At 43.7% G+C, this 72,089-nt stretch overlaps 2 protein-coding genes across 2 annotated transcripts; one reads left to right on the top strand and one right to left on the bottom strand.

The window, feature by feature from the left end:
- Positions 1 to 5,077: 5,077 nt before the first annotated feature.
- Positions 5,078 to 27,869, top strand: lancl2 (LanC lantibiotic synthetase component C-like 2 (bacterial)). The gene is made up of 9 exons (XM_079260123.1): positions 5,078 to 5,248; positions 7,599 to 7,716; positions 7,828 to 8,035; positions 13,327 to 13,474; positions 19,407 to 19,553; positions 21,711 to 21,893; positions 25,752 to 25,928; positions 26,026 to 26,098; positions 27,548 to 27,869. Exons 1-9 carry the CDS (start codon positions 5,084 to 5,086, stop codon positions 27,622 to 27,624), a joined length of 1,296 nt encoding a protein of 431 aa, XP_079116249.1. The 5' UTR covers positions 5,078 to 5,083; the 3' UTR covers positions 27,625 to 27,869.
- A 5,725-nt stretch (positions 27,870 to 33,594) lies between these two features.
- vopp1b (VOPP1 WW domain binding protein b) lies at positions 33,595 to 68,698 on the bottom strand (the record flags this gene model as incomplete). Its single annotated transcript, XM_079259343.1, has 5 exons — positions 33,595 to 33,800; positions 38,300 to 38,433; positions 43,667 to 43,744; positions 50,325 to 50,383; positions 68,648 to 68,698. The coding sequence occupies 5 exons, from the start codon at positions 68,696 to 68,698 to the stop codon at positions 33,595 to 33,597; spliced, it is 528 nt and encodes a 175-aa protein (XP_079115469.1).
- Positions 68,699 to 72,089: the final 3,391 nt, after the last annotated feature.

The raw sequence follows: 72,089 nt of genomic DNA, 5'->3' as shown, positions 1-72,089 counted from the left end.
ACACACCAAATATGTACTTAAAAGGTGCAGATGAAAGTGCCAGTGTGAGTGTATATCAGACTCCTTCCTAGACCATAAACAGGCCTTAGGGTAGTTTTTACCAACATTTTAATCAACAGTATTTGGTTTGATGGGATGAATGCTACTTTAGTCAAACAACTCTGCTGTTCTGAGAAGTTTTTTTCTGAAGCCATCAACAGGCTTTTCATTGTGTTCAGGGTGAGACGTCTCTGGGGGTTTGCTGTGGCTTCATACTGTCAGATACTGATATTTCAGACTTACACCCACTGGGATCTCTTCTTTACCCATATTAACTGGTTGAACCAGAATACATTTTTTGTCTTTTTTATGTAGTTGTAATGTCAACTGTTGACCAGGAAAGTGAACCAACCATGAAGGGGTTTGTCTTGCACTTTGAAGAACATATTCAGCCTTTTTTATTTGTTTATTCAGCACGTTTATGTTGTTAGCTTCAGCTCTGGCATTTCTCTTTACTTTAGAAATAAAAGGCCAGTGATAAACTGGTTCTGCCCCTTTCTTGATTTGACAACTTCTTCACCACTGTTGTTGTTTTTAGAAGTAATATCGGATCTTAGTCGTCTTCAGATGAACGTTTCATTCTGCTCTCTATCATTTTGCTTCAAAAATATGCAGTGCCGTTATCAATCTTTTGGAGCCTTTTATAAAGCGGAATGGCCGAGGCCTGCGAGAAGAGAGAAGAGGATTTGTTAACAACAATGTACATCAGAACAATACAGTAACACAGTGATGAAAAATTCTGTTTACAAAGTATTGAGAGTGAAAGAAAGCAGTGATGTGTGCAGTGGATGGAAATAAGGAATGAGAAGTTTCTGTGGAGCTTCAGGCAGATCCTGCTTCATCCTCCTGACCCTGAATGACCAATTTACCAGCTAATACAGCATCAGTCTAATTTATCATCCCTCTGGGAACCCGAGCGTCCAGCTGCTTCCCCTAAACGTACACCATCTGTCTCTCGATACTGAATGTAGGAATTTTCTTCACAGCTTGATGGAAGCAGAGGACGTATGACGGATCATGTTAGAGACCGATTCTGTCTCTGAAGGTTTGGGACATCATTTGTCTTGAGTGTTGAGTCTAAAAGGTATAAAAGGACATAAACATCAGGCTCAGAACACCCCCCCATCAAGATCTGAATTAATTACAATAAAGCCTACATAGTAAAAAATAAAACATTCCCATTTCCTGTATTATTATAGAAATATTAACATTAAACATGAACATAATTATTTTGTTTCTATGAAAATACATTAGAATTTAAATAAAACTGAGATTCTGTCTAAAATAAAGGTATAAACTCTTTCACTGGATTTTTTTTTTTTTCAGTTTTTTCCTATGTTGGATTCTGGAGATGTCCTTTACATAAAAGCCATTCCAAACTCACCTCATACACTGGATGCCTCAAGCTGCTTTAGATTATTACTGGGTATAAATACAAACACATTGCTGTGTATGGAATAAAAGGCTGGCTGGTAGTTCTGTGTGCTGCCAGGATTCTTCACTGGTACATGTCCAACTCCTTCCATAACTTTACTTTTACTTCATATTCAAACACAACTTGCGATCCCAGGTCTGGCTTTCCGCTTCAGTGCGCAGTAGTGATGTAGTTCATGTACGAGCCGGCTCTAAGACACAAGTCTTTGCAGTGAAAAAAAAGAACTGATTCCTGCTTAAGACAAACTAATCTCTAGAAGGGGCGGGGCTTTATTTTGATTGGCGCACCATGCAACCTATTCCATCTCAGGAGAGACCAGGATCATACCATATAATTCTTTGTTTAAAGGTTTCATTAAAATATTAACCATGTAACCATATTTTAAAAATAAAAACATTCACAAATATAATTTTATGATAAAGAAAATAAATAAAAATGATTTACCAATAAACAAACTACTCGTAATTGCTAAATTAAACTAGACGAGAAGCGCTGAGCCATTTTGGAGTCGACTCTTCTCGGGGAGCTGAGCCAAAAGAGTCGAATCATTTAAAAGAGCTGGACCTCCCATCACCAGTGTCCCATAGTTACTTGTTTTTGGGAGGAAGATGTTCGTGTCTGATGCCTCTACTTGTACTGACATCTTGTTATCCTCCCTGTGTTAAAACGCTTGTCTCAGTCACGCTTTATTGCATGATACACTCTGACCTGTTTATTGATCAGATTGACCAATAAATCAATGGCCACGGTTACAAGATGTTTTTTTATTCCGAATTAAGTACTCAGAGCTATAGTCACGTTTATATGGAACACATGTTTAATCGCTGTTATTCAGCTCTCCTTAAGATCTTGGGGTTGGGAAGGATTCTGATTGGATGGGGGAACAAATATTATTTACGTGTACCGCAAGAAAACAAACTTCAGTTCCTGCCTCTTTTCTTTTTGGCTACAATATGGAAGAACACATATGAACCATTTTCAGTTTGATTGTTATTGTTGTTTTGAAGTACCAGCTCAACACAAGGATACAACTTCACTTTGGTCAGCTGAGCAGGAGAAGGGAGGCAGATACTTCGTTCTTGGAATTCTGAATGATGGGGGTAACGTCATTCCCAGGTAGCTGCCATTCCAGATGCACCAACTTGAACAAAATGGACACCTCCAAAATAGCCAATTTCTGAGCATCTTATAAAAGAAGAAAATCACAAAAGCCATTGGAAAAGGTGATTGTGTTTAACCCTAGAAAACTACGGTTGGGTGATTTCCTCCCATGCTACATTGATTTTTACTAGCAACTCATGCCATGTTATTGTTCTAGGGTTAATAAGCCAAACATTTACTCATTCATTAATTTTCCTAACCGCTTAATCTAATTCAGGGTCGCGGGAAAGCTGGAGCCTTTCCCAGCAGTCTTTGGGCAGAAGGCAGGGTACACCCTGGACAGATCGCCAGTCCATCACAGAGCTAAACCAAACATATTTACGCAATAAAATAAAAACAAATCATTGCTGGAAACATAACGAACAGAAAATATATGATGAAGAGTTTTAATAAAGAACAACAATGGACTACAACCAGTCCAGGGGCAACTATCTTTAAATCTGGAAACTCTCTGTACCTGCATGCATGAGAAGAGCATAACAAGTCCGTCCATCATACATGAGGATGCTACCCAGTCTGATGACGTCATTATTGGTGGACAACATTCCTGTTAAAATAGTTAGGAAGCCTGATTAGTCTCCATTTTGCTTGTTTAGTCTGTTGCAGCTCCGTCCTGCCATGTTTTGTTTAACATGTTGACCAGTCAGCCCACCTGGGCTCTCACACGTATGCAACAGGACCACACAGTCTGCCAGACTGTCATCAGCCTGGTGCCACTAGATGTCCAGTGGTTGTTCCATGCTTCTGTCTATGTTGTCGACTACGTCCACGTCTCTGGATCATCCTGTATTTGCCCACAACAGACCTCATCTGGAGGTTTCTTGACCATCTAATCTCGTCCCCCCCCCCCCACCCCCCCTGACTTCCTCTGACTTCTGCTTAATAAGTCATGAAACGCTGCCTATGTTGTAGCTGAATCCTACATCATCATTACAAGTTTTATCTCATTGTAAAGATGACTGATAAGGTTTTCCAGCAACCTAAGGGGTAAAATAATCCACATTATGAAGGGGATTAATTTATATTGTAAAAATGCTTTGTTACAAATCATCCACTGATGGAAAGTCTGTTTATTTCCCATTTAAATGGAGACATATTTGTAAGGAAAATGTGGTATTTCAAACACAAACAACTTAATAAATCTAAAGCTGATTAGTGTTTGTCTTTTATTGGATTGGATAAAGAAAGCAGACATGATGATAATTTACAATGAATCTACTTTTTATGCTAATTGCTGGAAGGTTTAATGGTGGCAGGGAGAGAAAGGGGCAGGAGGATGGACTGGCATTGGGAGGGGTTGCGCTGGATTTGGTTGTTATATTGTCTAATCCAGTCAGCGCAGCATCACAAACCATCACCATCTGTCACCAGTCACGCTGTTCTGGTCGGACTGCTGGCCAACAGGGGCGGGCACTGGTTTATTGTCACGCTGGACTGGGTGGGTGGGGTGGTCAGGACGCGTCCTGTGGTCCAACAAACCTCGGCATCGTGTGTCTCGAGCAGTCTCGAGGTGTGTGTGATACCGACTCGGTGACACATGGCTGCCTGCGCGCTCTGACTGCAGCTCCCACCTTCCTTTCACTGGGAAAAGGGAGAGGCTGGACACTGGGATGCAGAGAAGAGCTGCTGGGAGGCAGGCTGCAGCAAACCCCGACCAGGATCCACGCGTGCTGGTAAGCTCCATCCTGGCTCCACCTGTCTTCACCTGCAGTATGTTGGAGTTGAAGCTGAGCATGCTCATCATTTCCTCCAGGCTTTTCCTGATCCGCATTTCACTGCTCTGACGTTCGCTTTACATTTTCTCCCACAGCGAAGGAAATAGATGAAATACAACAGTTTCTCTTCCTTTGCTTTTTTTTTTTTTTTTTTATCCCATAAATGCACCCAGAAAGCTTATTCACGCTGCAAGAGGCAGATGAGGACTTTGTTTATTTAAAGTTAAAACCTCAGTAATCATCCACTGTTTTACATCAGGCATTTATTTAAAAAAACTTTCTTTCCCCTTCCTCAAATTATTCAATAAATATGAAAATTAATTATGATAAAAAGCACATTTAGGATCGTGTTTATTAAGGAGGAATTTCACTTGATAAAATAATTACAATCAATGTTCTTGTTTTTTGCTTAATTTAAACTACAAATATATATGAAAAAATGCTCTTGATCTAAAACAAAATATTGCATGCTTTGCATTCAGACATATTATGGATTATTTTATAATCTGCTGTTTGCATGAATGTTTTTTGTTCAAAACGACTTATTTTTCTAAACTTCTGTGTTAAAATAAGAGTTATATCAGATATATGTGAGTCTGAGCTTGCTGAGCTTTTATTTCCTGTTAATCTCCTCCACAGATGAGATTTTTCTGACACGGTTTCGCTTTTTTCTCCATGAATTGTCCCTACAGTGTGTCTGAGGCTTTTTTATCCCTGCCGAGCCGCCGTAGCGATGGGAGACCACATGTCCAAGCGACTGAAGTTGATCTCAGCTACAGAGGCAGAGATGGAGGAGCGCTCCTTCTCCAACCCCTACCCGGACTGGGACCAGGGAGTCCTCACCTCCAACCCCGCAGCAGACGTGCAGGTCAATGAGCCGTTCAATGCCGAAGGAAAGGTGGGGATTTTTAGACTTTTGTTTTATTTACATCTTCTTCTACTGTTACCTTAGCCTAGCTGCAAACACCTGACACGGTTTTCCGCTCCCCAGCCCTTACTGATCATTTGGATGTGGTTTTTAGTAACATTTAAATATTGTTGAGTCAAACGCCGGGTCATCTGTTGCCATGGTAACTGGCTCCGGACACAGGTCGACGCATGGGTTGTCAATAACAACCAGTCTGTTTAAGTTTCATACATGATCCAGGCTTAGTAACCAGGATGTAGAACTCATTCATGATAACCAAAACGTTCAGCGTTACATGTGACTCTAAATCAGGAGAAAATAACCAGCAGCGGCTTCCGGTGGTGAAAAGTGAAGCCAATGCGGAAGTGCATAAAACTGCAGTTCCCCATTCATCCACTAGGGGAATCCCCATAGACTCCCATGTTAAAAAGACCAACTTCACAGCCGTAATAAACATGTTTAAGACAGAAATAAACATGTTTACAGCAGGAATAAACATGTTTACGACAGAAATAAGCATGTTTACAGCAGAAATAACCATGTTTACGACAGAAATAACCATGTTTACAGCAGAAATAACCATGTTTACAGCAGAAATGAACATGTTTACAGCAGAAATGAACATGTTTACAGCAGAAATAACCATGTTTACAGCAGAAATGAACATGTTTACAGCAGAAATAACCACGTTTACAGCAGAAATAAACATGTTTACAGCAGAAATAAACATGTTTACAGCCTGGTTCAAAAATCCATTTTTGGTTTCAGGTTTACCTTCATGACAACTGTGGGGGGAGTGAATTTTTTTTCTAACTCGTCCATTTAAAAGTAATTTAATCTCGAAGTTCGGCATATTTAGGGGCGTGTCTTTTTGATTGACAGGTACCCAATCTCCTGCTTCAAGTCAGAAGAACGTAGAACAACCGCAGTTTTTAGCCGGTTAACAACGTGACTTAGCTTTAGCCCACTTACCTCTGTTAGCTGGTTAGCTTCTCTTATCTCTGGGTTAGCTTGGTTAGCCCTTAGCTACAGAAAGCTTGGAGTTCTCTCGATGTCAATCCCCCTCTCAGCTCCACCTCTTTGCCCATATTTGTATTTTCCGGGTGAGACAACACGCATGTCTCTGCCAAGATGGTGATGGTAGGAACCGCCCACCGAGCTTCAATTCAGCTCTTCAGAAACCTATGGGTGACGTCACGGGGGATACGTCCATCTCTTATGTACAGTTTGTACTCCAGACCAAGGTTTTCAGATGAAATCTTGGCTGGAAAGACTCAGCAACCTGAACTCTGGAGGGCCTTTACTGAAATAGCCTGAAAGCTTTGAAAGGTGTCTGTTAGAGAGGAAGGAAACTTGTTTAATTCCTGTGGGAGAAGTGCTGGAAACTTTCCCGCTGGGCCTCCGCATCTCCTAGCTTGTTAGAGGAAGTCTGAAGCTGCAGGACTCTTAGTGAGTCATCAGTGTCCAGCATCCTGACGCCAAGTCCTCCAATGAGATTTCTGCTAAATCCAGACAAAAAATTACAAGTGTCGTTTGTCCATTTTCTTCCTGACAAGGAATTTCCATCATGTAGTCGAGCCATGACGGAAAGAACACGGGTCAGAAAAAAACGTATGAAAGGATCCTGTCTTCCAGCCTGTCGTCGGCGTACAGAGAAGCTTTGGCGGTGGTGTGAAAACACAATGTACAGATGGATGGTCTGAAAAATCCCACATTCAGCCCACAAACAGCCTTACGCTGCACCTGCTTCCTCCATGTGCGCTCCATCAGTTCACACCAGAGCGAGGCCAGCTCAGCACTTTCACTGCAACATCTTAGTGTTTTCATTTACTTTAAGACATTTTCCCCAAAGAAAGCAGCTAGTGGGACATAAAACAACCCTACAGACCCTACAGGATGGTGAAGATGATGATGCATTCAGTCTGTTTTACCAGGATGAAGCAAGAAAGTCACGTTTATGTTTATCTTGATGAGATCAGTGTCAGAGAAATAATGAGATTATTCTGTTTTTATTCATTTCCATCTCAGTAAACATGTAAAACCACGTCAACACTGTGTGTTTGACACATGAATAATCCTGGAACTGTTCTGGGATTCTGTAAACCATCAGCAGGGTGTGTGACTGACTGGAAACCAGTATAAAGAGGTTAAACTGGTGGGATGACGTGTTCAGATGTGTTTTAGATAAGTTAAACAGTCTGGTAGCGTCAGCTCTGCCGTCTGATTGGTCGATGCTCTGCATCTACACACCGACCTCCAGCGTCTGCTCTTCACGTCATTAAATCCTCAAAGCAGCTGTGAGATCCAGATGTTGTGTTTGACTTGTTCTTCCTCTCCTCAGGTTAGCACAGCTTTCCAGAAAAAAGTCCAAAGCAAGATGAAAGACCTCCTCCAGCAGATGGAGGAGGGCCTGAAGACCGCTGACCCCCACGACTTCTCAACGTACACCGGATGGACAGGTCAGCAGAGCCTCGGCGTATCAACCACGTCGCCTCAGCGTCAGTCCGTCCATTTGGTAGAAAGCCTCTCTGTGCCTGGCAGGAAGTGATCAAACCCTCCTCTCTCTCCAGGTATTGCCTTGCTGTACCTTCAGCTGCATCGGGTCACCAACGAGGCCTCCCACCTGCAGAGGGCGCTAGACTACGTGAAGCGTGCCATGAGGGTCCTGAACGGTCGCAAAGTGACTTTCCTGTGCGGCGACGCGGGGCCTCTGGCAGTCAGTGCCGTTGTCTATCACAAGCTGAACAACGCTGCAGACAGCAAAGACTGTGTGTCCAGGTGGGTGCCGCTTCGCTACGCCTGCCTCTCTGCTGGAGAAATGAACATTTACTTCAACTACATCGAATTTTCTCAAACATGGGGGTGCCAAGATTGTTTCAGGGGGTCACCGGATAATTGGAAAGAACATTGGTCCTAAATTTATTGCATTTATTGTATTGATGTAAAGATCATTCTGTGGAATTACTGCGTTCATGTCGAGACACATGAACAACAAAGATGTTACCGCTTTAACCCTTTCATGCACGATTAATAAAAACAATGCAACATTGTTTCATACTTTTTACACTGTTTGATATTTTTTTGTTTATTAGTGATACTAATTTATCAGGATTTATGATTATTTTAATGTATTCTATAAAATATTTATAAAATAATTTAAAATTATAATCATGTAAATCATCTATAAAATACAGCTGTATCATTTTATTTTCCTATCTATAGCAAAGGCAAATTAATTACATTATGTTCTGATTTATTTATTCTCCAGTGGAAACGTACTGGATGACTCACTAACATCCACTGAAGTGGTTTAACTATAAAAATATCATCTTCAATCATGGATATGCAAGAAAAAAAGATGCATGAAATGGTGCAATGTGAGCTGGGCGGCAGCAAGGGGCGGGGACCCTGGCGGTCCGATCCCCGGCTGCAGAAGCTGGCTCTAGGGACGTGGAACGTCACCTCTCTGGTGGGGAAGGAGCCTGAGCTTGTGCGCGAGGTTGAGCGGTTCCGGCTAGAGATAGTTGGACTCACCTCGACGCATGGCTTGGGCTCTGGAACCAGTACCCTCGAGAGGGGCTGGACCTTCTTCCACTCTGGAGTTGCTCATGGTGAGAGGCGCCGAGCAGGTGTGGGCATTCTCATCAGCCCCCAGCTTGGTGCCTGCACGTTGGGGTTTACCCCGGTGGATGAAAGGGTAGTTTCCCTCCGCCTCCGGGTGGGGGGACGGAGGCGGAGGTCTGTGCTTATGCTTATGTGCTTATGCGCCGAACAGCAGTTCAGAGTACCCACCCTTTCTGGGGTCCTTGGAGGGAGTGCTGGAGGGTGCTCCTTCTGGGGACTCCATTGTTCTGCTGGGGGACTTCAATGCTCACGTGGGCAATGACAGTGAGACCTGGAGGGGAGTGATTGGGAGGCATGGTCCCCCCCCTCTGAACCCAAATGGTGTTTTGTCATTGGACTTCTGTGCTCGTCATGGATTGTCTATAACGAACACCATGTTCCAGCATAAGAGTGTCCATATGTACACCTGGCATCAGGATTCCCTGGGCCGCAGTTCAATGATCGACTTTGTAGTCGTATCGTCGGACCTGCGGCCACATGCCTTGGACATTCGGGTGAAGAGGGGGGCGGAGCTGTCAACTGATCACCACCTGTTGGTGAGTTGGCTCAGATGGTGGGGGAGGAAGCCGGTCAGAGCTGGCAGGCCCAAACGTGTTGTGAGGGTCTGCTGGGAACGTCTGGCTGAGTCCCCTGTCAGAGCGAGCTTCAACTCCCACCTTCAGCAGAGCTTCGAACATGTCCCGGGTGAGGCGGGGGACATTGAGTCCGAATGGGCTGTGTTCCGTGCCTCTATTGCTGAGGCGGCCAGCCGGAGCTGTGGCTGCAAGGTCGTTGGTGCCTGTCGTGGCGGTAATCCCAGGACTCGTTGGTGGACACCAGCAGTGAGGGATGCTGTCAAGCTGAAGAAGGAGTCCTATCGGGCCTTCTTGGCCTGTGGGACTCTGGAGGCAGCTGATGGGTACCGGCGGGCTAAGCGGCATGCGGCTTCGGCCGTTGCCGAGGCAAAAACTCGGGCATGGGAGGAGTTCGGCGGGGCCATGGAGAAAGACTTCCGGACGGCTTTGAGGAGATTCTGGTCCACCATCCGGCGGCTCAGGGGGGGGAAGCAGTGCTCCATCAATACTGTGTACAGTGGAGATGGGGAGCTGCTGACATCAACTCGGGACGTTGTGGGTCGGTGGAGGGAATACTTCGAAGACCTCCTCAATCCTACCAACACGGCTTCCCATGCGGGAGCAGAGCTGGTGGACTCAGGGGTGGACTCTCCTATCTCTGGGGCTGAAGTCGCTGAGGTGGTCAAAAAGCTCCTTGGCGGCAAGGCCCCGGGGGTGGATGAGATCCGCCCGGAGTTCCTTAAGGCTCTGGATGCTGTGGGGCTGTCCTGGCTGACACGCCTCTGCAGCATCGCGTGGACATCGGGGGCAGTACCGCTGGATTGGCAGACTGGGGTGGTGGTCCCCCTTTTTAAGAAGGGGGACCGGAGGGTGTGTTCGAATTACAGGGGAATCACACTCCTCAGCCTCCCTGGTAAGGTCTATTCAGGGGTCCTGGAGAGGAGGGTCCGCCGGATAGTCGAATCCCGGATTGAGGAGGAGCAGTGTGGTTTTCGTCCTGGTCGCGGAACAGTGGACCAGCTCTATACCCTCTCTGGGGTCCTGGAGGGGGCATGGGAGTTTGCCCAACCAGTCTACATGTGCTTTGTGGACCTGGAGAAGGCATTCGACCGTGTCCCCCGGGGGCTCCTGTGGGGGGTACTCCGGGAGTATGGGGTACCGGACCCCCTTGTACGAGCTGTCCGGTCCCTGTACGACAGGTGTCAGAGCTTGGTCCGCATTTCCGGTAGTAAGTCGGATTCGTTTCCGGTGAGGGTTGGACTCCGCCAAGGCTGCCCTTTATCACCGATTCTGTTCATAACTTATATGGACAGAATTTCTAGGCGCAGCCGAGGGGTTGAGGGGATCCGACTGGCCTCAGGATTGGGTCCCTGCTTTTTGCAGATGACGTGGTCCTGTTGGCTTCGTCTGGTCGTGATCTCCAGCTCTCGCTTGAGCAATTCGCGGCCGAGTGTGAAGCGGCTGGGATGGGAATCAGCACCTCAAAATCTGAGACCATGGTCCTAAGCCGGAATAGGGTGGATTGCCCTCTCCGGGTCGGGAGTCAGGTCCTGCCTCAAGTGGAGGAGTTTAAATATCTCGGGGTCTTGTTCACGAGTGAGGGAAGGATGGAGCGTGAGATCGACAGACGGATCGGTGCGGCGTCTGCAGTAATGCGGGCTCTGCGCCGGTCTGTCGTGGTGAAGAAGGAGCTGAGCCAGAAGGCGAAGCTCTCGATTTATCAGTCGATCTACGTTCCTACCCTCACCTATGGTCATGAGCTGTGGGTCGTGACCGAAAGAACGAGATCTCGTATACAGGCGGCTGAAATGAGTTTCCTCCGCAGGGTGGCCGGGCTCTCCCTTAGAGATAGGGTGAGGAGCTCGGTCATCCGGGAGGGGCTCAGAGTAGAGCCGCTGCTCCTTCGCATCGAGAGGAACCAGTTGAGGTGGCTCGGGCATCTGGTCAGGATGCCTCCTGGACGCCTCCCTGGTGAGGTGTTCCAGGCACGGGGGAGGAGACCCCGGGGAAGACCCAGGACACGCTGGAGGGATTACATCTCTCGGCTGGCCTGGGAACGCCTCGGGATCCCCCCCACAGAGTTGGCAAATGTGGCTGGGGAGAGGGAAGTCTGGGCTTCCCTGCTTAGGCTGCTGCCCCCGCGACCCGACCCCGGATAAGCGGCAGAAGATGGATGGATGGATGGAATACAGCTGTATCATTTTATTTTCCTATCTATAGCAAAGGCAAATTAATTACATTATGTTCTGATTTATTTATTCTCCAGTGGAAACGTACTGGATGACTCACTAACATCCACTGAAGTGGTTTAACTATAAAAATATCATCTTCAATCATGGAAGAAAAAAAGCTTTTAAACAGGTACCCACTATAAGGCCACGATGCATGAAAGGGTTAAAAGTCTGACCTGGTGTTGTCTCAGGTAGGGCTACAACTAACGACTATTTAATAGTCGACTAGTCACCGACTATTGAAACAATTAGTTGACTAGTCTGATAATTTTTTGTTGTTTTTTTAATTTAGCATGAGGTTGCTTTAATTATGTGGCAAATTATAATAAACAGACAAAAGATGGTATTTCAATAAAAAATCACTTTTAATCAACTTTGCAGCTGAAAGACGGGTTTACAAAAAGTAAACAAAAATGTCTGAATCATAAAACCGTCTGACTGGAACCATCCTCAGTCTGTGTAGATATAAATCCATAAATAAATAAATCTCTGTCCATTTTATGAGGACAGAGAAATGTCTTTTTAAACAATAAATGAATAATAATAAAAGGAAGTAAACACTTTTCTTTTCCTCTAAACAGAAGGCAGGCACATTAGCAGCAGTAAAACAGTAAATTATACTTGTTTTGTGAAGTATATTAAGGGTCTGCTTCCTCTGCAGAAAGGCTCCATGGAGGCCCTCTTCTTTGGACTGCATGCATTTCATTTTAAAATATTTTATTTTATTATTTATTTTTTGACGTTTCAGTCTGTTAGTGCATAGAAAGTAACAGATGAATCAGACTCTGTTTCATTTAAGCACATGCCATGATAAGCAATGTCTGCTTTGCAAACTTGCAGGAGATCTATTTGTTTCCCTTATCCAGGCTTAAATGTTCCCAAACTTGGGATGTTTTGGTACACGTTGATGTTGTTTACGCCGCCATTTCTGTGTAGATTATTGCCCAGCAAAGACGCTATTGCAGATGCGTGCGACTCTGCAGAGATTATAATGAAGTGAGATGCCTCACTCTGTTAAAAAAACGCGTCTGGTGACAATAGTCGATAATGGAGTTCATTGTCGGCTGTTTTTATTGTCGGTTTTTGACGAATCGTTGCAGCCCTAATCTCAGTGAGAGAAGCGGGTTTTCAGTATTCAGTGTTTCCATCCCTAAAAAACAAATCGCTAGCTCATAATGCTGCTAACACACCAACTGTGGAAATGACGATGAAGCCACTTCCTGTCAAACTTTCCTCCAATCAGAGAGCTTAAACTGATGGAAATGTTCAGAAGCAGCAAGTCATCATCAAGTGAGCAGAAAGTTGTGTGTGTGTCTGAAATGAAGCTCCTGTATGGCTGGAATAAAGCCCAGGACACGTTTCTGATGCGCGATGGTGCCAAAAAGTAGCCGAGTAGGCGGTGGTTTAGTGAGGATAGCAGGTTAAGAGCAGCAGCAATAACTAAATAGGTGTTAATCTGTAAATAGTTTCTGTTGGTTGTTTCAGTATTTCTCTGCTGTATCTGTTGATAAAATATTCATTTTACATCATTTTAGTCTCATAATCTTACAGCTGAGGTGGTCCAGAAAACATAACGCCTGCATGGTCTTTTCTGACATTTGTGTTTTATTAAGAGAAAAGTAGAGATTTCAGGCTTCACCGACGTGTTTTCCTTCTTCAGGCTTCTCCAGCTGCAGCGCTCCGTTCTGAGTCCGGAGGCTGACATGCCAGATGAGCTGCTGTACGGCCGTGCCGGGTACCTTTATGCTCTGCTCTACATCAACAAGGAGATAGCAGCTGATACTGTGGATGAGAGCACAATCACACAGGTGGGACCACTCACCCCCACCGAGCCTGCAAACCTCCGATCCCTCCAGCTAGGCATCAAACCGCCGGGTTAAAATGTACACACACATCTCTGTAGTAGGTACGGTTAACTCTAGGTGCTCCTGATCTGAACATCACAGCGTCTGTGATGCCGTTGGCGTGGATTGGCTGCTGTGCATGCGTCATGTACGTTAAAATCACCAAGTATGAAAATCAGCAATAAAGCCATGAAACTACGAGGAGACAGGAAGTCATATTCAGTGTTTCCCTTACTGTTATGCTGGTGTGGCGCCCCACCCCTTCCAGTTGGACCCACCGTCCCCACTAGAAGCTCAAGTTATTTATTTTGTCTAGTTTCCTAACAGTTGTTTGAGGTTCTTTCCTCTGGACCAGGAGTGTCAAAGTCGTTCTTTCAAGGCTGCTGTCCTGCAGGTTTCCCATGTAGGCGTGTGAGCTGCTGTAATTTATCTGATTTACATGACGGCATGTCGTATCTGCTCTGTTTGGCTCTGTGACTTCCACACTGAGGCCACATGCTTAGAACCGTGTGCGCCTCTGAAAACACGCCTGCTTTAAACTCCCCCAGCGAGGTGAAGATGGAAACAGTCGCTCTGCAGCGACGATTTCTTCTGTTTCCATGGAGAAATACTGAAGGTTCCTTCTGTTCAGTGAGAAAAAATGTAAAATTAATAAATATATATATATATATATATATATATATATATATATATATATATATATATATATATATATATGTGTGTGTGTGTGTGTGTGTGTGTGTGTGTGTGTGTGTTTATTTGTATCACGGAAAGGAATTTAGTCCAGAACCCAAATGTTTCCCTAAGTAATCACCCTATCAGACGTTTCTTCTGGAGAACAGAGCAGCCATTTAGCGCTGTGAGCCGTCTCAGCCTCCTTTCATAAATCCTGCCTTGTTAAATTAAATCATTTCCTAATAACTAGTTTCATATGAGCAGCCAAACCTTGACCTGCAGTTTCATATCTGAAGAAGTGAGTGAAGCTTTTGCCCTCCAGCGGCTCTTTGTCTGTGTTGAGGAGGCTGATAATGAGTTTGTTTATTTACTTCAGGTGAAACGTTCCCTGCTTAGTAGCAAACTGTATATGGCTGCATCTAAGCGGTCCGACCTCATCCCAGAAAGCCAGATAAAGAGTTATACTGGGGCTTTTGCCCCTCTGGGCAGCTTTAACTGCTTTCTCCAACTCTGCCAGAGAAACTGGTTCCTCTAATTTTTGGTTTTCTGAGTGGGACAAACTGGGCGGTGCCAGCAGGGGCGGAAGAAAAGAATTGCATTGTGATACGACCAGGGATGAAAGTAGCTTTAAATTCTTGCCAAAACCTTTTTCTCTCTCACTTCATGCATCTTAAAATAGCAAAGTCATAACCCAAACAAATAAAAACATGTCAGTATTTACTGCAGGCCTGCAGAGTCGGCAGGAACAAAACACTGCAGTTAATTTTAATGGAAACATGGATAAACATCCAGAATACGAACCTCCAAGTGGAACTACCCGTCTTCTCTTCACCTCTCTGGACCAGTTGTGGAAAACGTACCAGTTCATTAAATCTCCATGGCAACCACTGTGTTTTAAATCAAACTTGCATGTGCAGTAAAATGTCTACTTGTTAGCTCATGAACAGCTTCTTTTGCAGGATTTTCTGAGTCTATAAAGTAAAAAAAAAACTTTAAACGTCTGATTCTGATTTTAATTGGGACGTTTTGCAACAAACATGAAGACGGTCAACATTTCTGTTTGGAAGTCTTGGCGCAGAAGAGACGACCGAAGCAGGGCCAAAGCCTTATGGAGGAGGGGAGATGCCCGGCCAGGTCTTCCTCCAGTATGGACTGAAACAGCACTGACAGTCAGAAACCATCTGAAGATAGAAGATAGTTAAACTAATGAAAAGAGAGTTTAAAAAACAGAAAATAAAAAGTTTAAAGGAATTTTTACACAGACAAAGCAGTTAGCATGTCTATTTAGTGACCTGGAGCATGTTCCTTACTGGTTCTGAATGAGGGATCTATCACCTCTTTTCCATCAGTATCAGCTCGTCTCAACTTAACTCGCCTCAACTCGTCTCATCTTGGTCCTGTTTCTTTTCCATTACAGTTTAGTACCAGGTCTGAAATGGGCGGAGTTTGTGTGAAATCACTGTGATGTCAGTGTTGTGCACGACAAGCTCTATAACAACACAGGACCTAGAGACAATCTGCTACTTGGTCTGTGGCTCGCCGGTCGCTGACCGTAAATGGTTTTCATTTGTTGGAACCACTTCCAGTCTCGTCTGTTTGAACCACTCCGACCATTGTGGTCCTTGACCTGCTTATCATCACTTTTGAGCTTTTTCAGCTTCTCTCGAAAGAAAACTCCTTTGCTAGCTGTAGACATTGAGTCGGAAAGCTCTTGATAGATTTTTTCATTTCGTGTCCCTCCATCTGGTTCCCTCTGTATCCGTTCCTCAGCAACCAAGCAAAGAAACGTCTCCGCCTCAGTGTTGGACCACAGAACAGATTTTTGTCACGCCATTGCTCGTCACATTATGTAAACAGCTTGCAAGTTGGAGTCCCGCAACCCAACTCAGCTCGGTTAGAACCTGGTCTGTGGAGTTACAAAGAAAGTACCAGTAAACAGGGACAAAAGCTGAGTGAAAAACCCTACAAACTGAGTTAAGTCGAGACGAGCTGATACTGATGAAAAACGGCCATATGGCTAATCTTCCTGGTACTGTGTACCACCACTGGGTACTATAGTAGTATGCAGTACTGCGCCGTACCTTACTTTACTTTAACCCCTCATTATATCTACTTGGCATTGTGACATGTACACCAGCTGTCATAACCCCCAAGATCACTTTCAACCCCCCTCCTCCCACCTGAGTGACTGGTTTATCAAGCTGTAAAACTGTTACAGTCTACATAAACAAGTAAGATAAAGTGGTTTTCGGTGGATGCGGTTCACCGCTGGATGGGCATCTACATCCCAAAATCAGCTTCTCTAACCAAAATGATGCAGTGATTCTCAAACTGGGAGTTTGAGAACGACTGGTGTGGAAGCTGCTGTAAAAACATTATGAAATGCACCGGATCCATAAAACCTCCCGTGTATCTCGCTGCTAGATTCAGTGGAAGGTTTTACAGTCTACCTGGATGCTACTTTCATGGTGATATTTGCATTTAGTTCATAGACAGCATATAAAAAGATGGACGGAGTCTCCATGACGTCACCCGTAGGTTTTTGAAGAGCTGAATTGAAGCTCGGTGGGCGGTTCCTCCCATCGCCATCTTGGCAGGGGCATGCGCGTCGTCTCGCCCGGAAAATACAAATATAGGCAAAGAGGTGGAGCTGAGAGGGGGGCTGTGAGCGTCATGGTGGATGATTGACATCAAGCAAAGTCCGAGCTGCCTGTAGCTAAGAGCTAACCGAACTAACCAGCTAACAGAGGTAAGCAGGCTAAAGCTAAGTCACGTTGTTAACCGGCTAAAAACCGCAGTTGTTCTACGTTCTTCTTTTTAGAAGCAGGAGATTGGTACCTGTCAATCAAAAGGACACGCCCCTAATTTCGAGAATACATTACTAAATGGGCAAGTTAGAAAAAATTCACTCCCCCCACAGTTGTCATGAAGGTAAACCTGACCTATTAAGCCTAAAATGTTTGTACCAGGCTGTAAACATGTTTATTTCTGCTGTGAAGTTGGTCTTTTTAACATGGGAGTCTTTGGGGATTTGCTCTGTTTTGCAGCTCCTAGTGGATGAAGGAGGAACTACAGTTTTATGTACTTCCACACAGGCTTCACTTTTAACCGTTGGAGGCTCCGTCCATCTTTCATATACCATCCATGGTTTAGTTCTGTGGAAAATAAACAGATTTGTTTATGGGTAGACTCCCAGTGTGTTCCGTATTGGAACTGACTTCTAGATGTTTCCATTTGGGTTTTCTCCACTCTTCCATCTCTTTCAGGAAGTCGCTTATTGTGTTCAGATTGAACTTTCAGGCAAAGCAACACGTTTGCCTCTCATGAAGCACTTAGCTGTTTCCTGTCTGTCTGGAGATCGGCACAGGACATTAACTTTCTTACGACTGTTGCGACAATTAAACTTTTATAAGTCATTGAACTTCCCTCCGTGTGGCTTTGGGTCGTCTATAATCGGGGTGATAGTACATGCCAGAGGTAGATGCTATAAATGGGATGTTATATGCTGCAGATGGAGGATCATCCAAGTCTGAGCAACATTTTTCTGAAATTGTTTTGCTCTTTTTACATCCAGTTTTCTTCAGATTGGTGAAGCTGTGTTCGTCTTTCCATCTCTGAAATGCTGCTTTTTACACCCAGTCATGTTACTGACCTGTTGCTAGTTAACCTGGTTAGTTGTCAATTATTCCTCCAGTTAGTACTTTTCCAGCCTTTTGTTCCAACGTTTTACAGAAGTGTTGCTGCATCATATTCACAGTGAGGCAGTAAAGCTGGTAAAGGTGCTTCTACACAATGACCAAACAGTCCCAAACTAAAGACATAGAGAGGGATTACCTTAAAGGAAAGACAGATGATGGCCTCATATGTTGGCTCCATCCTGTAATAACCATCTGTCAGACACGTTAGCAGGTCGCCGAGGACAAAGAATCAAACACACACAGTGAAAAATAATCCCTACTTAGAGTTTTATTGTGATTGTTTATGCACACACAGGCAGTGCAGAAGCTGCTGGACCAGCTGTCCACGTTGTCCACAGGAGGGCTGAGAGCAGCAGGCTGGACACTCGTCTCTGCAGGTGGAGACGTGTTAAGACTGATGACGGAGTAGAAACAGGAAGGTGCAGATATGTCGTGTCCTGCTCTCCATGTTATGCTCTATACATGTTCCAGGTTTCTCAGGAGTAATGCTCAACCTTTTCCCCTTCGTGTCGAGATTTTCTCTCTTTTTCTTCTCAGTTACAGTCGTTCAGCTGTTAACAGTTCTGCTCAGCTCTGGATCTGGTTTCACTTCTGAATTTAATGCTGAATTTACACAAAATTATCAGTTTTTTCATTTTCTACTGGTTTCCCGCCCAAACGCTTCAGCAAGTTTAAATCTGAAATGTTTGCAAACAACTGGAGTGACTCAGGAAAACCGTAAAGTCTCATTTCTGTTTGCTGCAGCCAGCCTGGCAAGCAGCATTTCAAGCAGACCTTCAGATAGTATTTTATTTTCTAGAATCGGGTGGAAAATGTGAACATGGATACAGATAATCTGTTCTGATATTAGCTGGTAAATGGATGGATGGAAAAGACGAAGCCTGCTGTTTCCCAGGCTCCGTGCAGATACTGTGGATGTCACGGCCATGACCTCAGAGGTAGCTCCCAGTCTCAATGTCCCTCTTGTTCCTGTCCACAGCTGGACAGTTTGTATTGACACCACATGACAGTCCTCATGCCGAATGAGATCAACCCTTCAGCTGCTTCCTCTCAGTCGGGCCCCACATTTACACGTATGTTGCCACGTTCACCCAGTTCACTGTTTACCAACGCCTGCAGGAGAACGGAGAACACGGTTACCACGGTAAACATCCCAACAGAAACCCATAGTTCATCTGTTCTTGCAGAAACGATAACAATGATTGTATTGAATAAGCGTTCCCACAACCACCGTCCTCTTCATCAGCAGGATGAAGCTCTGGTACTGGGTTGGACAAATTCTTGTTGTCACAGATAGAACAAGATGTTGGAAACAGATTTTGTTCCACGTTGACATGAAGCATCACAGCTCTCCAGCTTCAGCCTCCTGTGTTGGGACTGGCTTTATGTAAAACATCCACAAATCAGTAAAAGGTTTTTATTTGTCTTCATGCTGACTGCTGCTGTTTCATGTTAAATAAACTGCAGAAACTGCTACATCAGACGTCTCTGCCACTTCCAGCTGTCATTTCTCTTCATCCCAGGTGGTGACGTCCATTGTGGAATCAGGGAAGAACATGTCGGCTCAGCAGAAGAAGACGGACCGCTGCCCCCTCCTCTACGAATGGCACAAGAAGCAGTACATCGGAGCGGCCCACGGCCTGGCTGGCATCTACTGCATGCTGATGCAGGTAGGGAGATACAGCAGCATGCAAAAGTCTGGGCACCCCTGGTCTAACTGATCCTCCTGAGGATTAGGAGTTGTTGGCAGAGTTAACTGTTTCATCAGCACTTAGTGCTCAGACTGCTTGCTGGAAATTAATTATTCATTCTTACATCTGTTTGAGTCTAATTGGACCAGTTCAAATCTGACACTGTCAAGGTGAAGAAGTATTAAAAACGACTCTAGACAGGCTCTGAATTAAATCCCGCCAATGCTCCGAACACAGCGAGAACAAGAGAAGAAGCGAGCGAGCAGCTGCTCATTCATGTCAGGGTGAATGGAGGATGAGGGCGCAGGTGGAGACCCGGGAGGCAGGTGGGTGTGGAAAGAAGCTAACTAAAGCTGCTGCACAGGCAAGAGGATTACAAACTAACACAAAGCTTCAAAAACAAAATGAAAAGATGACATTGAAGAAACAAGAAAAAAGGAACAGAAGAAACCAAACGGTGTAGCATTTAGGGGTGTAATGGTACATGTAGGCGACTTTTCAGCGTGGAACAGTCGTAGAAAGTTCCCACACAGAAAAGTAACTATCTTGTACGTGTTTCCTCCATAAACTACAACAGAGAGCAGCAAAGCCTCTGGTTAGCAGCCAGGCTAGTGACAGATTAAAGGACAAACCAGAGCTTCGTTAAACTCTCCTGTTTGGGAAAACTTCGGTTACTCGGTCAGGAATGTAAATGGACAAAGAGAGGTAGACAAGACGAAAGCAGTCTTGTGCTGAGCTGTTTAAGATTGTTCCCCGTTTAGCCCCGCCCCTATAACCACGCCCCGTATAACCACCCCCCATATAGCCCCGCCCCATTCATATGCAAATGACAGCACGTTAACTCATAAAACTCGTTCTGAATAAAGTGCTCGACCCTGAAATCAGCACAGAAAACATGAAGACTTTTTCCCCTCAAGACTTTTTTTTTTCTTTTCTTAATAGTGTTTTTATTTTTTTTATTTTTCAATTATTCATTTATGTCATGTACTGCTTAGTCCAGTAAAGGGTTGTGGCGAAGCTGGAGCCTATCCCATCAATCACCAGTCCATCGCCACTCATTATTTCTCTAAAATGTAAATAAAACATAAAAATTGGTGAATGGATTTTACTTTGTTTGAATGAGTCATTTTCAGATAGTTTTACTAACCAAACATCATAGTTCTGATACTAATCATGTTACTTTATCTTTCACAGTTTACATATAATTGTTTTAAATGGATGGGGTACACCCTGGCAAGCTGTCCAGGGTGTACCCCGCCTCTTGCCCAGAGACTGCTGGGATAGGCTCCAGCTTCCCCGCGACCCTTAAGCGGATTAAGCCGTTCAGATAATGAATGAATGAAGACATGGAACACAAATGTTAGAAAAGATCATAAACAAAAGCATGACAGAAATCCACTCAACAAAACCAGCATGACAATTAAAATGTTCAACAATACTAAATTTTTGCAAACAAAATGCATAATAGATATTAGGGGTAGGAAAATTTAATAAAAAAATCTGAATTTTTTGCTTCACAATTTTAAAATTGATTTTTGTTTAATTAAAAAAGGTTTTTTTTTCAATGTAAAAATAATTCTTTATAAATTTTTGTAATTTTTATTGTTTTTATTAATCTTTTTACTTGTCTTCTTGGGCATTATAGCAGCAGAATGATGGTCTGGCTACTGTGTTGTTTTTTCCTAATTGAAATCAAGAAAAATGATGAGCAAAAAAATGGTTTTGTACATTTTTGTTTTGTTTTTTGTCTACAAAAATCAGCAATATTGAGGAATCGTGAGAATGGCAATTTAAATTGGCACCCAAAAAAATCAGAACCGATAGGCTACAATGCAGGTGTTAAACTACACGAAGAGTCAGTACGGACCCAGAAAAACCAGTTATATTAAAGGAACCTGAATCTTTGTTTATTTTTTTATTTAACCACGTAATTCTTGGTATCATAGATTCAACGATGTGAAAAGGTTCCTCAGAGATTTTGCTCCATGTTGACATAAAAGCATCACACAGTTGCTGCATTGTGAAGAGAATCTCCCGTTCCACCACGTCATGATGACAGAGTTGTAAAAATGACATTTAAATAAGAACATTGTCCGATATATTTCAGACTTTCAGTTCTTTGCCTTGTCTCTTCAGCCTGGAGCCAAGGTCCATCCAGACCTGCTGTCCGAGCTGCTGCGTCCCTGCATCGACTACGTCCGCCACAAGAGGTTTCGATCGGGCAACTTCCCATCGTCACTGAGCAACGAGAGCGACCGACTGGTGCACTGGTGCCACGGAGCGCCCGGCGTCATCCACATGCTCATCATGGCCTATAAGGTGAGACGGATGTGTGCATCCTGGAGACATCTCTGCCTCCCTGTGGCAGGGCTCTGCACTGCATCCTCTGCATGCACAGCGTGTAATGTGGGAGATTTAATGCATCTGATTGAACACATTCCCTAATGAAGTTCCAGCAATTGTATGAAAACACTCTGGTTAAATGGGAGTCCCATCAGCTTGTCTGCACTGCAGCAGCTCACTGTAGGCTCATTTCTGTTTTTCCTGCTCCATTAGGAAGCCACTTGGCAGCTAATGTGCTGCCGTTCTGGCAGTCTCATTCCTCTCTTATGCAGTCTGGCTCTGCATGGAGACAAAGCACAGTGGGATGCTGCTTATCTCTCCCACTGTTCCCACAGCACAGCAAACCTGCCTTTTGTTGTCACAGGATCTGAGCATGTGCAGGTCTGTGTGCACACAGCAGTTGTTTACTGTAAATGATGGTAAACATTATTTATAAGGATCTGTTCAGAAGTCAGGGAGGCTGTGAGGCGGTGCTTCTGAAACAGTCTGGATCTTTCTGTTCAGCCTCGGCTGTGCAGCATGACGTCACCTCTCATGCAGCACCAGCTGCAGTCCAGGAAACCTAACAGCCTGTTTCATGTTAACTTCAGTCAGATCTTCCCAGGAGCTGCCATCTTACTGCTGACAGGGTTTTTACCTGCTGGAACCAGAACAACACTGGGTAGATTTATATTACAGTCCAGTTGTTTCGAGCTGGATGTAACTGCAGCAGTGGAAACACACTTCTGTTGGGATGGAGTGACTGACAGAGAAATGGAAGATTTTCCTCACATTTTTGACTGTTTCTCTTGCAGAAGGACAGACTTTAACCTCTTCATAAAGCTTGTTACATATTCCATGAGAAGCAAGAACTGAGTTCATGCTGTAGAGGATGCAAGAACAAGAAAAAACTTCCTTTTCATCAGGTCCATACATTCACCAGGAGAAGCAGGTCTGCAGCGGGGAGGGGTCACTGTGGGGGACGATGTCTGCTTTTATGTGCAATGAACCCAGTTGTTACCTCCACCAGGTTATGTTTTTACCAGCGTCTTTGTGCTCAAGATAACTCTCACTTGGAGCCTCTAATTCAGCCTCATTTAGTTATTTTAGAGGAACAACTGGGCAGCAAAGAGATGAAGATTGACATCTTTAAAGTCACATTTTCATTTTACAACCTCTGCCCTCAACTTTTTAATCTTTTATATCATTTAAAGCAGCTGGATGATGATAATTTTTCACTTTTCCTTAAATCCAGATAATTTATGTGTACCACGACCGATGTCGGAGCGTCCAGTCCTCCTTCCACATGCAACGCCATCCCAGCACATAATTGGCCAATCAGTGTGTCCATCAATCTTAAGTCCCACCCCCTGCTTCTTACGCTGCGTCTGAAGCTTCGACAGTTCTTTCCTATGAAGACTCCTCAGTAATTCACCTCCCGCCAAAGCTACTAGAAGTTTTTATTTATTAACTAAGAGTAATTTAAGCTGCGTTGGCGGGAGGTAACTTTTCATTTATTCCAACCACATAAGAGCTGATTTTCCTCAAATAAAGGCGCAACGTTTTCGAATTATCTGAGGCTGACGAGGCCTGGCGATGTGAGGGTGGGGGGTTTCATCTGTTTGTTCTACAGCTGCATGTTCTCATCTGTGTCTCCAACGTGACTTTCCATCTATGTCTCCAACGTGACTTTCCATCTGTGTCTCCAACATGACTCTTCATCTGTGTCTCCAACGTGACTTTCCATCTGTGTCTCCAACATGACTCTTCATCTGTGTCTCCAACGTGACTTTCCATCTGTGTCTCCAACGTGACTTTCCATCTGTGTCTCCAACGTGAATCTCCATCTGTGTCTCCAACGTGAATCTCCATCTGCGTCTCCAACGTGAATCTCCATCTGTGTCTCCAACGTGACTTTCCATCTATGTCTCCAACGTGACTTTCCATTTGTGTCACCAACGTGACTTTCCATCTGTGTCTCCAACATGACTTTCCATCTGTGTCTCCAACGTGACTTTCCATCTATGTCACCAACGTGACTTACCATCTATGTCACCAACGTGACTTTCCATCTGTGTCTCCAACATGACTTTCCATCTGTGTCTCCAACGTGAATCTCCATCTGTGTCTCCAACGTGAATCTCCATCTGTGTCTCCAACGTGACTCTCCATCTATGTCTCCAACGTGACTTTCCATCTGTGTCTCCAACGTGACTCTCCATCTATGTCTCCAACGTGACTTTCCATCTGTGTCTCCAACATGACTTTCCATCTGTGTCTCCAACATGACTTTCCATCTGTGTCTCCAACGTGACTTACCATCTATGTCACCAACGTGACTTTCCATCTGTGTCTCCAACATGACTTTCCATCTGTGTCTCCAACGTGAATCTCCATCTGTGTCTCCAACGTGAATCTCCATCTGTGTCTCCAACGTGACTCTCCATCTATGTCTCCAACGTGACTTTCCATCTGTGTCTCCAACGTGACTTTCCATCTGTGTCTCCAACGTGAATCTCCATCTGTGTCTCCAACGTGAATCTCCATCTGCGTCTCCAACGTGAATCTCCATCTGTGTCTCCAACGTGACTTTCCATCTATGTCTCCAACGTGACTTTCCATCTATGTCTCCAACGTGACTTTCCATCTGTGTCTAAAACGTGACTTTCCATCTGTGTCTCCATGAATCTCCATCTGTGTCTCCAACGTGACTTTCCATCTTTGTCTCCAACGGGACTCTCCATCTGTGTCTCCAACGTGAGTCTCCATCTGTGTCTCCAACGGGACTCTCCATTTGTGTCTCCAACGTGACTTTCCATTTGTGTCTCCAACGTGAATCTCCATTTGTGTCTCCAATGTGACTCTCCATCTATGTCTCCAACGTGACTTTCCATCTGTATCTCCAACGTGACTTTCCATCTGTGTGTCCAACGGGACTTTCCTTCTTTGTCTCCAACGTGAATCTCCATCTGTGTCTCCAACGTGACTTTCCATCTTTGTCTCCAATGTGACTCTCCATCTGTGTCTCCAACGTGACTTTCCATCTATGTCTCCAACGTGACTTTCCATCTATGTCTCCAACGTGACTTTCCATCTATGTCTCCAACGTGACTTTCCATCTTTGTCTCCAACGGGACTCTCCATCTGTGTCTCCAACGTGAATCTCCATCTGTGTCTCCAGCGGGACTCTCCATTTGTGTCTCCAACGTGACTTTCCATTTGTGTCTCCAACGTGAATCTCCATTTGTGTCTCCAACGTGACTTTCCATCTGTGTCTCCAACGTGACTTTCCATTTGTGTCTCCAACGTGACTTTCCATCTGTGTCTCCAACGTGACTCTCCATCTGTGTCTCCAACGTGACTTTCCATTTGTGTCTCCAATGTGACTCTCCATCTGTGTCTCCAACGTGACTTTCCATCTGTGTCTCCAATGTGAATCTCCATTTGTGTCTCCAACGTGACTTTCTATTTGTGTCTCCAACGTGAATCTCCATTTGTGTCTCCAACGTGACTTTCCATCTGTGTCTCCAATGTCAATCTCCATTTGTGTCTCCAATGTGACTCTCCATCTGTGTCTCCAACGTGACTTTCCATTTGTGTCTCCAATGTGATTTTCTATTTGTGTCTCCAACGTGAATCTCCATTTGTGTCTCCAACATGACTTTCCATCTGTGTCTCCAACGTGACTCTTCATCTGTGTCTCCAACGTGACTTTCCATTTGTGTCTCCAATGTGATTTTCTATTTGTGTCTCCAACGTGAATCTCCATTTGTGTCTCCAACATGAATCTCCATCTGTTCTCCAACATGACTTTCTATCTGTGTCTCCAACATGACTCTCCATCTGTGTCTGCAGGTGTTTAAAGAGGAAAAGTATTTGAAGGAGGCCGCTGAATGTTCAGAGGTGATCTGGCAGCGGGGGCTGCTCAGAAAAGGCTACGGCATCTGCCATGGCACCGCCGGCAACGGCTACGCCTTCCTGTCCCTTTACAAGCTCACCCAGGAGAAGAAATACCTGTATCGTGCCTGTAAGGTGAGACCAGCGCTCGTCTGAAAATATGTGCTCTGGAGGTACAATTCCTTCTGGGACACTGCATTAACCATGTGATGCTGATTCCGTCTTCCTGCAGTTTGCTGAGTGGTGTTTGGACTATGGGACTCACGGCTGTCGCATCCCGGACAGGCCCTACTCCCTTTTTGAAGGTACCACATTTTCTTTACTTACCTTACAACAGGGATCCTAGTCCTGGTCCTGGAGGACCGGTGTCCTGCTGGTTTTCCAAGTGTCCCAGCTGCAACACATCTAATTCATATCAGTGTGTGTTTAGCAGACATGAGCAGAGCTGGTCTGAGTCTGCAGGACACTGGTCCCCCAGGAGCAGGATTGGTGATTCCTGTCTTAAAACATATGGATTTCCTCCGAGCATGTTGGCGCGCATCATCTGAGCTCAGTCTTAAGGAGTGATGCATCTCCCCACTTTTATGTGTGTTTACACACCATCAGCTGTAGATACGTGTTGTATCTGGAGGTCATGTCGATGCTCGCAGTCCTTTCTGAAGATTCAGTAGCACAGAGGCGACCAGAAGCAGCTGCAGGCTGTAAGTTTAATTTAGTTAGTCCTGAATGTAAGACACTGTCTCTTCTGGCTTCAGCAGTGTCTCAGGAACGTTGGCGTGTAACTCTGACCCTTTAGGTGATGTATGGAGGTTTTCCAGACATCTCATCCAGGAGGTTTACAACCCAGTCACAACATGTAGTGTTTATTCAGACTGTATGATAAATCCACAATGATCCATGATAACATTATTTATCACTTTTTCACCATTAAGAAAGAAAGATCACTACATCTGTGTTGCTAGGAGACCTCTATTTTACCTAGAAATGATGATGAAGCCACTTCCTGTCAAGCTTTCCACCAATCAGGGAGCTTGAATTGATGGTAATGTCCAATCAGGAGCAAAGGAAGATCAACAAGCGAGCAGAAAGTTGTTTGAAATGAAGAAAACTAATGATCCTCAATGCCTGGAATAAAGGCAGGAAGATGTTTCTGATGCAGCTGAGGGGGGTTTAGTGAGGAAAGCAGGTAAATAGTAGCAGGAATACGTGGAAAAAATGTAAACTTGTTAATTGTTTGTGTTGTGTGTTTGTTTCAGTGCCAAAAGAAATTCAAGTTAGAGACACTTTTTAGATTTTTAGAGGAGTCCCACAGGGATCTGCACTCAGCCCACTTTTCCTCTTCAAGCTCAGAGTTTAGCAGAAACCATCAGAATATTCCTTTAACATTAAGTGTAAAGATGTAAATAGTGTGTGTTGTGTGTTTCAGATGTGAGAAAATGATGTGCAGACGTGAAAAGGCTCGGTCGCTGCTGATCTGTGTTTTTCCTTCTTCTGGTTGCTCTTTATGCTGCTGCATCAGTTCATCTGACATGGTTTCAGCCTGATAATCTGAGGCTGTTCTGATGGAAACCTTCACATCCAGCTCCTGTTAAACTCTCAGCTTTAAGTTCGAAGCAACATACAGAAAATGCACGTTCAGCTTCCCGGTGTGTTTGATCCGTGTTTTCCTCTCAGCTCCTCCTTGCTCTGAGCTCAGACCAGATGTGCTGTCTGCATATCTGCACCTGTGGCTTCATGGATGTCTCTCTCTGCAGGTATGGCAGGAGCCATCTACTACCTGTCAGAGATGGAAAACCCCGACGCTTCCTGCTTCCCTGCCTTTGAACTTTGAGCTGCCAGTTCTGAATGTGAGGATGATGAAGGAGGATGAAGACTGCAGATGTTGGCTGGGACTCTGGACTGCGTGTCAGGCTGAGGAAGAGGAGACCAGACTGGAGATGGACTGACTGGTGAAAACAAACAGGATGAAGGTTGATGTGGACCAATCAGGATGTTTCATCCTGAAGGAAGACGTGGATCCTCTTCATCCACTGTCAGCTGGCAGCGTGAAGCCTCCGCCTTTAATGTCGTAGCATCTAGGCCAAGACCGGGGGGGTGGGGGGGTAAATGTGCATGTGGGCGTAAAAGTGTGTGTGTGTTGGGGGGTAAATGTGTCTGTATGTGTGTGTGTGTGTGAGGTTAAACATGTGGGTGTGTAAATGTGTGTGTGAGGGTGTCGGGCATCTCTACGCCTCTGCATGCTCCGTGTTATCGACTCAGTGCCTGGTTTTCTGTGTTTGTGGTGGTTCGGGGGGCTTCATGTCTCCAGATGTTTGTTTCTTCTTCTATGATTTAATGATCCTTTCCTCCTCCTGTCCCATGCATGACGTGATTGTCCCAGTTTCCCAGGAGACTCCATGTTAGGCTGCAGATGGTCCTTCTGGCTTGTCTCACTTCCTCCATGAAGACACCTGCAGTGGATTAAATCTGGTTTAGTGTCTCCTCCGGGAGGACGGCTGATTTCACCGACAGTGTAATGAATATTAATAAATTCCTCCTTTTGCTCCATTTCTTCCATTAAAACCAGTTCTGTCTTTCAGCTAAAGGCTTATTTGAGTTATTTGAAGAGTCCGAGTTTTGTAAGAAGACAGACAGACATGAGACGTGTGGACATGGACCACAGACCATGTCGCTACGGCGACAAAATGATAAACATGTCAGATGCAGACAAAACTCTACAAATACACCAACATTTAAAATAAGTTGGGATTTTGTGTGAAATGTAAATAAAAACATAATTTAAAAATGTCATCTGACCATATTTCATTCCCAGTAGAAGATAAACAATAACTGGAGAAGAATTGGACTAATTAAACTAATCAGGTTAACTGGCAGCAGCCCAGTAACATGACTGGGTGTAAAAGGAGCATTTCAGAGAGGCAGAGTCTCTCAGATGGAAAGATGGACAGAGATTCACCAGTCTGAGACAAACTGGGTCTAAACGTTGTGGAACAATTTCAGAAAATTGTTTCTCAGACTCTGAAGATCCATCATCTGCAGCATTTATTATCATCAGAAGGAATCTCTGTGCGCAGGGGACATTTATCTCTGATGGGATGGGGTTGCATTAGTGCCGATGGCGTGGGCAGCTTCCACATCTGGGAAGCTCCATCAATGCTGAAACATCTGCTCCCATCCAGACAACGTCTCTTTCAGGGAAGACCTTGCAGATTCCACCATGCTGGACCACATCCTGCATCATCCCAGCAGCATGGTGGAACAGGAGAACTGGTCTGCTGCAGTCCAGTTTCACCAGTAAAAAACATCTGGAGCATCATGGAAGCAGAAGTCCAGCAACAAGGTCCAGTAGAGCAGCTGGAATCCTGCATCAGACCAGAACGGGACAACATTCCAGCAGCTGCTCTCCTCACTTCCCAGATGTTTCCAGATGTTAGAAGAAGAGGAGATGCTAACGATGCTAAACATCATCCTGGAACGACTTTTTACAGACGTGTTGCTGCATCAGATTCACCATCAGCTCATATGTTCCATCAAATAACAAAATGTCTGTTTAATCTTCTGACATGATGTTTATCCTCTACAGGGAGGAAAATTTGACCTGACCACGTTTAGAAATCGTTGCGTATGCTCATTACTGCAGGCTGTGAAAAACATGGCCCTCGTGATGTCACTGTGATGTCATCAGGATTATTTATTAGGATTTTTTATGTTACAGAAAGTCTATGATACAAAATGACCAAAAGGTCGAACAGGTTGGCTCAGAAGAGTTGCATCATGGGACATGACGTATAAATCCAGATGTGTTGGCCTCATTTGGATCAGAGTTGGTTTGTTTTTTTTGTTTATTAAAAACCTGAACATCCTAAAAAACTGAACATTTACAGCCTGTGTTCATGCCAGAGGAGTGATGATGATAATTTCTGCCTCATGAACAGCAGACCTGATGAGGACAGATCTGCATCACACTCATCAAAACACGTGTAATCTTTCTGATACACGTTCACAGTAACACACATACATGAACTGAAATCTTTGTGCATCAGAAACTCAGAATAAATGTGTAAACAGTCCTTTAGGTCCATGTTCAGCTCAGTTGGGGGCTTATTGATGCGTCTGTGGCTCCAGAACAGCCAATCTTCTCCCAGTTCAATTCCAGTACAATAAAAAAAACATCTGGATTAACAGGTGGATTGCATGGGCAGTATGTAGGACACCTGCAGGTCCAACACAGTGAGATTTCCAGCTGCATCCTGCAAACACAGCAGAAGGAGACGATACCGGAGAAGCTGGACACCTGATGGAGGAAAAGGTGGACTGGTGGGCTGAATGGAACATCAATGTCTCCGTCAGTTAAACAAATTACAATTAATTTCAGTTAAATGTGTAAAAAATAATCGTTTTTTTTACTAAATTAAAACTTAAAAATGTTTATGAAGCCGATTGGACAGAAAAAGACCTCAGATTCTACATCTGTGCAACATCTGAGATTCATTTATTAATTCAGTCAGCAGTGAAGAGTTATGTATTATATGTAGAAATAACTACATAAATGTACATATATACAGGTATTTATTCAGTCTCCAGTAAGAATAATCAGATTATCTTCAAAGGTTTATAAAATTATGTGTTAATGCTTTTTGATGTTAGAACCAGTTAATCAGTCATAAATCCTCCATATCAACACGCTTTCCTCCTTTCATTACCGACAGGTGTATTTATTAAAAAGTATAAAGTTGATCTTCATCATCATCATCATTTAGATTCTACTGAAAGAGGTCTCATGTCAAGCAGCACGAGGCTGATTTTCACCCTGCAGAAACCAGTTTGCACATTAAGTTTTTCCACCTCAGCGATCCGTTTGCATCCGATAAGACCAGCGATGGGGGTCTTCTACCTGGAGTTACACCAGTATGAGCCAGATAAGACCAGCGATGGGGGTCTTCTACCTGGAGTTACACCAGTATGAGCCAGATAAGACCAGTTACAGGAATCTTCTACCTGGAGTTACACCAGTATGAGCCAGATAAGGCCAGTAACAGGAATCTTCTACCTGGAGTTACACCAGTATGAGCCAGATAAGGCCAGTAACAGGAATCTTCTACCTGGAGTTACACCAGTATGAGCCAGATAAGGCCAGTAACAGGAATCTTCTACCTGGAGTTACACCAGTATGAGCCAGATAAGACCAGCAATGGGGGTCTTCTACATGGAGTTACACTAGTATGAGCCAGATAAGACCAGTGACGGGGGTCTTTTACCTGGAGTTACACCAGTATGAGCCAGATAAGACCAGTGACGGGGGTCTTTTACCTGGAGTTACACCAGTATGAGCCAGATAAGACCAGCAATGGGGGTCTTCTACATGGAGTTACACTAGTATGAGCCAGATAAGACCAGTGACGGGGGTCTTTTACCTGGAGTTACACCAGTATGAGCCAGATAAGACCAGTGACGGGGGTCTTCTACATGGAGTTACACCAGTATGAGGCAGATAAGACCAGTAACAGGAATCTTCTACCTGGAGTTACACCAGTATGAGCCAGATAAGACCAGCAATGGGGGTCTTCTACATGGAGTTACACTAGTATGAGCCAGATAAGACCAGTGACAGGGGTCTTCTACCTGGAGTTACACCAGTATGAGCCAGATAAGACCAGTGACGGGGGTCTTTTACCTGGAGTTACACCAGTATGAGCCAGATAAGACCAGCAATGGGGGTCTTCTACATGGAGTTACACCAGTATGAGCCAGATAAGACCAGTGACAGGAATCTTCTACCTGGAGTTACACCAGTATGAGGCAGATAAGACCAGTTACAGGAATCTTCTACCTGGAGTTACACCAGTATGAGGCAGATAAGACCAGTTACAGGAATCTTCTACCTGGAGTTACACCAGTATGAGCCAGATAAGACCAGTGACAGGGGTCTTCTACATGGAGTTACACCAGTATGAGCCAGATAAGACCAGTTACAGGAATCTTCTACCTGGAGTTACACCAGTATGAGGCAGATAAGACCAGTTACAGGAATCTTCTACCTGGAGTTACACCAGTATGAGGCAGATAAGACCAGTTACAGGAATCTTCTACCTGGAGTTACACCAGTATGAGCCAGATAAGACCAGTTACAGGAATCTTCTACCTGGAGTTACACCAGTATGAGCCAGATAAGACCAGCAATGGGGGTCTTCTACATGGAGTTACACTAGTATGAGCCAGATAAGACCAGTGACAGGGGTCTTCTACCTGGAGTTACACCAGTATGAGCCAGATAAGACCAGTGACGGGGGTCTTTTACCTGGAGTTACACCAGTATGAGCCAGATAAGACCAGTGACGGGGGTCTTTTACCTGGAGTTACACCAGTATGAGCCAGATAAGACCAGTAACAGGAATCTTCTACCTGGAGTTACACCAGTATGAGCCAGATAAGACCAGTAACAGGAATCTTCTACCTGGAGTTACACCAGTATGAGCCAGATAAGACCAGCAATGGGGGTCTTCTACATGGAGTTACACCAGTATGAGCCAGATAAGACCAGCAATGGGGGTCTTCTACATGGAGTTACACCAGTATGAGCCAGATAAAACCAGTTACGGGAATCTTCTACCTGAGTTACACCAGTACACATCAGATAAGACCAGCGATGGAGGTCTTCTATCTGGAATTAGACCAGTCCGTCAAACTGACCTTTGCTCTCCAATAACTGAAAATGTCATCAAAGAATGGTGACGTTGACCTTGTTGTTGGCGTCACATGACCCTGCTCACCTGCTATGTTGGAAGATTTTACCTGCGGCTCCATTGTTCCACTGGGGAATAATATACCGACCAATGGAAACAGCTCGGCTGAATTCGCCTCCTGTAACACGTTTTTGTTATGTTAAAGTAAACCCACTGCACAGAGGTGACAGATTGATGAGAGTTTGTTGCCTTTTGGGAATAAATCTGATGCAGTTTGTTTCCCTTGCAAATGGAGCCACATCTGTAGTGAAACTGCTTCTGTGGGGTGAGCAGCAGAGCTGATCATGTGGTCATCTTCATGAAAACTTACCAAATCCTCTCTGCAAGCAGCTGATTCTGCTGTTATCTCATTTCCTGTTGGCAACTGGTTTATTGCTATGCTGTTGTGGTTCTGTGTGTGTTATCTGATCCAATCAACAACACCATCCCCAGTTAGAGAACCACTGATTGTAAGTGACCAGTGGACCTACATGCATGTATTTGGGCTGTAAACCTACACAGGAAGAACATGCAAACTCCAACCCTCCCTCCCAGCTGAGGCTTAAACCAGGAACCTTCCCACTGTGAGGGGGAGTAGATGACCACCCTACAGCCCAAAAACAACCATCTGCAGGAGAAATGGCACCATAACATGACTGCATGACGATAAAAGACAAACATCAGTAACTCTTTAATGACGAGTCGTGTTGCATTGAAATGTTGTTTCCTGAAACGTCAGCAGAAACGGAGCACTTTTCAGAGCAGATCCGTAATAAACTGTGTCTTTATGGCATCTATTATTCCAGGTTTGACTGCGGAAGGTCCTTCACCTTCCTGATGAAGGTGAAGGACTCGTCCGACCGGGTCCATCCCGACCAAAGATCCAGATCCAGCGAGGCTGGAGTGTGTTGGCGGCTGTTGGTGAGCGTGAGAGTGTGTGAATGTCTGACAACTTCTGATATCTACAAAAAGATAATATTCTGTTGCTTCTCCTCCTCATCATCTTCATCTGCACTTCATGATGAAGCCCCTCCCTCCTCCTCCTTCAGGTCAAGGTCCATCTTAGTTCCTAGAGGGCGCTACTTCTTGTCGCTGTTTTGGAAAATTTGTTCATATGGTGGTGGAGGGTGGTTGCAGTAGGATGGAGGAGGGGGATAGGAAGCCATCATCATGTGGGCGGAGCCAGGCTGTGCAGGGTAGGCAGGGTGCGTCATGGTGACCCCCGGGTCGCCTCCTGTCATCCCGTTGACCCCGAAGCCCTGCATGACCCCTGGCTGCTGGGAAACTGCAAACAGAAAAGAAGTTTAGAGTCAAACGAGAAATGTGGATAAAAACATGGTGCGCTGCTTTAACTGCTGCTGGTTCCTTACAGGACTCAGCCCAGTGGTTACTGGGATGTAAGGAGCTTCATCATCATCAAACATGTCACTCCCACTTCATTTGTTTCTAACCTTCTAAAAACAAAGGTTATTAAACAGGTTATTATGCTGCTTTTTACTGGAGACCAGATGGTTCTGAACCAGTTTGATCCATCTGAACCAAAATTTTCATGCTGGAGGCTCCTGGACTGTCTGGACTGAATCCTGCAGTTCAGTTCTGCTCCTCTTCATCAGAGCTGGCCACGTATTGATCCTGCCAGAGCTGCAGTGGAGGTTTTCAGCTTCGTCCTGAAGGTGGTTGTTCTGTCGGCCAGCGCTGCATGCGCCATCTTTATTTATTCTTCTCCAGAACACAGACTGGTATTTACACATCCTAACAAACTTGCCTTTTCTACGATAGACGCCATGGTTTCATTGTGAATATGCAATTCACAGGGCTGAAAGGGTGAAAAGTTGATCAAACAGCCGCCGCTCTCAGACTGCAGGTTTACTGGTGGTTCCCAGAGTCTCAAAGAGTCCTATGGGAGGAAGGGCCTTTAGCTATCAGGCTCCTCTCTTATGGAACCAGCTCCCACCGTGGGTTCGGGAGGCAGACTCCCTCCACACCTTTAAGATGGAGCTGAAAACCTTCCTTTTCCATGATTCTTATAGTTAGGATATGAGCATCTCCTGAGTTGGAGTCTGCATGTACGGGACCCAACTGTCCAGGTTCTGCTCATTGCTCTTATAGTTATGGGTAGTCTAGCCATCCATTACTTATGTAGCAATGGGGATGTTACCTGATGCACTGAGAAGTGCCTCGCTCTATTTCTCTAATATATTAATGTATAAATAAATGCCAATATTGCCATCTTTAACTATTTCTCCTTTTTTCCGCAGGTCTTCCTGAATAAGTGCAGTTGTACATGTTGATCTGTCTTTCCTGTCCTCTCCACCCAAACCAGTCCAGGCAGATGGCTGCCCTCCCTGAGCCGGGTTCTGACGGAGGTTTTCTTTCTGTTAAAGGGGAGTTTTTTCCTTCCCACTGTTGCCACGTGCAGCTCAGGATGGGGGACTGGATCGAAGTCATGATTCGATGCAATCAGATGGTTTCTGTTGTAGGACATGTATGAATTGGCTTGAAATGATGTGCATGTAAAGTGTCCTTTGACAACATTGTTGTGAAGTGGCGCTGTACAAATAAAGTTGAATTGAATGTCTTGCTTCAGTACTTTAACAGGATTTCACTTTGAAACGCTCCACAGAGCCATTACCAGAATATAACGTGATTTTTCTCTTCATCTCGGCTTCTTGAGGTGTCGGGTTCTCTGCTGAACGCAGCTCCAGCATCTCGTCACTCCTAACAGTGATTTCCAGCCCCGGTCCTCAAGGCCAACTATCCTGCAGGTATCACACGTTTCCCTGCTGCAACACACCTGATTTAAGTTACATGCATCTCCATCAAGCTCTGCTATCGAGTAATTACTTTGAGGCAGGTGTGTTGCAGCAGGGAAATATGGAATACCTGCAGGATTGTAGTCCTGGAGGAGAGAAGTAGGTGATCCCGTCCTAAAACACTGAAACCCGTTGATGGAAATGATTCATACCTTTATACCTGTTTATTGTAAGCTGCTTTGGATCAGCGTATCTGCAAACTAAAGAGGAGTTTAAAAGGTACTTCACATGATCATCTGTTTGGCTGATCAGCGGTAAAAAATCAGCTGTAATGTGTGACGTTTCTTTCTTTCAGTCCATTTGGACTCTGGACAGTTTACAGTAACATACTTCAGTTCATACAGGAGCATTCCAGCAGTAGTAGTCTTAGAGTTTATGTAGCGGTACGAACATCATCACACCAGGTCGACAGTTTGCGTAGAATCATCCAAACTTGTACGTGGAATATGCCGCATCTATTCTTTGTACATGAGGAATCTGGTTACTTCACTGAGAGCATAAAAACTGTTAGTACTGACTGCTTACTAGGGGTGGGAAAATTGAATAGAAAAATCAAATTTCAGGATTTTTTGCTTCACCATTTTAAAATCAATTTTTTTTTTGTTAAAAAATGTCATTTTTTTTAATAAATAAAAGTAATCCATAAAATTTTTGTCATTTTTATTGTTTTTATTGATCTTTTCACTTGTCTTCTTGGGTCTGGCTATTTTTGTTTTTTCCTCATTGAAATAAAAATGAAATCTGAGCAAAAAATTTTTTATCAACTTTTTTTTTTGTTTTTAGTCTACAAAAATCAGCAATATTAAGGAATTGTGAGAATCGCAATTTAAATCAAACTGGCACCCAAAAAAATCATAATCGAATTGGGACAAAACCATATCGTCACAACCCTACTACTTAATAATGTATAATTTATTATTTCAGAAATTAAATCCAAGTTTCAAGATAAAATCTGATAATAAAACTTTTCTGTAGGTGAAAATGAAAACGTGTCAGTATTACAGTGAGCTGCATCATCTGTAGACGTTTACCAGTAGAAGAATGTGGATGTGGATGTTTGTCTTGTCTCTTGCTGATGTGTACTGGTATACGGTGTGTAAGAGAGAATGGTTTGACTGGGAGCGATGTTCTGACTGGACCACCAGTGCAAAAGCTGGAAACATATGATGATGATGATGATGGGATTCACCTCTGGGGAAAAACTAGAAGTTACGTCTACTTCTGGGTCACCTTCCTCTTATCAGACCTTTACACGCTGCTCATTATTGGAGCCTCCGTTTAATTTTCTGCTTGGCTGAATGGGAAGAAAAACTGTGTTTATGTAATTATAGCAGAGCCGCTCCACTTTCAGCTGAGATCGGAGTTTAAATGGACGGTTGAAGTTAGAGCGACTTTAATATAAACATAATAATACCAAAGAAACTGCCAGACTCCTTCAATAGAGACACAAATGTAATATTTCAGGCGGTTTGATTGGTTCTTTTCATCACACTCAGATAAATGTTTGTATCGTGGCTTTGAAGCAGCAACAGAAGGAAAATCCTCTGTGTGATGTCTGCATATCTGGATACATCCAGCTGTTTCCCCAAAACTTTACCAGAAACCTGCTAGAGTTACAAAACCAAGACAAATAGATTCAACCTGCAGTGGACATGTGTTCCTGTCTGTCTGTCTGTCCACATGGTTTCGTCAACATCACATCTGATATCGTCCCTTGTGATGCAGCGATTAAAACATCTCCTTGAGGGTAGAATCTGCCTCTGCAGGACATTTTCATGACTAGTTTATCTCTTGTCTGGAATGAAACAAGGACCATCAGTTTTCTGGGGATGGACTGTTTTGCAGTGGTAAATTTAGTTCATGTTGACTGACTGACCGTACAGTTTTTAACTGGTTTAAATCCTTTCTAAGTGATAGAGAGTTTTTATAAACACTGATGACTATTCATCTCATATATATTAAACTATGGTGTCCCACAGGGCTCTATTCTGGGCCCTGCGCTGTTTAACATTTACATCCTGCCTCTGAGTGATGTCATCAGGAGGCACGGCTATGCTGACGATACGCAGCTTTATGTCACGGTGTCTCCTGATGAAACCGAACCAATTGACGTCCTGTTGCAGTGTATCTTAGAAATCAGATCATGGATGGCAGCAAAGTTCCTCCAGCTAAACCAGGACAAGACTGAGCTTCTAGTTGTGGGCTCTGAGGCGGAGAGGGAGAAACTAAACGGCAAACTTAGAACTCTGGCATCACTTCACCACTTGACCAAGTGAGAAACCTCAGAGTTATATTTGACTCCAATCTCAGGTTTAACATCCACATTAAGAATGTCACCAAGACTTCTTCTTATCATCTGAAAAATATTGCCAGTTTGACCGTTTCTGATGCAGGCCGATGCAGAGACTCTTATCCACGCCAAACGTTTTAACAAAGACTCACGGTGAGTCTTCTGTTTGTTTTTATGCTCCACATTTGTGGAACAGTCTGCCAGAGGACCTGAGGATGGTGGATACTGTTAAAGTTTCTTTTTTTTTTTGGTTTCTGCAGGTCCAGATCCAGATTCCTGCACACCTGCAGCCTCTGGAGGAGGCTGCTGCAGCTTGTCAGAGGCTTTCTAAAACCTGATGGAGACGTTCCTTCATCTGAACCAACATCTGAATGTCACCAGGCATTTTACTCTTTCCAGCTGCAGGAAGATGCTTCCTTCCCTCCAAACTGCAAGGAAACCAGGACTGTCTTCATGAAGTGGAATGAATGAAACCCAGCTGGAAACTAAAGATCAAACTGGTCTGAGACTGTTGTCATGTTGTGAACAGACGGAGAAGCAACACAGGCTCATCTGACAGGATTCAGAAAGCAATGGAGTAGCAGAGAAGTAAAAATGAGTTGAAACATCAGCAGGAACGTTACAGGAGTAAAGTTTGGGCAGAATGAGGGTTAGCAGAGGTGGTTTGCTGTGAACCGGTACCTGGAGTGGTTACAGGATGCCGGGTGAAGGAGACGTTGAAGGCTGGCTCGTCTCTCAGCGGCGATGGATACATCCTCCTGCGAATGAAGAAGCCAGCACCACAGCAGAACAACACCCCCATCATCAACAGCACCCTACGAGAAAACAGAACACATCGTTCACTAGGAATCCTTCTGCACATGCATGTGCACGTGCACAGGGAGACGGTCCGGGCAGTGGAAGTGTCTGGGTCAGTCTGCCTCTGTTTGACGGTGTTTCAGCTTTTAGTTTGAACAACTCTGATGTGTCCTTTTTTTATTCTCTTCTGTTTACTGCCACACACACACACACACACACACACACACACACACACACACACACACACACACACACACACACACACACACACACACACTTGTAAGATCCAGCACTACCATGTAAATTTAGCAATAGATTATTTAAAAATAAAGAATATTTTATTAAGAGGAGTTTTATACACATAAAGCTCTTCAACACAACACATCAGACCATCATCTTGCTTGCTATGATGCTGGACAGGACACGAAAAAGAAAGAAAAAAACAGGAGGAGTCTAAACTGATCTGATCTATGTCTAAATGCAGATTTGTCTATAATTATGCAAATGATTTCTGAACACGTATCTACTGCTTTAACTATGTAAGAGCTTTTTCCTTTTTAAACACAAAACTATTCAATTTGTTTGTTTGAAGGAAAAACATGAGAATGTTAGTAATTTGTACGTATGTAAATGTATTTGTAATTTCTAGATATTTACAGTAAGTTTGCATGTCACTGCAAGAACCTGAAGCTTTCTAGGAGTCTTAAGTCAAGTCTTACACATCTGTCAGAACAGATGGTGGTGGGCGGACATAAACACAGGACAAATGTCAAAAAGAAGTTTTAAATGACTTCCAGACAGGTAACGAGGACCTCTACATAAAGAGCATTAGGGTGAGCCCGCTGAGGGAAGACAAGACTACACAAGCAAGCTGACGAGAAACAGGGTTTAAATACAGGGAAACACAGGTTCAACACACGAGGATGATGAGGGAACACAGGTGATCTCCATGGCGGCAGGTGCAGGGGACTCCTGGGAAACGTAGTCTGGGTAGGCAGGTGAGGCTGAGCGAACCAGAGGAGCAGCAGACAGGATAACATCACACAATGACGTAGTTCACCGTCATCCCGTCTGTCCAGCAGGAGCCGAATGAAGGCAGAGTTTGATGTGAAAGATGCTGACAACAACAGTTCCTCTATTCTCTGCTGCTTACTGGTCTGGTCTACGGAGAACGTGTGAATGAACTGCTGTGTTTGGGGAATAAGAGATGACATCAAGAGAGAAAACTTCTCTCCACTTCAGCCAAGTTGCAGAACTTTAAGTTTCAGTATGACAGATCCTGGAGTAGAAGGAGTCCCGCCTGGATGAGATTAGTTGTAACTGTTTACCCCGAGCAGTTTCCCCTCCATACAGCAGATGCAGGTTCAGCAGATGGTGCTGCAGAGTCCAGCTGAGTCTGTGATTGCATCGCCGTATGTCTCTGTGCTGCTTATGGACCCGCCGCTGGATGCATGGATTTACTTCTGACATGCAAAACGACGGTCTGGCCGCTTGTTCTCGCTGAGGTGAACAACCGAAGCCGATGCTTGCAGCTTCAGCTGTTTGTCAGCCATGTTTCTGCCATTCCCACATGTAACTTACACTTGTCCTGCCTGGTGGGCAGCAGCAGTGATCTGCAGAACAATGATCCAGCCATCTGGTAACTGGACCCAGGAGACGCTGGGTTCAGACGGAAACCCTGCTCTGTGACTGACAGGACAGATTTAAACATGCAGCTACTACATGCGGCTGAATGTGAGGAAGCTGGCTGAGGCAGAAACACATCGTCTGGCTTTCCTCGACACCCCAATCTCACCCACATGGACTAATAACGGGTTTCATGTCTTCAGTTTGTTGGTGTTTCTGTACTTTATCACTACGGCTGCAGTGCAGACTAGTAAGCTGCTGCTTGTCAGGTTCAGGATGATCCATAAAAGATCATCCGGATCTTTAATATAGAAAATTATCTGTTTTAAATATCAAAACTGATTATTTTACATTTGAGCCTGCTGATTCGCCAGTACTCACACTAACAGTGGTATTACTACACAGAGAATGTGTATCCTGTTGATAATACTCCCATCATGGTGCAGCATCTTCTCTGGGTTTCCTCCAGGCTTTCAGTAACACGCGGCATCAGACGTACTCGTCTCTAACACTCTACCATATCACCATTATAGATGTTCTCAGTACGATTTTTATTTAAAAAAAATAAATAAATAAATAAATTATTTTGTCAATTCTTTTTCCAAAATTATAAATGTGAAAAAAACACATCAACCATCCTTATCTGTTGTCAAAAGGTATCAGTCATTAAAGCAAGCAAATGACCAAATATCATCATAATAGAGATTTAATGCATCATTGAAGTTATTGTGAGATTTATTGATCACACTCCCACATAGAATTTATATTCAGACAAACACACACATCAGTTTTCTCAGTGCAGAAAACAGCACAAACAGCAACAGATGCTATAAAATAACTGATAGATCATTGACAATTACATTCTGCCTGCTTCAAAAACAAGATTTATCGATGAACTATATGGGACACAAATGCTGTGGAAACGGTAATAACTGATATTTTTCATACTTATAGTCCAGAAATAATCCATACTGGAGATAGCCAATGATTCGTTCATTTTTTATTAGTCATATATTTGTAAGAAACTAAATGATTTATGTGACAATCATCTTGATAAGCGGCTGGCCTGTTTTCACCAGCAGCTAGGAGTAATACATCACTACCACCACAAGGTGGCAGCCTTTCACCAACCTGCCAATCACCAGCAACAATCCGCCAAAGCTTCAGATGAGGGTCTCTGATACACAATGTGTTCATGTGAGATATGATGCTAATGCAGTAGTAATGTAAGAAACATATAGAACTAGAAAAGCAGTGAACGAGGTCAGACCTCAACCAATCAGCTTGTTTCCAGCTGATGTTCTGGTCCAACATCCATCTTATATGGATCCACTATTAGATTCCCGTTGTTCTTGTTCTGGATGGTAGTATCTAGAACATCGTTCCTGTTCTGGATGGTAGTATCCAGAACATTGTTCCTGTTCTGGATGGTAGTATCTAGAACATTGTTCCTGTTCTGGATGGTAGTATCTAGAACATTGTTCCTGTTCTGGATGGTAGTATCTAGAACATTGTTCCTGTTCTGGATGGTAGTATCTAGAACGTCGTTCCTGTTCTGGATGGTAGTATCTAGAACGTCGTTCCTGTTCTGGATGGTAGAATCCAGAACATTGTACCTGTTCTGGATGGTAGTATCTAGAACGTCGTTCCTGTTCTGGATGGTAGTATCTAGAACGTCGTTCCTGTTCTGGATGGTAGTATCTAGAACATCGTACCTGTTCTGGATGGTAGTATCTAGAACGTCGTTCCTGTTCTGGATGGTAGTATCTAGAACGTCGTTCCTGTTCTGGATGGTAGTATCTAGAACGTCGTTCCTGTTCTGGATGGTAGTATCCAGAACATTGTACCTGTTCTGGATGGTAGTATCTAGAACATCGTTCCTGTTCTGGATGGTAGTATCTAGAACATCGTTCCTGTTCTGGATGGTAGTATCTAGAACATCGTTCCTGTTCTGGATGGTAGTATCTAGAACGTCGTTCCTGTTCTGGATGGTAGAATCCAGAACATTGTACCTGTTCTGGATGGTAGTATCTAGAACGTCGTTCCTGTTCTGGATGGTAGTATCTAGAACGTCGTTCCTGTTCTGGATGGTAGTATCTAGAACATCGTACCTGTTCTGGATGGTAGTATCTAGAACGTCGTTCCTGTTCTGGATGGTAGTATCCAGAACATCGTTCCTGTTCTGGATGGTAGTATCCAGAACATCGTTCCTGTTCTGGATGGTAGTATCCAGAACATCGTTCCTGTTCTGGATGGTAGTATCTAGAACATCGTTCCTGTTCTGGATGGTAGTATCTAGAACATCGTTCCTGTTCTGGATGGTAGTATCCAGAACATCGTTCCTGTTCTGGATGGTAGTATCTAGAACATCGTTCCTGTTCTGGATGGTAGTATCTAGAACATTGTTCCTGTTCTGGATGGTAGTATCTAGAACATTGTTCCTGTTCTGGATGGTAGTATCTAGAACATCGTTCCTGTTCTGGATGGTAGTATCTAGAACATCGTTCCTGTTCTGGATGGTAGTATCTAGAACATCGTTCCTGTTCTGGATGGTAGTATCCAGAACATCGTTCCTGTTCTGGATGGTAGTATCCAGAACATCGTTCCTGTTCTGGATGGTAGTATCCAGAACATCGTTCCTGTTCTGGATGGTAGTATCTAGAACATCGTTCCTGTTCTGGATGGTAGTATCTAGAACATCGTTCCTGTTCTGGATGGTAGTATCCAGAACATCGTTCCTGTTCTGGATGGTAGTATCCAGAACATCGTTCCTGTTCTGGATGGTAGTATCCAGAACATTGTTCCTGTTCTGGATGGTAGTATCCAGAACATTGTTCCTGTTCTGGATGGTAGTATCTAGAACATCGTTCCTGTTCTGGATGGTAGTATCTAGAACATTGTTCCTGTTCTGGATGGTAGTATCCAGAACATTGTTCCTGTTCTGGATGGTAGTATCTAGAATGTTGATATTTTGGAAAATCTGTTGGGAACATGGATGTTTTGGCCAAACACCCTGATCATTTATCTTATATCAGTTATATACATGTATACTGGGAATGGTCGCGTCTCACAAGGAGAAAGAATCTGTCAAAACACCAGCATGACCAGGAAAAGGTTTTGTGTGGAACCACTACACAGAAATAACCCAAAACGAGGTCAGATACAACTTTTGCAGGTAAAGGTAACAGATTATCAGACTACCAGGAGTGTAAACAGCCGTTAGAGAGAGAAACATCGAACAGCAGGTCAGTCACAGGCAGCCTTGTTACCAGACGAAGTGTGATGTTAAAGATGCTAGCTAAACGTCTTTATGTGCTTCAGTTTAGTAGTTTTAATTTTTTCAGCCTGCGTAGATACTGTAGATGAACTGAAGACTTAGCAGAGACATACTACACATGAAAACCTGCTTTCAGACGTGTGCACGACAGCACACACACCAAACAAACACCAATCAGGAGTGACGGTGTTTAATGGTTGAATTAAATTATCTTTGCTCCTCCTGCCTATCTCCATGGAAACAACTTATTGCTCTACAAATTTGAATTATTTTGCTCATTTTAAGTCAAACCCTGCTATGTTTTTTTTTTTAGAACATTTTTCAGAATATCACTGGCTGTAACTCACCAGAAGTACCATAGTCTCTGGATGGAAAGGGCTCGGACACAGCAGCGAGTTCCACAGCAGTCCTCATAGGAGCGACATCTGCAACAAACAGGCAGAAGGCAGAGCGTCTGCAGTCAGAAAGCTGCAACAAACCAACACACATGTAGATGCACTCATTATTTACACCGAACATAGCTGAAACCAGCAGTCTGGAAGTAGAGCTGGAAGTTAGCTCAGGTAACATCAAACCAGGTCACAAAGTACTAATTCAGCTGATTCTGTTGTCTGTTGAAAGAAACAGACAAATGATTACAGGAGAGTATGAGTCTGTATCAACTGTAGAAAGCAGGAGCTGCTGTTTGAAGAAGACTAAATAAGCTTTATTAATTTTACAGAACTGTTTGTGATTTATTTTATTACTGGGTTTAAAGTGTCTCTATGATGCACATTTCAGTCCTATTTATTTTAATATGCAAGTCCAGAAGGGAAAGAAATAATCAAGCATTTTTCTACAAATCCCTTCATTCATGTTGTATTGATCCTCTCAGATTAGCCTCTGCCAGAAACAATGAACAGAGAAAGCTCCGCCCTACGTCCTGCAGGCTGCGTCTGATTGGTCAATTGCTAACAGTAGTTTCACTGAGCAGGGAAGATGGGTGTGGCTTTCTTCTCGTGAACGTGCACAACCTGGAGAAGATGACCGATCACTGAGTCACTAAAATTTCAAAGTAGAAAAAACTCTTTAAAACCAATAGTGTCCATCGCCATGGAAACTGGACGTAGATCGTGCTGGAAAACTCAAACATGTGTTTAGGTGATAAAAAAATGGCACCGCTCATGTCTGATGTGTATTCAACTCTATAACACCATAGAAAGCTCAGAAAGCTAGAAATGTCAACATAGAGCTGCTTTAGGTCGAGGAAGAAACTTCACTCATAACAGGTTGGTGGAAATAATCAGCATCCTTCAAAAAATCTGAATCTGATGCAGCGTTGATGTAAACACAAAGAACGTCTTCAGCAGATCAGCTCAGTTTTTTCAGAACCACCAGCAGGCTTAACCAGTAAAAACACAGTATTTCACTCTCAGACTGCAGGTTTCCTGCTGGTTCCCAGAGGTTCAGGTACCAGAACCTCCAGTTATCAGACCTTCTCTGTGGAACCAGATCCCAGTCTGGCTTCAGGAACCAGAACCAGATCCCAGTCTGGCTTCAGGAACCAGAACCTCCTCTCCACCTTCAGATCATCTTCAAACTTTCCTTCCTGATGGATCTCCTTGTCCGGTCTGGCGTGGTGACCCTGATCCATCCCTTTAGTACTGCTGCTACAGACCAAAGCTGCTGGGAGACGTCCCATGATGCACTGGGCTCCTTTCTGCTCTCTCTACTCTCCATGTAGAAACATCTGACGTTTATTTCTGGTTCTCATCTTCTTTCTCAGCAGGATCCTGGATCAGAGTTCTGCTGGTTGTCCCTCTTTCCAGTCCTCTCCACCCCCAACCGGTCCAGGAAGATTGACCCCCTTCCTGGTTCTGGCTCTGATGGAGGATTTCCTCTCCACTGTCTCCTCATGCAGTCTTGGAAGGAGGACTGAAATAAAACCAGGCAGCTTTAGCTACCTGGCTCTGTAATTATTTTTATAAACTGGTTTATATGACCCCAGTTCTTGTAAACTGGACTAATGAGGATCATATGATGGTTTTAATTGGATTATAACTGGATTGTGTCTGTAAATTGTTGTGATCTGCTAACGTGCAAACAAAGCTGAAGTAAATGAAAATTTTGTCTCCACCGGATCATTTAGCAGAGAGAGAAACTGTTCATGTCTACAGCTCGTTTCATTTCAACATCTTTCCCTCTTGCTTCTGTAAGAGCTTCAGCAGCGACGTCCAGTTTCCTGTGATGTGAGAGCATCAACATCGTGACTAGCTTTATCTCCAGCATCAGGTGTACTCTAATGTTGGCTTTCATTTCTGCTTCGTAAAGAAAACCCTACAAAGTTTCATTTTAAATCCTGAACGGAGGCCAGCTGTGATGGATCGGCTGTGGACAGCAGCAGGAACCTGGCTTAATGAATCTGAAACAATGATAACTTTTTGTGTGTAAAAGAGAGCAAGAGAAACGTGATGAATGACTGAGAATAGCTGACAAGACAGTGAATACATCAGACTTCCACTCATTCTGGCACTTTAGTACTTGTCCATGGATGGAGGTTGTTAGATAAACTTTACCACAAACATCCCCGACAACCCTGCATAGACTGCATCAGTAGTAATGGGATGCAGCAGTTAAAATAACTTGACAACACAGCTATGAAGGTGTAACGCTGTGGACACGTTAAGGAGAAAATCAATAAAAAAAATCCTGTAATTTACCAGCAGCCAAATGTTCAGGTCAACGGAGTCTGCAGGGAGCACTACTTTCCCCTGATTTAAAGCTAACAAAAAACAGATTATTAAATTTGGTTTGTGATTAATAAAGTAATCCCAGTTATCCTAAGAATGAGTGAATTAGTCCAATGGGAATGAATAAATTAGTCATAGGAGTGAGTAAAACACTGATCCTCACTGCTACTTCAACAAGAGCAGCACTAAATATACTAAGACAAGAGGAGAGCCGCCACCCCCCAAAAAATGCGTTCCCACGCTACGTATCCTGCTACGTTGCCAAATCAGTAACATTCAGCTTTTTAGCAAGGAATGGTTCCTAAATATTACAGGGAGTAATGGCATCCTTATGCAACAGTATATGATGAAAATACAATAATGCCTCCAGAATGTGGGCGTTTCTTTTTCATTATATATACGGAGCTACCGACGGAGCAGCTCTTTGGTGGAGTTTGGTGCAGCTGAAATCAGCCAGAACTGGCAACTCTGACAGGGTCAGTTAGGGCCGTTAGGACAGCAGAGTTTCTGCAAGCAGCCTGCAGCTCTTGTTTGTGGAGAGAACTGCAGCGTTGAGGATCATTATGACTTGTTTAGATAGCATTTTCAGACAGTCAGAGGCTGCTTCACGAGCCGCAAGTCAAGAGTCAGAGAGCTGCGTGCGTCTCGCGAGCCGTGCAATGAGGAACGCTGGAGTAAAGTATCCTAGTAATGAGTAATGTAATGTCTGATGATGATGATGTTCTACAGTCGAAGGTAAAAAGTGAAGCTGAGCAGTTTAATAGAGGTGTTAGCAGTTAATATCTCAGGAAGCCATCTGATGATGATGATGATGATGATGATAATAATCACCTCTGTCATTGGTCAGTCAGGAGATTCGAGGGATAGACCCCACATTCACCTTAGATACACCATGAGGGTCCAGAAAGATGTGAAGCCCAAGATGGTTTATGACAGGAAGAGAGAATACTTCACTATAAAACCTTGTTTCTTACATTTCCATGGAAACTAGCAGGTCCTTCATCTCGATGGAAACTAACAGGACCTTCATGAAGTTTTTAGACCTGGAATAAAAGCTTTGACCAAATAACAGCTATAGTAAGACATGATGTGTGATTGTGGCTGCTAGCTGCCGGGGTTTCAGTCCAACAGTGATGAGACAGATGTCTTTATAACCAGCAGAGTCTCTGCTTTCATACAACTTGTTTGTGTGGAGAAATGATCAGAAGCTGTAAAATAAACAGTGATGTTCTCATGTTTTCTTACATTTTCATAGAACTGTTGGGTGTTTGAACTGTCTTTTAGCCTAGTTTCTCCCCATCATGTTGCTATTCTACATATTAGCATTGCTGCTTTCTGGTATCTGCAAACATTTTCTGGACTGCATGGATCTCATGCTGCTTGTATAGTTGAGATAAAGTAAAGTAAGAAAAAAAGGCTTTCACAACCATAACGTCTCCATATTTAGCCTTAAATGAACAAATGCTTGTTGGGTTTTATTGCTCCTTGTGTGCTCAAAACTAAAGAGGACAACAAATGGAAGCCTGAGAGGTGGAGGAGAGGGTTCTTTTCTTGGATTGTGGTTTATTACAAAGATAATCTCTATTCAGTGGCACTCTGTACACTTCTCTCTTCCTACTTCTCATCACAGCTCTGGCAGGCTAGAAACGAAGTAAATGAATGGAAGCTGAAGCAGGCAAAGCCTGCTGAATACATGAATTAGTAAAAGACACTTCAACGACTGAGTTAAAAGCAGAAGAAAGCACAGAGTAAACCTCTAACACTTCAGCCCAACTCGCTTCACAATTGTACCCTGATAAACTCAGACATTTATTAACAGAATCAATTAGAAATTGAGAATTTATGTGCAAATTTATGAAGAATCTGTGGAGAGGAAGACCAATGTATTCAGTAGAATCTGATCTGCTTCATTTTTTATTTAAACTAAATCAAAATTAAGTTCTGTAAAACAGCCCCTTATGTAATTATCCTCTTACAAGCTTTATTAACTGCAGACAGAAGCCCACTTATAAAGTCCCTATTCAACCCTTCATATGAAATAAACAGAATATCCAAGATGCATGAGCAAATTACAGTGTTTAAACTCCTCGGGTGGATTTTAAGTTATTCCAGAGACTTTTTGACTCTCCAGGAAAAGGTCGACAGGAGAATACCAGAGACTAAGGGCACATTCACATCAGACTTTTTGATTTGAATCCGAGTCCCTTTGCTCAGAAAGTCTGCTTTGTTTGGGGAAATGTGAATGTGCCAAACAAATTCTGACTCAGCTTAGCTTTGGACCAAGTGATAGCTAACAAACTTTCATCAGCTTTAGCTTGGAAACAATGCTTGATTAACAACAGGACAAGAATGGGATGACAACAGCAAAACAACTTGATAAGTTATTTGTTCTAACACTCCTGCTGAAAGAGTGTAAACTTTCCCATTGACCTGACTGGGTACGTCAGAAATGCAATATAACACATTTTCACAGTTAATCCACAAAATATTAAATATGCCTTCTGAAAAAAGGACATTTCTACGAGGAGCACTTGTCTGAAAAGGGTGCGATTACTTCCTAAATCCAACAGAGCTACACATGGTCTATCTTCACCAAACACTTCTACTGAAAGCTCTTCATGTAGACTCTCAGAGACGTCATCCCTCTTAACCTACATGCACTTCCATCTGGGAACTCACCAGGCTGGCATTCAGCTGCTAGTCCTTTCTTTTGATATATTTTCTCTTCCTCCTCCTGGCCTGGAGAGACCACAACTCCCACTGAGGGTTGTGTGACCAGAGTGTCAAAAAAATAGCAGTGATTTTCCAAAGGCTTTACTCAGCAGGAATGAATGAACATCTAACCTAACTGAAATAAAACAAACCAAAGTTAATCTCACATGCACCCTGCTGCCTTAACCTGGCCTGACACACAGACAAAAGCCCAGCCTTAAATAACCTTACACACAAAACCCAGGTGGTCTGTCTGCTGACCACAGAGTCAGACCTCTTGGTGGAAACAGGGCTTATGTGACCATATACGTGTCACATGTATTCGAAAATTCCCAAAACAATAAAGAAACCAACAAAAAGGACTTTAATAGGATAGGAATAGATATTAAAACTCAAAGGTACGTTCCTTAACTAAACAAAATCAATCTCAAACTTTAAAAGGATCACGATGCAAGTTTTGTCAGGTAAGCCTAAGGATTTGTGATTTTGATTGACAAAATATCAATACATTTTTAAAAAGGACCGTTTTTCAGGAACTCTCTCCAACAAGAGTACCACTTCTTAGGACACTTTGCCTGACATTATATATAAATAAGAAATGAGCAGGGTGCGACAGCCGTCCTCTCTAATTCTACTGAGGAAACTTCTCTGACCACATCCTATTAGTCAGGGCTGTTTCCTGAGAATTGATAAGGACCTGGACCTAGTTGTTATTGACCAAACTATCTTTCTCACTTACATAAATGACCCAGCAGGTTGCCGTCTTTATCTCAGAGTCATGTTCCACATGTCAAACCAGGGCTGATATGGCAGACATTTCAACTTCCACTGCAGCCATCAAAGTATTAGTGTAAGTGGGGGTTGAGTGAGGGGTTATGTGCAATTTGTGCTTCTACATGTCACCGACACCCACAACTTTTAATAAGCAGTCTCATATGGTTACAGGAGCTACAGCTTAAATAACCAGTTAACTGGTTTATGTTCTTAAGTATGTAAAAGAGACTGACTTCCCTGAGTGACAATGGTTGAATACTTAAAAAAAATATTACAAACAGCAATGTGTCATAAAATTGAATAATTAAACTACTCATTAAACATATCCAAATGCATCTGGCCCTAGAGTTGTCCCTCCATAAATGAGGCCCTCTTTTGTGTAAAAGAACCTGGTAGTTATAATTTTTAAGCTCCTTTCGTCTTTGTTTCGAGGTTGAAAAAAAAGTGCATGGGGGGGATTGTCAGGCTGATTTCGCTTTTATAGATTAGTATTCAGAATATATTGTTTCATTATCAGTGGATCTGACATCAGTGGGTTGTAACTTAAACAACAGGAGTCTTGTAAGACTGGCAAGATGATACACATATTTTCAGACAAAAATGCTGTGAATTCAAGATTCTTGCAAAGCACGAGGTTGGTGACTGCTGAAATTATTACAATATCTATTACAAAATAAACTTTTCTGTGCAGCAGAAACCATATAAATCTGTGCCGTGGACAGAACAGTCGACATGCTAGATTTTTGTGCCAATGTTTTAGCATTGAGATAAGTAATTTGAAGAAACTTACATAAAATAGATGGGATATCCACCTTCAAAATACCAGCAGTACTTCTTGGCTTCTACACACTGTAAGAGAAAGACAGATTGAGGTAAGGATTAAAAGCAAATTCACTTTTTCAATCATTACAGCAGTTTTAGGGAGAAAAAACATCCTGATTACACCCCCACCTTTTTCGTGCAATACTTGGTTTTCAACTATTAACTAATTAGTATAACTTGTTTAGCAAAGAAAATGTGGCCAGTTTTTCATCAGTGCCACCTACATAAGCCCTCTTACTCATAGGTGCCTACCTGACCCTTTACTACTTGGTTAGTAGGGTTTTCCACTATGGATTTCTGCCAGAGTAAATACTCTGGTACCTAATCTGACCAGGTTCCAGCCGGGAGAGTTGCACTGAAAATGTCACTCATTATTACCACTAAAAACAACTGAGAAAAATGATCTGTAGTCATCTGCACAGAAACCATCTCCAGGCATTTCTCTTGTTGCAGGCGTTTCTCTGCTTGGTTGGTGACAGATATCCAGGGAGAACAACCCGAAATGAGAAGGTTTACCAGGAAGTTGACGGCGATTCACAGGCAACATAAGACCTCAAAGCAATATAGAGAGAAACCTTTAAAGACTGAAAAGTTACAGCTGGGCTATCAAAGACAAAAGCAGCTGGATTGGGTTCAGCATGACGGACTGGAATTTTGTGGCAGCTACAAAACTGACACCAGCGCTGGTGGCAATTACACCTCTGGCTCCAGCTTCAATGGCTGATGCACCTTCAACCAAACATGGAGGCACCTGCGTTCTTAGTGTTAACTGCTTATAAGAAAGGTAATAAAACATGGTGACATCTGCTGTCTTGGCGTTAGCTGCTAATGAGCGTGGTAATTAAACATGACCACACATTTGGTTTTAACATTAACTGCTAATGTGAGCAGTAATAAAACATTGCGGTACATGGGGTCTTATCTGCTAATATGAGAGGTAAGAAACTGCAAAGTAGAGATTTAAATGTTTTATTTAATTTTTACTCTGACTTCCAGCTGTTTTACATCATCATGTTTTTCATCACGTTGTGATGTTGACATTTTTGCTTTTTTTTTTAAACAAAAGAAATTTAAAAGATGGAAGGTTTTTTTGCACATGCACAGATGTAAATAAATAAATACCTCAGATATTCAGGTCACCATGCATGAAGGCATCTTGATATTGGAGAGAAAGATAATTCTGTTAATGTCTTTCAGTCTTCTATCTTTATTTCTTTACTTCAGACCCAGAGGATCAATATCATAACAATACAGTCCTAAAATATACAAAAAAACAACATTAGACTCATAATCACATAATTCCCATGATCTGATAAAGGATACTCAAATTAAAAGACAATTAGATTAAGCTGTCTACATGATCACTTGGATAATCTAATTCTAATTCCAGACATTTCTGGTGTGCATGTAAACAAGCTTGTTATTAGAACACAGAAATAATCCACCAACCTGACTTTTTATATCAATTGACCAGCCAACCTATGTTCACCTCTGAGAGCCTTTTCCATAATGGTGGGTATAAAGAGAGTCTTTAGCATTGTTACCATGCTTCCTTTAAGGAGGTGGTGTGAGACAGACTGAGAAGAAAGACTAAATGAAACAATGAAGAGGATGGAAGCGATAAAGGAACAGACAGAGGAAAAGGAGCTAAATGAAGTAAATCAAGCTGCTTTTCCGCTGACTGGCAGCCAGAAGCTCATGATGACTCCCAGTCTCGATCCTCTCCAACATCATGACTTTGACTAATGACTCCCGAACAAAGCCTCCGGTATGGTTGTGAAACATTCACTAAAATCACTTTGCTTTTAAAGAAATTAACCCGGACCCTGAAGGCCAACTATGAGCCGGCTGCACTAATCTCCTTTAAATGTGACATATACTAAGAAGATGCTTTTTCTCCACTGCAGTTCTGCATAGGCCTGAACCCCTTCAGCCACTTAATCAACAAGACTGGCTATTGCTACCGACTCAGGAATGGAGCCACCATCAGTCACACCCTCCTCTAGAGGGATATCAAGCTGTATGCTAAGAATGACTTAAACTCAGTCATCCACACCACAGGATCTACAGCAGGGACATCAGAATGTCATTTTGACTAGATAAATGTGTCTGAATGGTAAAAAAGGTAGTCCATACACAGGGCGTTGCACTCCTGGAGGGCAGGATAACAAATGTAACAAACAATGTAGAACTGGTAAATGGCACCCATGAAGAGGCTGCAAGGAAAGCTGCACCTGTCAAATACTTTCAACAAGTAAGGCAAGTACTGATAAGTCAGCTCAATGAAAAAACAATAAATAAATAAATTTGCACTGCACTGGCACTGGCAACACTTGCGTCCAACTGGACTCCCAGCAGTCTGACCAGCACGTATCCATGATGTCCTCTACTGTTTGATTTCTTGCTTGTGTTGTTATCACTCTCAGATGTAAGTCGCTTTGGATAAAAGTGTCTGCTAAATGACTGTAGAATAGAATAGAATAGAATAGAATAGAATAGAATAGAATAGAATAGAATCATGGCAGCACAGGACAAAGCCTTGAGTACCAGATTTACCGTACCATGGGTGCAGAGAGTGCGAAAAGGCATCTTAAACAGGCAAAAAATACATGGAACACCATAACCAAGTAGCAGCATAATGTACAGAAACATGTGTGCAGAACATGGACTGGAGACCCCTAAGACCCAATGGGAGACACCTCCCAAGATGGTGGAGAATGAAAATGCTAAGATCTTGTGGGACATCCACATTCAGACCAACAAAATGGTGATGGCCAACCAGCTGGACATAGGCTGTGTCTCAATCAGCGCACTAACACTACTTCGCGCACTATGTTTCAGTGCGTAGTGCGTTTACACTGACTTTTGTGCAAAAAAAACTCAGTGCACTGAAAGTACCCGGATGCTGCCCTAAACCCGCCCATAAATGCAGTGTGGAACGATGGACACTTCGCGCACTAAATCGACGCCATTTTGCTGACGTAGAGGAAGAGGATGGACTTTCCATCAGTTTACCAGGTAAATAATGGCGGAGTTTAACGCCGGTCCAGGCGGGGATTCATTTGTATAAATGTAAGTATTAAATTATCCCGTTATGATTGTGATACTGCAACCTGCTAATCTATCCCTGACGACAGTTATGGATCTGACCATTTGTCAGACTCGGTAGTTAGCACCGTAGGTTAGCACACTGTTAGCAGTTTTTATCCGCTGTAGTGGACGTATACAGGTTATATGTGTTATAAATGATGAATGTTATAGGTTCTGTATGTTCATTCATCCTTGTTGAACGTCCAGATGAAGCATTGTAGTGTTTATAACGTAAACTATTAATACCGATATAGCGCCAGTTTTTAGAGCGCGGTCCGTTACTATGGTTACCACTGATGCCATAAATCTGCATCGTATCGTCAGATCTGAATTGCTGAGACTGAACAAGAAAATATAGATATAAAATAAACATAGTGAATTTAGTTGGTATGATTATTAGAGTGCAAAGTGTGTAACTTTCTTCTGCATGGCTCCACCTCGTCTGTCCCTCCCTGTTCCTGTCCCATCGAGTGTGTGTGTGTGTGTGTGTGTGTGTGTGTGTGTGTGTGTGCGCGTGTGTGTGTGTTTAGTTTACCTTGTAGTTGGTGTCATGTAATATTTACTGAATGTTTCGTGTGTTTTGTGTATGGTAATAAATCAATTACAAAATATTTAATTATATTAGAAAAATGTAAAGAGAAGTTCATTGTAGATCTTCATCATATAGAGACACACAATTTGTTTCCCATTCGCCAAATTATTTATTGTTTAGATATAAATGCAATCATGATCTGGGGAGTAACACATCATTACCATCCTCTGCTTCTCATCAGTGTCACAGATGGTTCCTGGAGACGCTGCTGGTTCTCCTTCTGGTTGTTTCCCAGCTGCCCTCCTGACATCTTCATCATCATCATCGTCATCATCTGGCTCCAGAAGGTCACCGCTGCTCATGCAGATGTTGTGGAGGACGGTGGACGTACTTCACCTCCTATCAGAGCCTTTAGGAAGACGGACCTCCACCTGGTCTCTCGGATCCTGAAAGACGGACCTCCACCTGGTCTCTAGGATCCTGAAAGACGGACCTCTACCTGGTCTCTAGGATCCTGAAAGACGGACCTCCACCTGGTCTCTGGGATCCAGAAAGACGGACCTCCACCTGGTCTCTCGGATCCTGAAAGACGGACCTCCACCTGGTCTCTCGGATCCTGAAAGACGGACCTCCACCTGGTCTCTAGGATCCTGAAAGACGGACCTCCACCTGGTCTCTAGGATCCTGAAAGACGGACCTCCACCTGGTCTCTAGGATCCTGAAAGACGGACCTCCACCTGGTCTCTAGGATCCTGAAAGACGGACCTCAACCTGGTCTCTAGGGTCCTGAAAGACGGACCTCCACCTGGTCTCTAGGGTCCTGAAAGACGGACCTCCGCCTGGTCTCTGGGATCCTGAAAGACGGACCTCCGCCTGGTCTCTAGGATCCTGAAAGACGGACCTCCGCCTGGTCTCTAGGACCCTGAAAGACGGACCTCCGCCTGGTCTCTAGGACCCTGAAAGACGGACCTCCGCCTGGTCTCTAGGATCCTGAAAGACGGACCTCCACCTGGTCTCTCGGATCCTGAAAGACGGACCTCCACCTGGTCTCTCGGATCCTGAAAGACGGACCTCCACCTGGTCTCTCGGATCCTGAAAGACGGACCTCCACCTGGTCTCTAGGATCCTGAAAGACGGACCTCCACCTGGTCTCTGGGATCCAGAAAGACGGACCTCCACCTGGTCTCTAGGATCCTGAAAGACGGACCTCCACCTGGTCTCTAGGATCCTGAAAGACGGACCTCCACCTGGTCTCTAGGATCCTGAAAGACGGACCTCCACCTGGTCTCTAGGGTCCTGAAAGACGGACCTCCACCTGGTCTCTAGGGTCCTGAAAGACGGACCTCCACCTGGTCTCTAGGGTCCTGAAAGACGGACCTCCACCTGGTCTCTAGGGTCCTGAAAGACGGACCTCCACCTGGTCTCTAGGGTCCTGAAAGACGGACCTCCACCTGGTCTCTAGGGTCCTGAAAGACGGACCTCCACCTGGTCTCTAGGGTCCTGAAAGACGGACCTCCACCTGGTCTCTAGGATCCTGAAAGACGGACCTCCACCTGGTCTCTGGGATCCTGAAAGACGGACCTCCACCTGGTCTCTAGGATCCTGAAAGACGGACCTCCACCTGGTCTCTAGGATCCTGAAAGACGGACCTCCACCTGGTCTCTAGGATCCTGAAAGACGGACCTCCACCTGGTCTCTAGGATCCTGAAAGACGGACCTCCACCTGGTCTCTAGGGTCCTGAAAGACGGACCTCCACCTGGTCTCTAGGATCCTGAAAGACGGACCTCCACCTGGTCTCTAGGGTCCTGAAAGACGGACCTCCACCTGGTCTCTAGGACCCTGAAAGACGGACCTCCACCTGGTCTTTAGGGTCCTGAAAGACGGACCTTCACCTGGTCTCTCGGATCCTGAAAGACGGACCCCCACCTGGTCTTTAGGGTCCTGAAAGACGGACCCCCACCTGGTCTCTAGGATCCTGAAAGACGGACCCCCACCTGGTCTCTAGGATCCTGAAAGACGGACCCCCACCTGGTCTCTAGGATCCTGAAAGACGGACCCCCACCTGGTCTCTAGGATCCTGAAAGACGGACCTCCACCTGGTCTCTAGGATCCTGAAAGACGGACCTCCACCTGGTCTCTAGGATCCTGAAAGACGGACCTCCACCTGGTCTCTAGGATCCTGAAAGACGGACCTCCACCTGGTCTCTAGGATCCTGAAAGACGGACCCCCACCTGGTCTCTAGGATCCTGAAAGACGGACCCCCACCTGGTCTCTAGGATCCTGAAAGACGGACCTCCACCTGGTCTCTAGGATCCTGAAAGACGGACCTCCACCTGGTCTCTAGGATCCTGAAAGACGGACCTCCACCTGGTCTCTAGGATCCTGAAAGACGGACCTCCACCTGGTCTCTCGGATCCTGAAAGACGGACCTCCACCTGGTCTCTCGGATCCTGAAAGACGGACCTCCACCTGGTCTCTAGGATCCTGAAAGACGGACCTCCACCTGGTCTCTAGGATCCTGAAAGACGGACCTCCACCTGGTCTCTCGGATCCTGAAAGACGGACCTCCAACTGGTCTCTAGGATCCTGAAAGACGGACCTCCACCTGGTCTCTAGGATCCTGAAAGACGGACCTCCACCTGGTCTCTAGGATCCTGAAAGACGGACCTCCACCTGGTCTCTAGGATCCTGAAAGACGGACCTCCACCTGGTCTCTGGGATCCTGAAAGACGGACCTCCACCTGGTCTCTGGGATCCTGAAAGACGGACCTCCACCTGGTCTCTGGGATCCTGAAAGACGGACCTCCACCTGGTCTCTGGGATCCTGAAAGACGGACCTCCACCTGGTCTCTGGGATCCTGAAAGACGGACGTCCACCTGGTCTCTAGGATCCTGAAAGACGGACCTCCACCTGGTCTCTAGGATCCTGAAAGACGGACCTCCACCTGGTCTCTAGGATCCTGAAAGACGGACCTCCACCTGGTCTCTAGGGTCCTGAAAGACGGACCTCCACCTGGTCTCTAGGGTCCTGAAAGACGGACCTCCACCTGGTCTCTAGGGTCCTGAAAGACGGACCTCCACCTGGTCTCTAGGATCCTGAAAGACGGACCTCCACCTGGTCTCTAGGATCCTGAAAGACGGACCTCCACCTGGTCTCTAGGGTCCTGAAAGACGGACCTCCACCTGGTCTCTGGGATCCTGAAAGACGGACGTCCACCTGGTCTCTGGGATCCTGAAAGACGGACGTCCACCTGGTCTCTGGGATCCTGAAAGACGGACGTCCACCTGGTCTCTAGGATCCTGAAAGACGGACCTCCACCTGGTCTCTAGGATCCTGAAAGACGGACCTCCACCTGGTCTCTAGGACCCTGAAAGACGGACCTCCACCTGGTCTCTAGGACCCTGAAAGACGGACCTCCACCTGGTCTCTAGGATCCTGAAAGATGGACCTCCACCTGGTCTCTAGGATCCTGAAAGACGGACCTCCACCTGGTCTCTAGGGTCCTGAAAGACGGACCTCCACCTGGTCTCTAGGATCCTGAAAAACGGACCTCCACCTGGTCTCTAGGACCCTGAAAGACGGACCTCCACCTGGTCTCTAGGGTCCTGAAAGACGGACCTCCACCTGGTCTCTAGGACCCTGAAAGACGGACCTCCACCTGGTCTCTAGGATCCTGAAAGACGGACCTCCACCTGGTCTCTAGGACCCTGAAAGACGGACCTCCACCTGGTCTCTAGGGTCCTGAAAGACGGACCTCCACCTGGTCTCTAGGATCCTGAAAGACGGACCTCCACCTGGTCTCTAGGATCCTGAAAGACGGACCTCCACCTGGTCTCTAGGATCCTGAAAGACGGACCTCCACCTGGTCTCTAGGGTCCTGAAAGACGGACCTCCACCTGGTCTCTAGGATCCTGAAAGACGGACCTCCACCTGGTCTCTAGGGTCCTGAACGACGGACCTCCACCTGGTCTCTAGGATCCTGAAAGATGGACCTCCACCTGGTCTCTAGGATCCTGAAAGACGGACCTCCACCTGGTCTCTAGGGTCCTGAAAGACGGACCTCCACCTGGTCTCTAGGATCCTGACAGACGGACCTCCACCTGGTCTCTAGGATCCTGAAAGACGGACCTCCACCTGGTCTCTAGGATCCTGAAAGACCTCTCCACACACACCTGGCTTCTGACAGGCAGCAGGTGAAGCGAGCTTGCAGGTGGATTCAGACAGGCTGCCTGAGGAGCGTCATGAGGAAGATGGACTGCTACAAGCAGGAGGAGATCCAATAAAGGATTCAATAAAATGTTTCTGTAACAACTTTGCTGCATCTCTGTGTCTGAGCATCTTCTTTACAGCATTACATTCCCTACATTATCATTTATAATCCGTTTCCTGTTGCTAAATGTGCACAGTATCAGAGTAAACACCAGTTAAAACAGATGTGCTTAATGTAAAGGACATTTTTTCCACTAAAAATATCTTTGCATATTTAAAAGCTGTTTTATTAGTGTTTTGATTTGTACTTTATTATATTAATAAGCATGTGGGAGACATGCAGAGACACATGACAGTCTGATGGTGCTTTGTATTGTTAACAACTGAGATAGATCCCTCTAGTGTAGGCCATAATATATGATGATATGATACATAAAGTTATGTTTGCTGGATTTGTTCATTTATTTATTACAACTTCCTATAAAGAATTTAGTGGGATGAACCGTCTCTGAAACGATGAGCCAACAATGATGCGAGACTGGCAACAGGGTACGTATACAGGCGGGTCATACACGTTAGAAATAAATAAATATACGTACCAACTCATGTTCAGCCAATCGGAGGAGGATCCTTTGTCATCTTTAATGCGATGTAGTTTCATGAGAGAAGCAAATTCATTCTCCTAATTTAGCGTTTTGTTTTACTTTTGGCGGCAGAATAATGTGGACAAATGTGAGTTCGTCACTACGGTTAGTGCTCTACGTCCAGTGTTCCATTTGGGACAGCACTTACCCACCATAGTGCGCACTACAGAAAAAAGTGCGTAGTGCACACTATGCACTATACACTATGCACTAACGAATTGAGACACAGCCATTGTGATTATGGAAAAGTAGCAGAGGAAGGCTGTAGTGAGTAATACAGCCTTCATCCGTCATAGAAGTATCAGGAAAAAGAAACACAAAAAAATGGAGAAATACCAAGGACTCAAGGAAGACCCGGAGACAGCCTGGATGGTGAAAACAACTTAATTCATTTTCTAGGGCACGTTTAGTCATTGTTAGGAATGTAATGCAGATTCCAAGGGTTTACAGAAATCTCTTTCAACCATCACAAACATGAACTGTAAGGGCTTTTAAGAGGAGGTGGGTGTCTTTTCAGGCAACTACCTCAAGAGTGAGACAGTTACAGTACTTTGAGATCACACAAATGCCTAAAGGAAAAGACAAAACCCAGTTTCACTGTGAGAGACCTTCATAAAACCTCCCTGGAAGTCATTTTAGGTTTGTTTTTCTTGCATGTGGGTGTGAATGACCCAAAACGCATCAGAAATTACCTGCTTATAACAAGCTGGATCCTCTTTCTATGGCTGAAACTGCAGCAGAAGTTTAACAATAAGCAAACAAATGGAGGGAAAAGGGTAAAGAGTCGCATGAAAAGAAAACCTCTAACTCTTCATCATCATGCGGTCATCAAGAGTGACTTCTTCAGCAGAATAATGACCACAAACTCACCTCAAATCTCCTCTTAAAACTAAAAGAAGCAATCTAATCAGTTCACCAGGAGAAAGACAATCTGCAGAGACTATAAAAGCACGTGTGAGATGCTGTGATGTGAGGGTTCAACGCTCACACAGGGAAGCTGGACTGAGAGTTCAGCCAATCTAAGCAGAAATGCCTACAGTCCAGACAGTAAACTTTTAGTTGAACCGGTAAACAAACACATTGAAACTGCAGCTAACTGTGCCTGTCATCACATTCAGTGTCCTTTTCTGTAACACAGAGCAGTAGGCTGCATGTGTCTTCTGTCTTCATAGGACTGAGGTGAGGACATAAAGGACACTTAAACCTCAGTAACTCAACTGGGTCCCACAAGTCTGCAGTCCTGCAAATTTTCAGTGTTTCCTGCTTCAACACACCTGACTCTAAATGGATCCAACAACCTGGGAAGTTCTGCACTGATTAACCCGAGTCAGGGGCTGCAGGACTGCAGGCCTCATATGACCGGATTGATTTGCCCTCCTTTAAACCAATTAGCTGCTTTTAACAGCAGTGTTACATCTCTACAGCAGCAGTTAAAAGATTTTGTGTAAAACTCAGTGGGATTGTACTGGAACGCAGACACTACAGGGGAACAAACTGTCTTGTTTTAGCCTTACTAGTTGCATGGCGAATAAAAGAAGGATGAAAATAAACATAATGAAGTATCATTCAGATTAATCTGCCCGGCATCGTTAATATTCACAGAATGCTTAAACATCGGACAGGCCTATTAAATAAGCAAAATGTTTAATTATACAAGGTGCCATTGACTTAATGTACAACCCATTCATCTGCCTTCCTCTCTTCACAATGTGCCGCTTTACTGGCTGATTGTAATGCGGCCTCCTGCCTTCAGTGCTGCTGATGTCATGTTTATATTCCAAAGAGCTTCGACTCTGAAAAGGACACATCCTCCTGATAGCTTTGTGATTGTCATCTCAAAATAATTATGCTTACATCAACCAGACATGACAAAGTTAGTGTGATTTCAGTTTGATCAACACAAGTGTAAAACAGACCTCCCTGGGATCCCATAAACAGACACCCATTAACCTGTAGTAATCACATAAACACAAGCTTCAACCTGTTTTTCCCATCCGACTGTTTTTGTTTGGCTTCCACTCTCTGTCTGCAGGCCTCTGCTGGTAATGGTCACCATCCAGCTCTGTTCATTGTCTTCCCCTAATTACAGCTCAGTGAAAGAGCTGACAGCAGAGGAAACGGTCCCTCTGTGCACCCGCAGGACAAAAATGACCGTTACGCAACCAGAGAATGTTTTCCTGCCACTGCAGCTCAGATGGGCTTTAGATGAAGGGCATTTTGGGGGAATGAATAGTTCAAATGGTCACACACTGTTGAGCAAACCTTTAGAAGTCGTGTATGCAGTGAAAAAGATGCAGTTTGCCTCTGAAGTTGCATGACGTCATGAATGCAGCTGAGAAAAGATGCTCTGTTAAAAATTTAACATTCAGGAACTTTGCTTTTCTTTCATGCATGACTTTCTGCTTCTTTGAATTTAGCTGGTTTGCAGCTTGTTCCTTTCTGATGAAATAGTTTCATTCTGCGTGCAGTGATCTTCCCACGTTGGATTTAATGCAGTTTATTCTGCACCAGGACTAAATGATGCATGGAGAGGTTTTAAGGGTTGAAAATGGTCATATCCGCTTTTTCCATGAACACATCCTACGTTGCTTTATTCTAATATTCTCTTTCATCTCCTCCTCTCTTCTGCAACCCCTCCTTTCATCTCCTATGCATCCACTTCCCCCTCCTCCCTGTCTCACTGATCTCTGTTGACCACATAAACGCTGTCAACACTTACTGGCCTGGAGTGGAGACAGTAAAGTAGAAACAAACAGGAGAAGGTTGGGAGTGGGGGGGGGGAGAGATGATCAGTGAGCCAGGATGTGTTTGTGCTTGGTTGCTAAAGTGTCTCTCCACAAGGCAGTACGACGAAAATTGACTTTCTATTATCTAAGTAATGTCAGACTTAACCCTGCTTTCTGTCCTATGATGCTGGTTCATTTCTTACCAGGATAAATCACCATGGTAACATATCCAGAACATAACCTGCAGGTTAGCAAAGCTAATGTAACTCCAATAAATAGTTCATACAAGCAGGTTTGCATGCAATAAATGAATTTCCCATTATTCATGTACATATAAAAGAAGTAACAGAACGATGAGCAACTGTCCTGGTTTTGTTTTATAGCTTTCATTCTCTGTTTAGTAGGGAGCAGTAATGCTGTAATGTCCCATAAGCTAATGGCTAATGCTAACGTTTTCAAAACAATAAATGAATGGCTCGAGTTGTGCCAAAGTCATTGCTTCATTTCATACTCAAGAATATCTTTTATAGTAATGTTTATGGGGCAGTTTTTACGTTGTGTGTGTGTTTTTCTGTGAGTGTCACGGATGGAGACTGTTTAATGTTGAGACATGTCATGTGGTCTGTGGGAAGTTATAGATTTAGCCCCCCTAGTGGACAAAAGTTAACATGATATCCCTTTAAGATTTTCTAGGTAAACGTCTGTAAGTTAAAGTTTTCATGTGACAACTAAGATTCACATCAAGAGCAGCCAGTAAGAAGAGTAAGAAGACTCCCAGATGAGCCTGGAGGAGGAGACCTTCATTTAAAACTCAGTGTGGTATCAAGTGTCTTACTTTTGACTGTAAAGCTTGTATGATGCCCTTTATCACAGGTTCATCTATGACTTTGGATTAAGATGCCTCAGAGAGAAGATAAATACATCTTGATGAGGTGTTCCAGACATGTTCCACTGGGAGGAAGCTCCAGGGAAGACCCAGGACCAGCTGGAAGAAGTGGTTGAACGAACGGGAAGAAATATTCGGAATAACTGGAAGAAGTAGCGGGACCAACTGGAAGCAGTGGTCAGGTAAAGGATACCCTGGGCTTCCACGTTTTGGATGGATGGATGGATGGATGGATGGATGGATATTAGCAGTGAATTGATACAAACAGACAAAATGACATTGTTAAAGAGCAAAACTTTCATAGTCGATTGAGACTTTGTAACTTTTTATTCATATAAATTATATTATCCATAGTTTGCTTTTCACGCAGGTGTACTGATCTCTCACGTTGCTGGAAATATGTAGCAAATCCTACGGACAGGCAATAAGACACGCACTCTATAACAATCGCTAACAAATTTTAAAAAAAAGAAAAAACAAGAATAAACAAACATAAAAGGAAACAAAAAAGCCCAAACAAGCAGTAAAAATCACATATGTCTTGGCAATACAAAAGAGCAGAACTGAAATGGTTTCTAACGCTTTAAAGTATAAAAACAAAAACATAGAAGTTTCTAGTCGTTTGAATCAAAATGAGCTTCCACCCAGTTTAACGTACTGGGATGATTTTCTTTTTTTTCCTGCCATCGGTGCGACACATCATCGTTAATAACAACAAATTTTTGACGCATCACTTAAATTCTCACCTTTCAATTAGCCTCCTAAACTGGCATTATGAAAGGTGAGAATTTATCAAGCAAACACAACTTTCCTGCCTGTCAGGTTTTATACATTTATTGTTGAGATCCTGAAAAAAAAAAACCTGTAAAACTACATGGATCTATATTGACAGCAGCAGTTTACCTTGTTTAGGATAAAAGTGATCAAAGTAAGGATCAAGATACTAATATTTTCTTATGATGAATTCATCTGCAATCAGGCTACACTCGATAAAGTTTCTATTTAGTTTGCAGCCTGAATCGCAACATATCTTGGTTTATTTATAAGTATAAGAATGACTGAATAAACCAATCAGATTCAAACAGGATTACAGAACCACGACGAGCAGTTTGTCTTTATTCAAGTTCTACGCTTGAGGAGATGTAATCATGCATCATACTGCAGGGTGATAATGTAATTATGTTCTAATTATAGGCACAGAAATGACCTCTTTGCTAACCTAGTAATGGACTGCTAACCAGATGACTGCACGCTGTAAAGTTGTTCCTGGCTGCATTGACCTGAAAAAGTCACATTAAAATCTCTTTTTCTTCTGGGCTGTGGTCTGTTTTACCTATTCACTATCTGAAATAAACTAAGAAACTAACAAAAGAGACTTAACGCCATAGCTAATGAGTCTGTAGGAGGTTTAAAAATGCCTGATGAGTCATTTTTCCATGATGGGCAGTGTTCCCTTTTCTTTCTTTATGTCTGATATCAAGTATCAGGCTGAAAAAGTGCAGGACAAGTTTGAAAGTTTACTCAAAGACCTTTGCTATGAAGACCAATCAACTGAGGTGTTGCCCAGTCTAAAGGGGAGCAAGTTCAACTCACAAAGACACCACAACCTGCTGACATTCTGGTACCAGTATAATGATGTACAGAGACACAATCATGAGCGCAATCCTGCATCCGAGCCTGTGTGATGGGACCTGATGGAGAGCAGCTGCTGGAGGGTTAGGAGAGGAATGTCGTCCCGTTCTGGTCTGATGCAGGATTCCAGCTGCTTTTTACCGACATGTTGCTGCATCAGATTCACAATCAGCTCATTTTTACCACCAAATGATAAAATGTCTCAGTCCCAACATCTGATAAGTTTTTTTTCGTCTGTCCTTGGAGAGAAAATCTGATGTTTATAAATGACCGCATTCTGCTTTTATTTACATTTTACTTTGAGGTTTTTAGACCACTTTTGTGTTACTTCTATAGAAGTAAAGTTAAGCTTAAAAGTGGAAAACAAATCTAAAGTTGGCCTTGTTTCCTTTCCTCTGAAGCTGTTCAGTGAAGCCGGTGGTCCTCTGAGACCACCACTGGACAGCTGTCTCCCTTCCTGCTTCTTTTCTTCATTAAGTAATTTCTCGTCCTCTCCACCTCCACCTGGTCGAGGCAGACGGCTGCCCTCCCTGAGTCCGGTCCTGATGGGGGTTTTCCTCCCAGAATGGGGGATTAATTTGAAGAAAAGTTTCAATCCATTCCATGTTTCTTTAGCTGAGCCAAGATTTTATTAATGAGCTTTTATGAAAACAGTTATTATAAATTGGACTAATGGGATTTGTTTACTGACAGTAAACTGATGGAACAATAAATATAACTGATGGCCCTGCGTTGGACTGGAGACCTGTCCAGGGTGCCCCCTGCCTCCTGCCTGCTAAACGCTGGGACAGGCTTCCGTAACACTCTGAACTGGAATACGTGGAGAAGGAACGAATTAATTAAATTAACTGCATATGTATCCACAAACACCTTGGGATGACTGTTGTAAATTTATAATATATACATAAAGCTGATTTGAATTGTCAAATAAGACTTTTTCCTTCAGCCAACCAAGAAGTGTTGGACATCAGGACATCATATCTCGACACATTCACCAAGAATCCATTTTACACACAACTGATTACGCAATCGACCAGCAGCTGTTACCAAACCACTGTTGGCGTCGTCGCCGCGATGCTCACAGACGACGTTCTGGATAAAATCAGGAAATGACTCAACATCACACACTGTTATTGCTGCTGCCTTCCTGCTTTCACAGCCATTAATGGACATCAGGAACCAGAAAACACTCCAGAAAACACGCAGATTCCACCCAACAAAATCCATGTTAGTACAAACACGACGCGGAGACGCTTTGGAGGATAATGCATCCAGGATGGATGAGGACATGTTTACACATGCGTGTCAGAAGCACATAATCAGTCATTTTCTCTTTGTTTGTTTTTCACCAGATGCTAAGCGCATCTTCTCTTGGAAGTGTTTGTGTGTTCGTGGCTGAAACCTGACACTGATGCCAAATCCGAGACTGTGGAGCTGAAACTGTCTCGCATGTAAAAGCTCTCAAAGCCTTCAGTCAAACTCGTCTCTTTCACGACACAAACACTGCAGACATTTGTCTGAAAATGAATCAAATCAAATTTCTTTTGCTGATTACCGTCACAGTGGATAAATAAACTGGCTGTGAGTCACAGTAATGTGAACTGATGGTTGTGGGAACGCTGCAGCTTACTTCAGTTTTACAGGATAAAATCCCAGACTGAAACAATTCATACAAAGTACTGTATGTCCTTCTGTCTGAAGGCTCACACTGAGCTGACTGACGGCAGAGTCCAACAACAAACCACAAGACCAATGGACTTCACTCTGGGAAAGTTTGGTCTGGAAAAGGATTTTACATTTCTGCATAAACTGCTTGTTTTTGCATTAACTGATGTGTTTTTGACAGCATAACTTGCACGGGATGTAAAATCCATAAACACACACACACACACACACACAGTGTGTTATTTAAACTAATGCATCTTGTTTATATGTACAACATGCAACCAAAAAGGTAAAAGCTGAATATTCACGTCTTATTTAAATGATGAAACCACGTTAATGTCATTGATGAATCAAATCCATATTTCTGCCCCTTCAGCTATAATCACACCTGCCACTGGCAGGATAACAGAGACAAAGCACAGCTGCATTGACTACAAAGGTTTTCCAGCAGCGAGTATATGTGATTACAAACAGCTGATTCCCCACAGGCGCCTCAGCTACGTCTGATTTAATTAATACTACATGTAGTCACTGATTTCTGCTGAACTTGTTTGTATACATAGATTGACGAGCCAAAAACGACGCCTAAACAAGCACGGAGCAGCCGCCCAGTCACCAGTTAATGAAGTGTCCCTGGTTGACCCATGCCAGTCATAAATACTCATCATTTTCTCCTTCATCACAGTCACTCGGGTCTTTAACCTCATCTTAATGAGGCCTGATGTTTTCCTGTCTGACACGACAAACCAGACATAAATGAAGCACATCTTCATAACTACAACAGATGGATGTAGAAACTTGGTCTCGACAGAAAGCTGAGACGTGTGAGATTACTACAGATGTGTCAGAATCGACACGTGTTACCGAGTCAGAGTAAATTCACCTGGAACATAGTAAACGTCTGGGTTTATCTCCAATCTTCTGGTGAGAACAGCTCAATTCATCCAGGAATAAATGAAGTAATCCTAAAAGTAGTCCTACGAGTTAGTAAAGTAATCCTCTGAAGAAGTAAAGTAATATGTGATGAGGAACAGTTCTATGGCAGAAACGGGAAGCTGAACAGTGTTCCAGGTGTTTAATAGAGGTGTTAGCAGGTAAATATCTCAGGAAGCCATCAGCTGATGACGATGATGATGATGGTCACCTCCATCAATGTTCAGTCAGGAGAAACCAGAAATAGATCCCACATTCACCTTAGAAACAACACGAGGGTCCAGAAAGACCAAGATGGTTTCTAATAAAAAAGAGAATACTTCGCGAAAAAACCTCCTTCATCTCCATGGAAACTAGCAGGATCTTCATCTCCATGGAAACCAGGTGGACCTTCGTGAGTGTTTTTAGATCTGGAATTAAACCTTTTCCTACTAAACAGCCACAGTAAGTCGTGATGTGTGACTGTGGCTGCTAGCTGCCGGAGTTTCTGTCCCACAGCGACGAGACAGACGTCTCTATAACCAGCAGAGTCTCTGCTTTCATACGACGCCTTGTTTGTGAGGAGAAATGATCAGAAACTGTAAAACAAACAGTGAAGTTCTCATGTTTTTCTTCCAGTGGTTCAGATGCCACTGCTTGGTAGACTCTTTCAGCTGAGTTTTTCCTCGTCGTATTGCTAAGCTACATGTTAGCATTGCCGCTTCCTGGTGTCTGCAAACATCTGCAGTACTTTAGGATCTCATGCTGCTTCCTGTAGAAAAGGCTCCCATGACGACAAGAACCAAATGTTAGCCCATCTTCCTCCATTCTGCCGAAATAACGTGTCCCTTTCTTTCAGCTGTTTATTTAGATGTCTCTCAACAGACCAGATGAAGAGACATAAGCTGGACACAGCTGTCATCATTCACACTATGTCTGAACTGTCACATAAAAATGCTAATAATGACTATTCATTCTTAATTTAGTTCAATAATAAGACATAATTCAGCAATAACTGGTTGGGATTATAAATCTGTTTATCATGAGAATCATATCTCAGTGTCTTCCTGCTGCTCTGCAGGATTTTACATCAATTCTTTAGGTCAAAGGTGCTAAAAATGAAACAAGAGGACTCAGGACGGAAGAGAGCAGCACATTACCAGTCCCTGCTGACACGATGCTCACATTCAAAATGGATGTGCTCACTAAATCAGCTGAATGAAATGAAATAATAATGACAGGAGTTAATATTACATGAAAAGACACACGTGTCCGTGGAGCAAGGCTGCCAGAAATAAAGGGGATTGTGACCACCGTCATCCACCTTAGAATTACATCTCTTTGTTGTTTTTAAATGATCCTGATGACACAAACCCACGACTGGGAACCAGCTTCAGGAATTCAGAGTACGGAGGGCACATATAACCAGAAAGACACAAAGAAACTTGTGATAACCGTGAAGTAAACATGATTCCACAGCAGTGGATTCAGCCTGCTGTCTGCGTCCTGTATGAGTGTTTGTCCTACAGGCCCAGTGACCTACTGGGAGTTATGGGAGTCTGAGCACAAAGACAAAGGATGACAGACTCCCAGGTAGCCTTTCTTTGTGTGCACTCAGGAAACGTTGCAACGTGAGGACGCAGTGTGTTTTCTGTGCGCCTCCTTTATGCATGACTATTCTCCCCCCATCATAAGCTATTCTGGTTCTTCTATTTCTGGATTTGCTCTCGCGCTGGATGCACCAGTAGAGATGGGAGAGTTCAGGTCTTCCAGCTCCACGTCCTGCTGCCAACTTAGCAGACATTTGGGATTCGGCAGGACAAATGTTGGATGTTGCTTGTTTAGGGACTGGATTGTGTGTCCAGTGTTGTGAACACAACGCGCGCTGCATGTCACGCGCATCCGGAAGAGACCAGAGCAAAAACACATCTCTCCATCTGACAAAGCCTCAGTAACATCTGTCACAGTTTCACGGCAGCGAAACACGCTCACCTCTAGAAATATCCACAATGTCAAGGCTCCACGGGCCAGTGGGCTCCTCATCTCCGCCGGGAGGAGTGCGCGAGCCACGCTCCGCTTCTGGAGGGGAGAAAGACGTGATGCTCCTTTATCACGATGCCGGTTTCATCCCGCAACCGGAGACAATGGCAGCTCCAGCCGGTCTCACGCGGAACACGTCACGTGCCAGGATGGATGGAAGCAACCTGAGTGACGGACGGATGGTCCACACGCGCAGATTAGCGGCGCGCGCATTACCCTGTGATGTTGCTTTATTCCACGCCCCTTCCCCCCTGCACCCCCCTCCCCCTTCCTCCATCCTGTAAACACACACACACACACACACACACACACACGGTCCATCACTACCGAGTCATTCACATCTCTCCTTAACTACCACAGTCTGTGCTGACGTCATCTTAACTAGTCCCAGTATAATGATGACGTAAACCACTAAACCACTGCAGAAAACCGGATGATTGGTGTCGGAGCTGAGCAGGTCCAGGAAGATTTATCTGAGAACTTTTTGACATTTGGGGTCAAATTGAGTCTGTCGATTCCGACAGGGGTCGCCATAGTAACATGATTTCAGGGGCGGGGCCAAATGTGTGGCCTGACGGGAGCATGGACCAACAACATGGGGTGTGGGGAGTCTAATAAAAGATAACTTCTTTAATCTTTTTTTTTTAATATATATATATAAATGAAAATGTATGTGCATAAATATAAATAATTTGTAGATCTGGAAAATAATCACAATGTGTTCATAATGTTTGTGACCAAAGTGTTGTTGAATGACTTTTCTGCAGAAATTTCATATTCATCATGTTTTCTAAAGGTTTAATTAGATTTAATTCAAACATCTTGATAAAGCACCTGTACGTCTTCTTTATATCAACATAAAGTTAAATGGTTATTATGCTGTGATACTGCTTCAAGACACAGGTAAATTTATAACATATAGCCTTCACAGAAAAAAGGGGACAAATCATAAGCTCTGTGTGTTTTTTCAGACAGGTTTTATGAATTAAATGTTGCAGGTAAATGCTCCACTACAGTTGCTCCACCTGCTCACTGACTTCCTAAACCACAAATGGATGAAAATTAATTTGTTGCACAACTTGCTGGCTTTTAAAATGTATTTATATATTATTTCTTACTAGGCTGCATGGTGGCATGGTGGCAAGCACTGTGGCCTCAGCAAGAAGGTCACTGGTTCAATCCTTGGCTGGGGAGGGGTTTGGTCAGTGGCCTTTCTGTGTGGAGTTTGCATGTTCTCCCTGTGTATGCAAGGGTTTTCTCTGGGTACTCTGGCTTCCTCACACCGTCCAAAGACATGCATGTTAGGTTAATTGGGTACTCTAACTGAATGTGAGTAGTTATTTGTCTCTGTGTGGCCTTGTGATGGACTGGTGAGCTGTCCAGGGTGTACCCTGCCTTTCACCCAAAGACTGCTGGGATAGGCTCCAGCTTCCCCACAACCCTGAATTGGATTAAGCAGTAAGGAAAATGAATAAATGAATGAATAATTCTTACTAAGAGTAAATGTGTAGCAGATTTTGCTGACTTTCACTGATTCTGTTTGGGATCTGGTTTAAGAAGTTTGTGTTTTCAGGCCCCTAAAACACCTGTTCTATGTAAAACAAAATACCCAGATGGTTATAAAAAAAAAACTTGAGCGGACACATTTCAACTTGTCTCTGTGTGGACATCAAATCAAATAAATCAAATATTGGTACCTTTTGCTTCACATTTTTAAAATCAATATTTTTGTTTAAAAAGATTTTTATTTTTTTTTAAATAATTGTAAATAATCGATTATAAACGTTTTAGTCATTTTTATCGTTTTTATTTATCTTTTTACTTGTATTCCTGGGCATTATAGCAGCAGAATGATGGTCTGGCTACTGTGTTTCTGTTTTTTTCTAACTGAGATGCAGAAAATTGACAAGAAAAAAAAGTTTTGTACAATTTTTTTTTGTTTGTTTTTGTTTTTAGTCTACAAAAACAGCAATATTGAAGAATTGAATATGCACCCAAAACATCGGAATCAAATCAGTTTGGGACCAAAGTATATTGTTATGGACATAGTGGACGTGGTATTCATTTATTATCACAATAGTTTTAATAGTTAAAATTTCATGGAATCCCAGTGCTCTTTGAGTCCCAGACTTCTGGTTGGGAGTTTGATGGAGGCACCACCACTTCACTGTTTCCGTGCAGAGGTGACACTGAAGAGATGCAGAAGAGGCACTTCCACTTAAACCTGGAGAGGAACATTGGTATTCACCTTGCTTTGGGGTCTATCATCCCAAAAAGCCCTCTCACATAAGAGTTGTCTTTGATTCAAGTGCACAAAAGGGCTTTCCTTCAACATAGTACTTCTAACTGGACCTGACCTTAACTACGACCTCAGTGGCGTCCTTCTACGGTTCAGGGAACAATCAATTGCCTTTTCAGTGGACATACAGCAAATGTTCTACTTTTTCATGATCCGTCCTGAAAACTGCAACTACCTAAGGTTTCTTTGGTCTGAAGAAAACAACTCAGAAAAAGAGATGAAGGAATTCTGAATGAAGGCACTTGTTCAGAAATAGTCCTCCCCCTGCTGTGGCCATATACTGCCTCAGAAGAGTAGCTGAGGTTGATCAGAGGGACTTTGGGGAGGATGCGAGACAGTTTGTTGTTCGTGATTTCTATGTGGACGATGGGCTGAAATCTCTTCCCACTTCAGATGTGGCTATCAGCCTTCTGAAAAGAACACATTTAGCTTGTTCAAATCTCAGGCTGCATTAGCTTGCTTTAAACAACCAAGAGGTTATGAAGGCCTTTTCATGTGATGATCATGCCACAATCCTGAAAGGTCTGGATCTCAATTCTGGCAAACTACCTATGCAATGCAGCCTCTGGTTACTTTGGGACTTGAATTTTGACTGTTTCCTGTACCAGGTTCAGAATGACAGAAAAACATTCACCAGACTTGGAATCCTCTCTATTGTAAATAGTCTGTACAATCCTCTAGGGTTTGTTTCTCCTATCACTATTCAGGGCAAAGCTCTTCTTCTTGAGCTCACGGCAGATTCCCCTGATTGGGATGTTCCCCTCCCGTCAGAAAAGTAAAAGTTGTGGGAGAGTTGGAGATGTTCCCTTCAGGAGCTACAGCATCTTAAAATTCCAAAGTGCTATGCACATGTGCCACCATCTGTTGTCAAGCAAACAAAACTCAGCATTTTCTCAAATGCCTCAGAAAGAGCAGTAGCAACAGTAGCATATCTTAAGACTCTGGATGAGGATGGAAAATTCTACACAGGGTTGATTGCAAGCAAAGCCAAACTTACTCCTTGTCCAGGATACACAATACTCTGACTTCAGCTTTGTGCAGCTGTTATGTCAGTTACTTTGGCTGAGGTTATCATCTCTGAAAAGGACACCACTT

This window comes from Telmatherina bonti, assembly GCF_933228915.1.
Source record: "Telmatherina bonti genome assembly, chromosome: 20".
In the NCBI taxonomy this organism is placed as follows: Eukaryota; Metazoa; Chordata; class Actinopteri; order Atheriniformes; family Telmatherinidae; genus Telmatherina; species Telmatherina bonti.
Note: the sequence above shows the minus strand (reverse complement) of the source record. Positions and strands in the feature narration are given on the sequence as shown.

Coding starts and splice junctions, on each gene's coding strand:
- lancl2 (XM_079260123.1), top strand. CDS start 5,084: ATGGGAGACCACATGTCCAAGCGACTGAAGTTGATCTCAGCTACAGAG. Junction 13,475..19,406: donor ATGAGAGCACAATCACACAG/GTGGGACCACTC, acceptor TCTTCATCCCAG/GTGGTGACGTCCATTGTGGA. Junction 19,554..21,710: donor TCTACTGCATGCTGATGCAG/GTAGGGAGATAC, acceptor TTGTCTCTTCAG/CCTGGAGCCAAGGTCCATCC.